At 58.4% G+C, this 70244-nt stretch overlaps 1 protein-coding gene across 1 annotated transcript; it reads left to right on the top strand.

Annotated features, from left to right (window-relative positions):
• The first annotated feature begins 11237 nt into the window (after positions 1-11237).
• Positions 11238-46659, top strand: LOC117644901 (protein tiptop-like). The gene is made up of 3 exons (XM_034384614.1): positions 11238-11384; positions 40591-40846; positions 41340-46659. Exons 1-3 carry the CDS (start codon positions 11336-11338, stop codon positions 44740-44742), a joined length of 3708 nt encoding a protein of 1235 aa, XP_034240505.1. The 5' UTR covers positions 11238-11335; the 3' UTR covers positions 44743-46659.
• The last annotated feature ends 23585 nt before the right edge of the window (positions 46660-70244 follow it).

The following is a 70244-nucleotide window of genomic DNA, read 5'->3' as shown; positions in this document are numbered from 1 at the left end:
TCATGGTGCATCCCCTCACCCCCTCCCCTACCACCCCTCCTAATGAATCTCCCCTCCCCCTTCCCCCCTCATCAAGCCCCTGCTAGCTTCTAATGACGCTGAAGCGCGATTGATCTATGTTGCAGTACTGCGTGCTTTACCGCACTGCTGCATATAGGTTGCATTATTTGCAGTTCTGAGCCTTGTCTGTAGGCCACCCGCACTGCAAGACGCGGCACGGGACTCGTGTTGTTGTTGCTGTCTCCCTTGGATCTTTTTGTTGCATTTTTCTCGCAATTTTTGGAAGGGCTTTGGTGGTCGCTCCATATCAGTGGCCAGAGATGGACGTGTCATGGCAGTATCACACCATGAAGCGCACTGCCTAGAGGGCTGGCTCAGTCGCCTGCAACATTATTTTAATTTATGGCCTAGGCATAAGTAATAAATAGAATAACAGAGACACATATATATGCGAGCGCGCGCTTACGCACAGCCATGCAATGGCGCGATGCACACACACACAGAAGCGCGCAGACGCACACAAACACGCAAGTGTCGCGTTCATGTCACACATGAGCAATAGTCGATCGGTCCATTGCGCTCAGAAACAGGGAGCGAGCGGACGCGCTCGCCAAGTCACTTGTTCGGTGACCGCGACCCATCGAAAAATGTGCCAAACTGCACTTTTTATCGTTTTCCATTTCTCGCATAAAAAAAGAAAATGACGCTCTTTGCAGTTTCATGGACGAAATTCCGTATTTTATTATAGTTTTTTTGCGGGTTAAGTCGATGTTGGGGGAGGGTTATTTATTATCAGTACGTCGTGAAATCTCTTCATCCTGGCTATTTGAAAACGTTTCCACCGCCATTCAAGTTGCCTTCAGTCCATTCCGAGCATCCACTTTTCCTCCAGCCGCTTTGGGAAAGAGTGTTTTGCTTCTGGTACCGCGGTCACGTGGCTGCTGCCCGATCACTATTGATGACCGTCAGCAATTCAAACATGCCGCCATGGCGCGCCACCCCGACAGACAGACCGCCGGGACACAGCCGCGACGGCCAACGCGCTGTCACTCGCAGCGTTGTGCATTCGGAGCACAGTTCCCGCCAGTCTCTCTTTTTACGCGGTTCGCTGAAAATTAGACGACTACCCGGTGAAAGCATTGTAACCTGTCTCAGGCTTGAGGGTCTTGGGGTGAGTTCAAGGAAGAATAAAAAGGTGCAGGAGTGAAGAAAAATCACACACGTCTTTGTGAAGCTAAATTGTGACATTTTGATACTTAGAAATACTCCCTAATGGTTTTGGGCAGCATCTTGGCACTCACCCTTCACTGTTCGTAGAAATTTCACAAGTTGTTGTCAGGGACTCCTGGAAGTCACAAGCACATGGAAGTGCCTTGAAGGTTAGGAACGACTCGACACACGCCGAGAAGTACTTCTGCGTCGAGAACAGCACCAGCGATCAATCAATTTATCGGGCACGTCTGTCTGTCCAGCGGGGAACCCTTGCGTCACTGTCACAGTCCGCGCTAAGCGTCGCGGAACAGTCGCGCCGAGTTCGCACCACGCCACTCAGTCCCCTCACCTGCGGCGGCCGCGTCACTCCTGGGATTCCACGCTTGCGAACGTGTGTGTGTGTGTGTGTGTTGGTGTGCACCGCGACGTGAGTCCGTGACTGTGTGTTTACATGACAGGTATGTACGCGAGTACACCCAGATCGATTCGATTCTGCTACTTGTTGACGTTCCCGCGCGGCAAAACACGTACAGTGCGTGACGTCATCGTATGGATTTGAGGTTGAAATTGCTCGAAGGCTGAGCGATGTGAAACTGTCAGTCGTTTGTTTTCGCGCGTCAACCTGTTTTGGCGGTGGATAACATCATTTTGGCAGTGGAAGCACGAAGCAGGTCTTGATTGACGTGGCAAGCGTCCAGCATCCATCTACAGCACGGGCAGCGCCGCGCCGTATAACCTCCAACAGCCACGGCCAGCAGCCCACTAGACAGCTGGACAGGAGTGAGCTCGATATTTCCAGAACAGTGTAGGGTTTTGATGAAGACGAAAACACAACAAAATGGAACTTCATGAACAGTTCGTCTATGATGTGATTGGATAAGGAATTTGTTGGTTACCAGCTTTGCTGTTGTGTCCAGCGTGGAGAGTGGAAAGGGTCTCTGGACTTCTGTCCTCCAAAACAAGTCTTCTTTGTGGTCTGGCCGTCCGCGAGGCCTTGCGCTGCAGACACCTACCCGCTCCACCCCCCGGCTGGACCACCCCCTCCCTCCCCCTCCCCTTCAGGGCCAATCCAATCGATCGTCACAAAAGACTGTCTCCTGTCTCCCCAAGTCATCACCATTTCAGGCGCTCCAAAAATAGAGGGAAGGAAAGGGCCAGGCCGCGACGAGACCAAAGGATCAGAGAGAGAGAGAGAGAGAGAGAGAGAGAGAGAGAGAGAGAGAGAGAGAGAGAGAGAGAGAAGGAGAGAGAGGGAGAGAGAAGGGAGGGGGTAGACTTGACGGCCTGACTGACGGCTGTCTGCGAGAAATGACGCAGGGCGTGACGGCCGCAGCAGCCTACTCAGTGAGGGGCTTAGCGAGTCACGGGGGTGGGGCGGTGGGGCCGGTGGGGCCGGGGCTCCAAAGGGGATGAGGCGCACTCGCCTGTCGGGGATCAAAAAGGGAGCGTGCCCGAGGTGCTCGCCGCTAATCAAAGCTCCTCTCGAAGGTATCAGTCCGAGTGCTGTGCGGTGATAGGAAGGAGGAGAAGACAGCCTAAACCGTGTGACCCGCTTCGCTTCCTTGCGGAAGCGGGAATCAGTGCGCTGCGTCGAGCTTAGGGCTAAGTCCGTCAAACGGCGACAGCTGATGCAGACACCGCGCGTGCTGATAATTTGGTTGCGGTAGGCGGACGGACAGAGCTGACTGACCCCTGTCTGGACGGACCTGCAGACCCCTGAGTGGGCTGCTTCTATTTAGGTGGTGGACTGGACTGAATTTCCTCCTTGCTAGGAGGAGCCTAGTCTCCTCATAGCGCAACAAGTGCAAGTCCCCTCCGCTGCACTCCAAATAGCTCGTGTTAGGGGTTAGAAGTTCGTAATACAAAGCATTTCTTCATAATACGGAGCACTTCTGCAATGCCTTCATTTTCTTTGTGGTTCTGGAGCAAATGCTTGCGTAGGCTTTTGAGAGTGTTCTCGGAGTTTTGAACCGAGTGCTCCGCTGCCAAACAAACAGACTGGCGCCAACCATTGCTTTTTTGTTGTTCCAGGTAAGCAGATGGACACCCAGGCGGACATGCCGGACACTGTCGTTGACATCGGTGAGCTCGCGGTGACAATCACACTGGTTTCGTTTTCCTTTTTTCCCGGCATCCCCGTCTCTGTCGCACGCGGGGCAGCAAACGCGGCAGGCGGACAATAATCTCGCGCAGATAGCGCCCGTCAATCATTGATTGATTGATTGGCCAGCATGGGTGATTATTGGCTGATTGCTCTCCCGGCTGACAGGTTGATTCCCGGATCATGGGACGCGAGCGAAAAGCATACATCAGCCCGGGCATCAGCCTCACACACGCCGGACTCGGAGGACTTGAATGAGTGGACAAATCGGGTTAGTTATCAATGGATGAGCACTAGGGGAACAGTGGGAGAAATACCGGGCCGGCCATTTCGGGAGGCTGTGGACTGGCGCGGTCCAGTGACGGGTGACTCTGTTCTGAGAGAGCACTGCAACGCTGCGCCGTCAGTGCCCAGCCCGCCAGGCTGCGACTCGTCTCCACACCCCTTCCCTGCCGCAACAACCATCCATCGATTCCGCGAGACAGCGGCCGTGGCCCCCACCACTGAAGAGACTGTCCGGCCTCTGTGCCTGGCCCTCGTCCACCTGAGAACTGCAGCCCCAAGGACCCAAAGGCCACGAGTTCACCGTTACACGATGTGTCACTGCGCACTGAGCATGTTTGTCCTCATAGCTAGTTTGGCTGTGATGTGCCCTGCCTGTGGTAAATCCCGGTATGGCGCGAGCCTCTTCTTTTGCCACCGGCCGCGCACTGCATTTGTTTTCTTTTTATCCCTCTTTCTTCGCGTTAGCGGTTCTCTCTTTTTTTCCGTCGAACAGAAGCAGCTTTTCTGTCGCTGCACCCCCTCCACCCCTCACGCCACCCCCTTTCGCTCGCAACGCGCCGGCCACCGCTTTTGCGCTCGTGTGTTTTTCTTTCCCTCTCTCTCCTCCTTTCGCCGCTTCTTCCCTCCTTCTCCTCGCCGCCTGTCAGTTTGTCATCATTCAATCAATCAGTCACGCGGTGGCGCGCCGTGGCGGCACACAACGACCTTCCCCCTTCCATTCGGAAAAGCGAGCAATTGAGGCGGCCTAACCTTCACCAGCTTTTACTTCACACCGACGAAGAGAGAGAGGACGTTTCCTTTTCTTTCTCTTTGACGCAGACGAAAATTTACTGCGTCAAACGCAGGGCGTCTCAAGGTTTCGGCTGGTTTCAGGTTCCCGTCCGCAGTTCTTCTTCGTGTTTTTGTCGGTTGCCTAGGTCATGATCGCAGCACGGCTTACCCTACTGCATGCTTCCTGATCTGGTCCCCCCCTCCTCCTTTGCAATACAAGCCTTTGCTGCAAGAACACACACGGGTCCAGCTAGGACAAGCCTACAAAACGATGACACAAACACGGTACGAAATGGAAAAGGAAACGATATGAAACGCGATGCCCTCATAGTCCTCGTCTCCTGCTTTTCGCGACTGTACAGTACGTTTCCGAGCCCCGAGGGATTCACATCAACACATCGATGTGGTAGCATATCGCCTTACAGGAGGAGGGAAGGAGTCAGGGTAAAGGGGAAAGGATGAAAGAAGGGGAAAAAGAAAAGAGGGAAATTTGAAATCGAGGTAGTGCTGTCGAATAGCGTGATTGAACGCAAGTACTTTAGAAATAAGAAGTCATATTCGTTAGATTATGAATTTTGTCGAATATGTGTGACAGTTTAATGCACTTTTCAAAAACCTTAGCCACGATTTTCGTTCAAAGGAATGTCTCGACACAATCCCGGAATGCTAAGGTAAGTCTGATATAATTCAATAACAGGGACCGTGCGCCGTATGAAAGAAGTAGACTTGGCAGAAAATGATGCAGGGACAGAAGAGTCGGATAAGGCCTTGCAAAAGGGGTTAGTGTGCAGACGCAACTGGTGCGGCTGCTAACTGAGGGTGGGTGGGGTTGGCTAGGGTGGCGCCTGCATTCATGAAGGGCTAGGTATACCGACGCAGCCGGTGGACCCCTTTTTTCGCCACCCCTGCGTCGCTTCTTTTGATGTGACAGGTTCGCTCGTCGCGCGGCGGAGACGCCGAGGACGACGAAGGGGCTAAAGGTATGAAGGAAGACGGTACAAGTGGGGAAGGGGCCCGAAGGGGAGGCAGGACACAGCCGGCTGCAGCCGCACCCACACGATCAAAGCGGCTAAGTGGCGCTGTCGAAGTTTGTCAGCGTGACAGACAACCGGCACACTTTGAACCGCCACGTTTGTTGCAAACGCACAGTGGGCCAGAAGGCCGGTGGAGGCGGACGAAATTCTAGACGCGTTTTGAGCTCCAGAGTCGCCAAATGGGGCTCAAACGGAACGTGTGAACGAGGTGGGGTCACACGTTCGGTTCGAGGCCCACTTAGCGACTCTGGAGCTCAAAACGCCTCCACTGGTCTGCTGGCCCGCTGGCCCACTGTGAAACGGCCAGCTGGCAAGTCCACATCCAGAGGGGGGCGAAAGGACAGTTGGTGTCCCTTCGCCTGAAAGGTAGGCACGGTACGTTGTCCACCTCCTGGATCCCTGCGTCTCTCGCTCTCCCCGCGCTCAGCGGTGTCACCGGTCGGTCCCAGCTTTCCTCTTTCCCTACTCTCCCTCCGCATCTTGATGATGTCCGTGATTCACCGGACTTTTACTGGCGTTTGTCCGTTTTATACCCAGCGCGACACACACGCGGTACGGCTCGAAAATGTCAAATACCGTCCCGTGGTGGGGGCGTGGCGGCGCGTGGAGGGACATCTCGTTCCGTCGGCACTAAATCCCGCGCGCTCCGTCACTTTTATCGCGGGGCGCACCTCCCAGGCATTCTTCCCTTTTGTCTGAAATCTATTTCCAGCCGTCTTGTAAAATATCGGGAAGGTCCCCGCCACCGCGCTCGCGTCGCCGCCAGCTCGCCGCACGGCCGCACTGTTCGGCTCCGGCGGCTTGCACAGTGCCTGCACTGCTAACGACAGACATTCATCCCCCGAAATGGCCCCTGACTAATGGCGCTGCATGCTCGCTCTGTCTCTCTCGCACCCCTGGGGCGCGCCGCGTCGGTGTGAGAGAGACAGAGCGTCGTTCGGAGCCGCCCCGCTGCTGGCTACCGCTCCTATGACTGTCGCGGCCGCCGACAAAGCTGCGTAAGTGTCGCCGCTGCCTTTGGCAAATACATTTCGTTGCGTTTCGCCACCCCGCCGCGTGCGGACGGACTGGCCGGGGCGAGGCGGCGTGCGGAAGGCCAACGGATTAAGATTTTTCACGTCGGCCTCCTCATCAGTCTCGTCCGCAGTGTCACGCCTCCCGGCCAGCTGTCCGTCCGCCGCCGCGTCAGCCAGCCTCCGAAGTAGCAGGCCGCGGGTTCGAATCCCCGCCGCGCCCGCGCCGCCGGCCTTCTTTCCCGACCGCGCTTTGCATTTCCGCGCCGTGTGCACACTGGCCAGAGGTATGGACCGTAGTTCGCGCAGGCTGGACAGGAAAAGGGGAGGGGGAGGGGCGGCGTCGCAGGCGTGAATATAGATGGACGCTCCAGATGGGCCGAGTACGGAGATGGACTGACAGAATGTCCGGGCCATGCTGACCAGCCCCCCCCCCCCTCCTCTCCACGTTGCGTAGTGGCCCTGCACGGGGACGTCCCCTCGCCGCCCGAGGGCCGAACCAAGGAGAGAGAGAGAGAGAGAGAGAGAGAGAGAGAGAGAGAGAGAAGGGGAGAGAGAGAGAGAAGGAGAGAGACCCGTCGCCGGAGGGCGCTAGCCGGTGTTAGACGACTGTTGACAGGCGTGGCGGGGCGGGGCGCGGGGGTGGGGGGCGAGTGAAGGACAAGAGGGGGAAGGGGTGGCCCGACGGACGGACGGGCCGGCCCGTCAAAACTCTTGGCGTGGACAAGACGTCCGACGTCCGGACGGCCGGACAGGACACACCCACACACACACAGCGCGCCTGCACACACACACACACACACACACACACACACACACACAGTGCCATAAAAGCACTTGCGCGTGGAAAAGTAGCAGGAGCTGCAGGGGCTCGATTGAACGGGTCGCGCACTCTTCTCGGAGACCAGCAGCAGACTCATTTCGAGAGTCGTTTTCGTCGCTCTGTCTCTCTCTCGCTCCTGCACGGGACGCCTCACGAGTGCGGGAGAGAGACAGCGACGCGAAAACGACGACTCCTAGCGTCAGTCTTGCACCGTAGGACCGGCTGAGATCACCCCGCACTACTTGACTGCGCTGACAAACACCTTCCACGACATCCTCTATCCCACGCGTTTGAACCCCTTACTCGTTTCTATCCGCTGCCCGGTCCGGTCGCTCACTTGAAGACCTATAACAGCAACAATAGAAACAACAGCAACAACAACAACATCAACATTATCATCAACAACATCAACAACATCAACATCATCATCAACGACAACAACAACAACAGCAGCAGCTTCTGTCCGCCCTCCATCTGCCCCCGCGTCACCTGGACGCGCGGTGGACGTGCGACGGCCGTCCGTCCGTCCGAAACGCTCCGCTTGGGTCGGCGCGTCGCGGCGCGTCGAGGCTCTAGCGCGCTGGCGTTGCGCGCCGCGGCGGCGTCGCGGAGTGCCCGTCGTGGGGTGGGGCGCTGAAGGGCAGGGCAGGGCAGGGCGCGGCGGGGGGAGGGGCGGCGCTGTCGGCAACGTGCGGGACGCGGGCGGGACCGGAGCGGCGCGGCCGTCAGTACGGCCAGGCGCGCTCCACGAGAAGGACCCTACGCGCCGCTCAACCCGCGCCGCCGTGCCGCGGTGCCGCGCCGCGCGTAAGTCATAAACCTCGAGCGAGGCATTGGCGTAGCTCGGAGCCCCGCGTCCACTGTGCTGCTGCTGCTGTGCATCCGCCCCGTCATGTCACCCGCCTGAGGTAAAGCGTTCGTGACGCTTGTCACGTCTCGTGTCACGCTGCCGTGTCACAGATCGCCGTCACGTCAGTCACGGGCTCGCAGTGCTGCAGCGGCCCCAGTGGCGTAGCGCGGCCTGCCTCCGCAGACTGACTGTCTGATTCGGAGCGTTCCGTCTCTCTCGCACCCACGCGGGACGCACGCGGGACGCACGAGTGCGAGAGAGACGGAGAGAGTCCGCCTGGAGGTGCCGAAGGGGGCGTGCCCGGCGTGCTCGGCGTCACAACAACGCGTCTGGCGCGCCACGCTACGCCACTGTAACTTCGGCGCGCCAAAGGACTTCCCGCGCGGCCGGCGGGCCGCGGCCGAGCGGCGCTCTGTCTCTCTCGCACTCGCGGGGCGCCCGGCTCGGGTGCGAGAGAGACGGAGCGGCGACAGCGCCGTTCGGACGCGGCCCGCCAGCGACGCCTTGCGGTGTTTATTCCGGGTTATTTGTTTCTTTTTGGGTGGTCTGTCGGCGAGGCCGTCACAGGCCGGGCCAATGAGTTGCACGGCGTGGGCGGGTCAGTCTCTCTCTCTCTCTCTCTCTCTCTCTCTCTCTCTCTCTCTCTCTCTCTCTCTCTCTCTCTCTCTCCACCCCCCCTCGTGTGTGTGTGTGAAAGGAAAGAGAGGGGGCCAGTAGTGGCCCAGCGAAGCGGTGTGGGCAGGAAAGCGAAAAATTGCATGTGAAAGGACGCACGGGGTGGTGGTAGTGTTTTCCAAACGAGGGGGTTGGCGCTGCACAGGCTTATATGCACCGGCGTGGCCCGGCGGGGCGTGGCGTGGCGTGGCGTGGCGGGCGCGGGGCGCGGTGTGGGTTATGGAAAAAGAGAATTGGATATGGCGGCCCCCGGACGGCCTGACTGCAGCAGGGCTGTTGGCTGCCGCGGACACCCCGGAGGGGTTTGATGCACTGCACCGCGCGTGCACCCCCCCCCCCCCCCCCCCCCCCCACGCCCCGCCCCCGTGTCGCGGAAATGAAAAGTATGTAATTAGGAGTAGAGTTTCATTGCGACTGTCGACAACAGTACATCATTTTGTCTGGCCGCGAGCGAGACCGGCGGGTGGAGGGGAAGGGGAGGGGGGAGGGGAGGGGAGGGGAGGGTGGCCTCGACTGTGTGGCACACCCAACAGCTGCGGTTCGCTGTTAATGTAACGTTTGATTGATTTATATGAACTCGCTTTTTTGATACGCGCCTGCAGCTCGGCAGCACGAACTGAGCCTTGCTCCCCGCTTCCACACGTCACCTTGCCCTGACCTGCCCTCACGAGGAAGCCTTTTTTCCCTGCCCCTGGGTTGTTATCATACTGGAAGTGAACTGTAGTATTTTCCGTTGCCGATGCGCTGACATAAAAAGTGTCGCGCTGTCGAAATTCGGAATTCCGAACTCGGCGCCGCTCGGAATCCGGTCGAAGCGGGCAGCCTGCTGTGCCCCGAGGCAATGCAATGCGGTCCGTCGCTTTATTCTATTCGGCTGCAGCGAGGCTGGTTCCGGGGTACGTCGCACTGTCTCTCTCGCACTCACGGCGCGCTCAGTGCGGGTGCGAGAGAGACAGAGCGACGAAAACGGCTCTGGAATCAGTCTGCAGGTGCGCGTCGCCCCACCCGCGTATATACAGTGTCGTGCGCGCGACATCACTGTCGATGTCAACTGATTTCAAACGCGTCAGTTATTTTGCTTTTGAAACGATGCCAGCAGCGCAGTGGAATGACTGCCCGGGGCACTTATCGGAGCGGCGTTTGTGCTTGCGCCGCTCTTTTCGTCGCTCTGTCTCTCTCGCACTCGTGGGGCGCCCCGTGTGGGTGCGAGAGAGACAGAGCGACGAATCAGTCGGCTGGGCGAACCTTTGTGGAGCACTGCGAGCGCCAGAGGGCCAGTCCGTAAAAACTAGAGACGGGCTGCAGGGGCACTGGACTCTGGTGACGGGCCGCGCCGTGACATGCCTCATAAGTCGGGGTCTAAATGTCAGCGCGGCGTGGCGGGGCGTCGCGGCACTGGAAGGAGGATGTCCGCGCGCCCCCACCCCCGCCGCGCCCCGCCACGCCCCGCCTCGGAATCGCCAAAGTTGACATTTCATTGGGCGCACCTGTTAGGAGGCTGCCGCGGCGGCGCGACGCGGGCAGGCGTCGCGAGATGGCGCCAGAGGCCGGCGCCGCCGAGGGCGCCGAGAGCGCCGCCGAGATGACCGGAGGAGGGAGTGCGAGCGAGAGAGCGCGACGGGGGTGGCGCGAGAGAGACGCGGCGCGGTGCGACGGCGACGGACGAGACGGGGACGGCCGCGGCGCGACGGAGACCGACGCCACAAGTGAGCGAGAAGCGAGGGGCGTCGCGGCGAGTGCGAGAGAGAGGGCGGCGGCGGCGGCAGAGGGAAGGCCCTGCCGAGAGGGACGGAAGACCCTGAGAGGGAAAGACGCCGGCGAGCGAGACGCAGCGTCGCGGCGCGTGCGAGAGAGACGCCCGATAAATCCACGTGGTTGCGAACCTTGTGCGCAGGATCGCCTTCCCCCTCCCGGCCTCGGCCGCCTCGGCGAGCGGAGCCGAGCGGGCCGCGGTGCCCCCACCACGCCCCAGCCGGCCGCCGACTGCCTCCGACTCTCCGGCGCGGCGCGGGCGCGGACGCGCTTGCCAAAATCTGGCCGAATTCCGAGGCGAGCAGACCGCCGCCCTGCCGCCGCCCCTCCGCGCTCCGCGCTCGGCCACGGCATCGCCGCGGCACCGCGCAGAGGTTGGCAGCAGCCCGCCCGGCCGCCAGCCCGCCAGGCCGAGGGGACGAAGGGAAGCACCGAGCAGCGTCTCGCCGACGACGCGACGCGTCGCTCCCACCGCCACCGCCCGGCGTTCGGGTTCGGGCCGCCCCGACGCTCCGCCGCGCCGGCTTCGGGATCCCGCCGCCACGCCGCGCCGCTCGCTGCGCCAGGCTGCGCGCAGCGCGCCGCAAGGGCCGGGCCGCCGGAGCCTCGACGGACACCCCGCCCGGAGAACGGAGCCGGACCGGAGCGAGGCCGGAGCGTAGCCGCCAGACCGCGCACCGCGCCGCACCGCGCCGCACCGCGCACCACCAGTCGCGTTGCGACGAGAGCCGCCACCGGAGCGGAGACTCGTAGACCACAGCCTGCCGCGCCGTGCTGCGCAGTGCTGCGCCGCGCTCGGCCGGCGATCTAGTTTCGGACATGCGGCGGAAAGCAATCCCCGTCGCCGCGAGGTCTCAACAAGCAAGAGGTAGCTGATTTTTACCAGTCGTTACCTCCGCAAAGTGATTCCAGTGTTTGAAAAAGTGTCGTCCTGTGAGAGTGTGTGCGAGGCGGTGATCTTCCCAAGAGATCGCGTTTTTCACGGGTTTCTCTCGATTTTGTGTTGTGATTTCTCAAGACGATCCCGGATTATTTTGTGTTCATCGTTCTTCGCTTGTGATTATTTTTCTCGCGTTTCTACGCGTTTTCATTTTACCGTGTGCTGTGATCTGACGGACCCGCAAGGGGCCTAAGTTTGTGCTGTGTTGTGAAAGTTCTTCATCGGATCGACGCACCCCGGATTTTATCTTGTGTTCCGCCATTATTTTTTGGTTTCGTCGTTCGATTTTGATCGTCGCACCAGTCTCTTGAAGATCTCCGCCCTGGAACCACTTCCGCTTAGGATAGTGTGTAGTGCGCCCTAGCCGGCGAAAAGTGTGTAGTGATGTGCCATTGTGCAAGTGTTTGGTGAAGCCATTCACCCAGTGAAATGTGTGCCCAGTGTCAAGATAGTGATGGTTACCCCATTGGAGGGACTTAGTGTTGTGCCCCTAGTCCCACTCCCCCGCATCAAGTCTCCTGCGACGAAGACATTCCCCATCGGCGTGGTTTGATTTTACTTATTTTTATTTTCTTTCCTTTCTTCGGGAAATTTTCGTGGAGCACCTGTTCAGTGTGTGGAGTGACTGTCTCGGGGAGTCCCGTGAGCCCTTCACCAGCGCAGAGCGCGTAGTGTCCGTCGAACTTCCCTTGTCAGACTTACACTGTGCGATTGTCTGTGACAGCGGTCATTTGTGTGTCTCTTGTAACAATGCAGACACGGCTCTTGAAAGCCACAAATCGCCCTTGTCGCTCTGTGGCTTGTCACCAAATTAGCCCGGAATCGCGTCAGCGGAAAGCGTTCCCACTTCCATTTGTAACCTGCGGCTTTTGCAAATCAAATTCTCCTTTGCTTTGAAACTTGGAGTGAGCTCTGCTGGACGTCGGGCGAATTTAAATGCTGCTGTCAAAATGTAACGTGACAAGTTCGCCGCAGATGTTAGCCACCGCGCTCTTCGTCGCGATGAAGGGGCCCAAGTGCTCGCAGCTCGGCGGTGCGGCTCGGAACTGCACTGCAGACAACACCGACGTGCTTGCCGAAATACCTCCTAAAATCCAAGAGAACGCCGACTGCACTTTGACTCACGAGATCGCAGCGACGTTCCGCACTTCAGTCACTATCAACACTTGTTGTTCCGGGTGCTCCACGATCCGTCTTTGTGTTTGGTTTTTCCGTTTTTATTTTTATTTTCGGCACTGGGACTATGGTTTGCGATTTTGTCGGGAAAGGGGCGAGTGTAACTTGCATGGAAACCACGGGTTGGCACTGCCAAATGAATGGCAGAGAGACCTGAGACCTGGTTTGACTTTGCTCAGGCGTAGAAATTCGGACACGGCATGAGTTTGTTGTTCCACACTCTTTTCTTTATCTTTTCACGGGGAAATCCTTCGTCGGGGTCGCGAGCTTCGCCTGCTAGTGTGACTCTGCCTCCCAAGATGTGAAGTCTAAGTCGAGCCGCGCGACCCACCGCACAGTGGGCAGGAAGACCGACGCCGGCAGCCAAAACTCTGCCCGCGTTTTGAACTCTCGAGTCGCTAATCACCACTCAAACCGAACTTGTGACCCCACCAATGGATTCCTCGTTCAGAGAGCAAGCTAGTGGTGGGGTCAAACGTTCGGTTCGAGTCCCGTTTAGCGACTCTGACGCTCAAAACGCGTCCGGGATTTTGACCGCCTGCACCGGTCTCCTGGCAAATCCACCGTGCAACGCAGTGAGTCCGTGTTTGTGCAAGTGTCACGTCTGACTCGGCTTTTCTTGGGTGACTACAGACCGGCGGCCATGCTGGCCATTGCCGCCCCTTCCAGCACGCCTTACCGCTATTGATATACCATTTAGAAGCGGGCGTCGGGGGCGCCTGGCCTGGCTGGGCCCTTCGCCCCAGCGCGGCACTGCCAGGGCACAGCCAGGGCACAGCCAGGGCACAGCCAGGGCACAGCCAGGGCACAGCGCGGCAGAGTAGCGGCGCTGGGTCCGTGGCGCCTCGCCGGCCGCGCCGCGAGGTTCGCCACCGCGCCGCTGGATGGCGCCACAGTCCGGTCGAAGCTCGGCGCGGGCGACGCGGCCGCCCCGCCGTCCGTTCGAAGCAGCGCTCTGCAGGCCCCACTGCGGACACCTTCTGAAAAGTCGGGTTTTTGAGACGCTGTCCTTCTCATTGTACCGTGCCAAGGCGCCTGAAACGGCGGACTTCGTTGGGCCCGTCGACGCGGAGGTCGGTGGCACACTGATTTCGAAAGTCTTCTGTCCCTCTCGCACTCATGGGGCGCCCCGTGTAGGTGCGAGCGAGACAGAGCGATCAGTCACCCGGCGGGTCGTCCTTGGTAGTTGCGCCGCTCTATGAAAGCACCCATCTCGCAAGTGGAGCTTGTTGTTGTGGCAGGTGGACAGATGGGCACAGGTGTATTTCGAGGATGCACCCCGACAGTGTGCTGGCTGGCGCTAGGCTGGCGTGGCCGCCGCATTGTCGTCGCGGTGTTCATGTCGACCTGTCGGCCCCCTGACTGACGGCTGAGCCCGGCCGGCGCCCAGATAGGCCTGCGCCCATTTGGCCCAGTGAATGTAACAACTTTTTTGCGTGATGCCGTAACGGAGTTGCTACTACCGGTGGGCTGGCTCCGAACGCCACCCTGCCTCTCTCGCACTTTTCCGGGGCGCCCCGTGAGTGCGAGAGAGACTGCGCGACGAGAGCTGTCCGGCGATCGTAGATACACTGCCGTGCGTGTCCACTCGCTGTCACGTCCGCGTCGCGGTGCGATGTGTGATGTACACGCCGATTGCATCATCGGCAGTGCACTGTATTTTTCGTATATCGGGCATCGCACCGCTAGTTTACGTCTCGCCAGTGTAGTAGATTGAGCCGCCGATGCCGGACGGCCGTTCGTTTGTCGCGTTCCGAAAACGTGCGCGGCTTCGCGAGTGACGAGTGCCGCGGCACTGTAAGTGCCCAGTATGCTAATGAGGGTATTTGCCGACCGGCCGGGCAAGTCACCTCAACCCTAGCGTCCTAGACGTGCAGGAGAACCGCAGGGCTGCCCCAAGTTTGGCATTTAGAGACGAATCGGCTCCTTGCCCTGACATAGGCGGTTCAAGACGGCCGACCAGAACACACATCCTGCGATTCTCTGACACGTCCAGGACCCTGACCTCACCTTAGCCTATCATGTTCACGTTTTGTTCCAACTGTCGGCGGGAAAGGCTCAGTTTGGTGGCGAAAGCCGCGGCCGGCGCACAGTGGGCCAGAAGACCGGTGGAGGCAGCCAAAACTCTAGACGCGTTTTGAGCTGCAGAGTCGCTGAATGGGACTCGAACCGAACGTGTGACTCCACCAATGGACTGCTCTCCGAACGAGGAATCCATTGGTGGGGTCACACGTTCGGTTCGAGTCCCGTTTAGCGACTCTGGAGCTCAAAACGCGACCGGGGTTTCGGCCGCCTCCGCCGGCCTTCCGGCCCACTGTGCGGCGCCCCTTGGCACGGCGCTGTCATCGCCGAGGCCGCTGAGCCGAGCCAGTGCAGGGGCCTAGGCCTCGGGCCTCGCCATGCCTCGCCTCGACGAGTCGAGGGCCGCGGGGCTTGATGAGCAGGCGTCGTACGCCGACTAAAAATACACGTTTTGTAGTTAATTCTGCGCGGGAGGCGAAGCTATAAAACTTATAGACAGACAGATGCGCGGCCTGGCAGATATATGGACGGGTAGATAGACACACGAGGCTAAGTTTAGTGTTGATACACACCGCGGGGCGGACCGGCGGGGACCGGCGGACGGTGCAGGCTCCGCGTCTGCGACTAATTTCCCGCCGGTGACGAAGTTGGACGTGAGTCTGGCTGCGTCTGTCTGCCCCTTGCGCGTCGCGGCGCGTGGCATAACTCTTGTCGCGTCACGCGGCGCGCAGTGGGCCCTGAAGACCGGCATGGCGCAGGCGGACAAAGCTCCAGACGCGTTTTGAGCTCCAGAGTCGCTAACAGGCCTCGAACCGAACGTGTGACCCCACCAATGGATTCCTCGTTCGGAGAGCTATCCATTGGTGGGGTCACACGTTCGGTTTGAGTCCAATTTGGCGACTCCGACAGTGGAGGTCAGGTTGCCACGGACGAGCTGTACGCCGCAAGAGCTCTCGCATTGTGCCTCCCCCTCCCTGCCCTCCCCCATATTTATAGCGCGTTTGCCGAAACATGCGGGCAGTGCGTTTTGGGTCTGTAAATATAGAATCCGTTCCTCATCGCGAAGACAGGCGCTCACCGGGTGAGTAGCGGTGCGCAGGTGTGGCAGTGTCGCGTCGCGGCGCGTCGCCGCCTGACAACATCCCTCGTCGTCGAGTCCCTCGGACGCCTCGCGTCGCCTCGCGTCGCCCCGCGATGGCACGGATGTATTTTGGGGGTTTCGTCTTTCGTTATTTCGACAAGCCCGGCTGCGCACAGTGAGCCAGAAGACCGTAGCAGGAGGCCAAAATCCCGCGGACGCGTTTCGAGCTCCAGAGTCGCTGAATGGGACTCGAACCGAACGTGTAACCCCACCAATAGGTCGCTCTCCGAACGAGGAATCAATTGTGGGGCCACACGTTCGGTTCGTGTCCTCTTTAGCGACTCTGGGGCTCAAAACGAGTCTGGAGTTTTGGCCGGCGGCTCCGGTCTTCTGGCCTACTCGCGGATTGCTGGCTACGCCGGCTACTGTCGCACACACGCGATTAGACTCGTAAATTTCTCATCCTCGTCACTCGAGCCGGGCGTCACCCGATGCACGGGCTCCGCTGGCTCCGCTAAGAGGATCGGCGGCGGCCTCCTCTTTTTTACGCCCGGGGATTTAACTGAAACGGAACACCCCGTCGCGTCACCGCGGCGCACCGCCGCCTCCGTCAAGGCCTGCCATTTTGTCAGTGGTCGGCGTCGCACAGTGGGCCAGAAGACCGGTGGAAGCGGACAAAACTCTAGACGCGTTTTGACTCTAGAGTCACTAAATGGGACTCTAACCGAACGTGTGACCCCACCAATAGATTGCTCTCCGAACGAGGAATCCATTGGTGGGGTCACACGTTCGGTTCTAGGCCTGTTTAGCGACCTCTGGAGCTCAAAACGCGTCTAGAGTTTTGGCCGCCTCCACCGGTCTTCTGGCCCACTGTGCGTCGATGTGACGAGCTCCGCCCTATGAATTTTTCATACGCGGCAGAGTGCATGCTGCGTTGGCTCGCTCGGTTTTACGGCGCGCCAGCCAAACAAGACGGAGATAGAGAGAGAGGGAAACAATTTAGAGCGCGGTAATGTGACAGGTTTTTGGAGCGGTGGTCGGACTTGCAGTGCAGGCTCGCCGCGTTTAATACGTGTAATAAACTCGACGAAAGCGACGGGCTGGACGCCGAGGCCAAGGCGCCGTGGGTCGCGAATCGAAGAGGTGCCCTGCTGGTGCGCTGCAGTTTCCGTCGCTCTCTCTCTCTCTCTCTCTCTCTCTCTCTCTCTCTCTCTCTCATTCATAGAGCGTCCCGTGCAGGCACGAGAGAGACAGCGACGAAAACAGCGTCTCGGAATCAAGTCTGGTGGGGGCGTTGGCCGGCGAGGCCTGGGCTGCAGTCCGAGTCGCTCTGTCTCTCTCGCACATATGTGGATCATCCTGCGAGTGCGATAGAGACAGCGCGACGAAAACGACTCTCGGTGTGCTGCTTTTTGTTTTCCTCGCCTCACCTGGGCGAGCCTGGGCGAGCGTGGTCTACACTGGAAGAGGAGAAAGCAAAGCATCGACGACCCATTGACCGTACCGTGATGAATGGTGAGGCTGCAGAGCCAGAGTCGTTTTCGTCGCTCTGTCTCTCTCGCACTCATGGGACGTTCCCCTCGGGTGCGAGAGAGACAGAGCGACGAAGACGACACTCGGAATCAGCCTGCTGTTTTTGTCGGGTCCAACAGCCGAGGAGGCCGGCCGCGCGTCTTTTGGGGGAATCGAACCCACGATGGGGCTAATTATGGTCTGCCCGGTGACTCGGTGGAAAAAGGGGATTTTCGGCAAACAGCCCCTCGTGGGGCCCGCTGGGACCAATCACAGGTCGGCTTGCTTTTCTGCACCGGCAAAACGCTGGCCTAGTCCCCCCCCCCCCTTTTTCCGCCACCCTCCACTTCCGTTCATTGAGGTAGGCTGTGGCGCCCCCGTCTCTCTCTCTCTCTCTCTCTCTCTCTCTCTCTCTCTCTCTCTCTCTCTCTCTCTCTCTCTCTCTCTCATTTGGATTTGAATGGCTCTGGAAAATGAGCGGGTCGCCGCCACCAATGATCACAAACCCCGAGCCAGCAGTCCGATTCCTCGTCGCTCTGTCTCTCTCGCACTCGTGGCGCGCTCCGCAGGGTCCGCAGGCGTGCGAGAGAGACAGACGAAACTATCCGGTGCGTAATGAGGGCGCGGACAACACACTCACGTACCCTGATCCGCCCACGGCCGCCATCGAGGAAAAATCGGAATAAGTAGGCAGGTTTGGGCGTCTCCGGGGAGTATCCGCTATTGGGCAACTTTAGTCATACTCGATGTATGGGTCGTAAAAACAACGGGCTAAATATAATAAAAAGTAACGACGGAGCGGTGCAGGCTGAGGAAGGCGGGGGGAAGACGGACGCGGTAAAGAAGATGAGAGGAGAGACAGGAGAGAGAGAGAGAGGGGGGAGGGGGCGTCCATATTGCAGATTAATGGTTGCGATGGGCCAAAAGCTCCGGCTCCAGGAGGTGCTTTGAAATAATGTCCTCTCTCTCTCTCTCTCTCTCTCTCGCGATACGTCACGCGTCACGCCAATATGCGGTTTCCATCGGCGAGACTTACGAGACGGACGAGCCGCGCTGCAGGCGTCTCTCTCGCACTCATTTGCAAACCAAAAGGCAGTTGCACGCTGCGCCTGCTGCGCTCAGATCCCCCGCCGCCGGCGCCAGGATTCGAACCTCTGACACTCGTACGTGCCCGGCGGTGCCCGGCGGTGCCCGGAGGTGGCGGCGGGTGAAGAGTCCTGCCTGTCGCGCTGGTCCTCATTCCCACGAGTCGGTCCTCCCTTTGCCGCCCCTCTAACCAATAAAATCGAAGACGGACACCGGCCGGAGGGTCCTGGCTCCGGTGCCGCCGGGGCCGCTCGAAGCCGGGCCGTTCGAGAGGGATCATATCTCGATCCAATATCTCGGAGGATGTCGCCGCTTGATGCGTACTCTCGCCGTCCCTCTCGCCCTTTGGGGCGTCGTCCGGGCGCCGCGCCGCCGCCGCGTCGGTGCCACGCCGGGTAATGACCAGTTAGCGGGCGGGGCGGGGCGGGGCGCAAGATTTGAGGGTCCGTAATGCAATTTGCCTGGCCTGCATTGCAGCCGTAAGTGGAGAGACCGAGGAGGCCGACGCGTCCTTCGCTGCACATAAAACCTTGCGGGTTTTCCAACGAACGACCGGCCGACTGCCCCCTCCCCTTTCCCCGGTTTTCGTGAAACACTGTCGTTGGGTGTCGATCCGGACCGGTGGCTTCTAGCGCCACTCGTCAGCTGCGCCGCTCGCCCCGCCCCGTCCCGCCCCCACCGTCGTATTATCGAAGGCTGCCCTACCGAAATCTTTTGGTCAGACTATGAAATTTTATGGCACCATTACCAACCGAAGGGCCTACCTGGTGCATCGTATGTGTGTGTGTGTGTCCGCGCGCGCTTGTGTGTGTGTCCGCTCGTCCGGATAAAAGGAGTTGTTTTCTCTGTTTCACTATTAGGATAAATTGGTATTAACCACAGGCCCGCGAACCCCTTCCCCCTCCCCGCCACGCCTCCGCCATCAGCTTGTATTGACTGTCCAGTCCGGTCCGCATCACCAGTCCATCAACATCAACGCCAGACGACCCCTCCCCTGCGTCCGCGTGCGAGAGGGAGAGAGAGAGAGAGAGAGAGAGAGAGAGAGAGAGAGAGAGAGAGAGAGAGAGAGAGAGAGAGAGAGCGCTTGTACTTGTGTTTAGTTGTAGTGCAGTAAATGCCTCACCGGGGTTCGCCAGCGGATTACAGCTTGCTTATGACACTCGCACCGGTTCTGTGTCGCGACAATGCACACACAGCAGTGCATGCGGTGCATTGTGAGTCCTCTGACGTTGTTTTGACGCGTGGAAAGGCGCCGAGAAGACCCATTCCGAGAGTCGTTTCCGTCGCTCCGTCTCTCTCGCACTCGTCGGGCGTCCCGTAGGGGTGCGAGAGAGACAGAGTAAGGACTCTGCAGGACGTCGTGGCGTGGCCTGGCCGGCCGGGCAACACACCCCTTTCGCGTTCCGGGCTCCGCCCCTCTAGTCCTTTCCAGAGCGTTGCAGAGTGTCAAAGGCTCCTTCAAGGTTCGAGGCGCCAGGGCACTGCCAAAGGCGTTGTGTATTAATGCGGCATTAGCTATTCCGTTGGGGGTCGCTCCCTGGGCGCGCGGGCCGACGTGTGTGTGTGAGAGAGGGAGAGAGAGAGAGAGAGAGAGAGAGAGAGAGAGAGAGAGAGAGAGAGAGAGAGAGAGGAGAGGGAGAGAGCGTACGCTCGTGCCCGTTGATGATAATAAAGATAAGGCGGCTCTGACGTGTCAGTGACACGTCTTTGACAAGCCTCGGGCTGACAGATTGACAGGGTTGACAGGCGATGCGGCAACTCGGCACAGTGTGAGACCGGCCGGCCGGGGTGAGACGGTGCGTCTAGGTGCCCCGCGCCTCCCCGCACTAATCCCCCACCACGTGTTTTGTCATGTTTGTTATTGTCTTGTTTAGTGTGAGTGACAAGTCGCGCGAACCGTAGGACAAACAGCCATCCGAAACTGCTTAGCAAGGAAAAGGGGGTGAAAGTGGTGAATTATTAATAAGTGGGGAGTGTGCGCTCCGACCGAAAGGAGTGTGGGGGAATTCACACCTTAATACTTTCCTTTTTTTGTTAACAATTTTATTATCTGTGGTTGGTTGATTTGTATATTTATTAGGCAGACTGTCTTTACTCATCACGGTTCGCCTCTCAGGTGCAAAACGCCTCCCCCCCCCCTTTCCCTAACCGCACCCTTGCGGCTTTTTTTGTCTCGACCAATACAATATCGTTTGTGAGAATATGACGAGCCAGTCAACGCGCGGGGCGCCGCAAAAACGCGTCTGACGCGTTTGCGTGCGTGCGAGCTGCAAGGGGTGTTCTTCTCGCCGCTCCGTCTCTGTCGCACTCACGGGGCAGCGCACCCCGCGTGCGGGTGCGAGAGAGACGGAGTGACGACGTTTCGGTCAGGGATTACGTACCTTTTGCGGCTCGGGGTGCGAAGAAGGGTTAAGAGAGAGAGAGAGAGAGACGCGTCTTGGACGACTTTTTGGTCGTTACAATCGCAGGATTAGCGTACCAACAGGGTGCACCGTTTATTGAATCCCTCAACGGCTGTGGTGGCGCGGGGCTCGCGGGGCTGCCACTTGCCGGCACCAGCAGACATAGGCAGAGGGCCGGCGGGGGTGGAGCACCGTCGGAACCCTCGGCACCGATGCCCGCGCGGTTTTTGCAACCTCATGATTAGGCCAGTGACTGACAGGGGTGGCCGGCGCGCAGTGTGCATGACGCCGCAGACGGACGCGTTAAAAAGCGAACATGCACCGAAACTAATAACACTACACTGCCGTAATACGAATACAATGGCCGCCTCTTCCCGGTCCTTTTTTTCGCCGGGGGTTGCCTTTTTACAGTGTGGCTATCCCGCTGTCGCTCTCCCATAGATTTCCTCTTGACACTCTCGGACGGCATCCGCCTGGTCATGGACTCGTCATCCATCAAATGCGTGCGCGGGAGGCGACGGACTGCAGTGCCTGGCCGTGCCTGGCTGACGCTCGGACGGCCCGGCCAGGTCTTGAACCCGCGACCTGGGGCCCCTGGTGCCCACTGCACCAGAAGACCGGTGGAGGCGGCCAAAACTCTAGACGCCTTTTGAGCTCCAGAGTCGCTAAATTGGACTCGAATCGAACGTGTGACCCCACCAATGGATTGCTCTCTGAACGAGGAATCCATTGGTGGCGTCACACGCTCGCTTCGAGTCCCGCTCGGCGACTCTGGAGCTCAAAACGCGTCGGCCGCGGTTTCTGAACCCACCCACGGCGGCAACTCTTTCTCTCCAGCGACCGGAAGCGGGGCCCTACACCGTTTGCCGCGTGTTGGTCAGCCGGGGCATTATTTGGCTGACGGACGGCTGCACCCCGGTGGGCCACTGTATGTGGGCCGCCCCCACCCCCCTTTGTTCGAGCCGCCCTTTGGGTGCCCTTCGCACCTCACCCGGCCGGCCCTAATGGACGCCATGTCCGTCACGAGCGGGGACAGCGTCAAAGGCTGCGCGCTGATTCCGAGCAGCGCTCTGTCTCTCTCGAACCCGCGCGGGACGCCTTATAGGTGCGAGAGAGACGGAGCGATCTGCGGACCAAAGTCATTAGCGAAACCCTTTGTTGATTGGTCATACTTTTGAACGGCGATGACCGCCGAGACGACGCTCAGTGGGCGAGAAGACCGGTGGTGGCGGTTTGGTGGAGCGCCCATTGGTGGGGTCACACGCTCGGTTCGAGCCCCGTTTAGCGCCTCTGGAGCCCAAAACGCGTCTAGAGTCCCGGCCCACCGCGCGACGGAGGCCCGATAGCGCACTACCAGTGGATGGCCCGCCGGCGCGGCCGCGCTACCGACACGGTCACCGCGCCGGGCCGCGTCGTGCCGAGCCGCGCCGGCAAAAATAAATGCGGCGATAGTGTCTGGATTTATGTTGCTGGACTGGTCGGCTGGCTCGCCGCAGCTACCTCAGGCTGCTGCCGCCTCGCTGCACCACCGGGGTATCGGCCCATCGACGGGCATCTCCCCCCCCCCTCTCTCTCTCCCCGTCTCTGCCTCCCTGCCTTTGTTGCGACGTCTCTTACACATTTCCCGGAATCGTAAGATGTTAATTTAGCGGGGACACTGCTGCGTGGCCGTGCGGGGCGGGGCGGGGCGGGGCGGGGCGGGGCGGGGAGTGAAAGCCCTGCCGGGCGGACTGGCGGACTGGCGGACTGGCCTCGCGACGTGCGTTCCGTCGTTCCTCCGTTCCGTCTGCGACACTGTGTGAGTGAGGCCGGCCGGACACGCTGCCGCCCTTGCCTTCGCGGTGCTTGACCGACTCGCGGCGTGGCCATGCCTGGCCATTTCCAGCACGAGACCATTTTATTACCCCCTACCCCTTCTTTTTCACATTCCCCCTCCCTCCAGGCCGCGGGGGCCGGACGGTCCGAGCGTCGTTTGCGCCGCTCTGTCCCTCTCGCACCCACACGGGGCGCCCCGCGAGCGCGAGAGAGACAGAGCGACGAAAACGGCCCTCGGTCTGCAGGGCAGCGCGGCCAGGGCGCAGCTGTTGATTTATCTGGAATTGTGACGTTGGCTGCGGATTGAGATATGCATCAAGGCATGGAGTGTGAGCAGGTCGCCTTCCCCTTCCCTCCTTTCCCCGTTTTCGACAACCCCGAGGGGTTTGCGCAGCGCGCACACTGTGAACCCTAACGAGGCCGGCGTCGTGAGGAACCCGGGTTGGAAGGGTTTCGGGTGGGTGCAGCGAGGGCAGTGCTCGAACGGACGGGGTTTCAGACGTATTAGCGGCCGAGGCCAATCCGTCCGGACACCAGAAAGGCCGTGGTGCTGTCTCGAGCTCGCTCTGCCCTTTTTGCCCCAAGGTGTCCCTGGCGCGCCACGCCACGCCACTGCCTGCCAGGGACATTCCTGCCCGCTGTCCACTGTCTTGCAGCTCGCCCTTCTCGCCCTGCTCGTCGTGATGGTACATTGTGCGGTATTGGATGGCCATTGTTTATGTGCCGTCGATACACTTAATCAATCCCCCCCCCCTTTCCTCCTGGTCCTGCTGGGCCCGGTGCCCCCCTCCCCCTTCGCGTGGCGTGGCCGAGCTGACCGGTCCGGTCCCGAAACTTGCGACGTTTCACATCGGAACGGAATATATGGTCACGGATTTGGAGGCGGTGGGCCGGTCCGACCGAGCAGCCAGCCAGCCGGCAAACAGGCAGAGCCGCGTAACTAAGCGCGGAGTCGGGTCAGTTACGAGGCGCTGACACTGGCGATTATGATTGGAGAAATAAATAATTTGGCGGGAGGGAGAGAGAGACAGAGAGAGAGAGAGAGACAGAGAGAGAGAGAGACAGAGAGAGAGAGAGAGACAGAGACAGAGAAAGGTGGAGGATGAGAGATGCACCGGGCAGATGACCGTGCCGCTTATGCAATAAATCCGCCCCGAGACCGAACCAGCGCAAAACCTACGCCGGGCTGCGCCGGGCTTCGCCGGGCTTCCTCAGAAACCGCTGCTGTCTGCTCGGTCTGTCCGGCCGCACTGTGTTGCGGGCGCGCCGGACGGTGCAGCAGCAATTCCAAGTATTGCAAGTAGGAATAAAATAAATATTCCTTCCGAGCAACAGCGTCCGCCTGCCTCGCAACCCCTCTCTCGTCTTGGCTCCGTGCTTGGGCTGATCACAACGCAGTGTGCCCACCTTTTTTATTGATTCCGCTTTGCATACAAGGAAAGGCCCCGGGCCGGTGCTCGCAGTGGCGTGCCCACCGTGCCCACAGTGGCGTGCTCACCGTGCCAGGCCAGCCAACACAAATGGCAGTAACTATGGCGCACCCCTGCCAGATACCACGTGCAGTATGAGAAGCCACCCGTTGAAATAATCCGCTCCCTAGCTGCATGCTGAGGGCCTGTCACTGCCCTCTAACCAATCCAATCTGGATCTAATTTTGTGCGACTGTACATCAGGCCGAGAGATCAAAGCAGATGTGTGCTGCTGGCGGCCCTGGCCTCGGGGCCTCGAAGCGTTCACACATCTCCTCAGCATTCTGCAAGAATCTGCAATCCGAACATGCTGATTGGTGGAGAGAGAGAGAGAGAGAGAGAGAGAGAGAGTGAGGGAGAGAGAGAGGGAGGCAGGCTGGCGCCTGTTCTGTTTTGTTTCCCTCGTTCATTTAATTGTGCCCTGGAACGTTTGGTGGGATTTCGGAGCGCGTCGCCACGGCGCGGCAAGGCACGGTAGAGCGCGCTCGACGTCTTGTCTTTTTTTCGCAACAACTCCCCCTTCCTGGCGAATATGCAGCCGAAGCAATCGTGGCCGCCAAAGCCCTGCGGGACGCTTCCACGCTTATCGTTCGATGAAAACGCCTTCATTTTTCGCGGCACGTCGCTCCGCGAATCGCACTCTGGAAAGGTTGTCGAGCGAACGGGGTGAGGAGGCCTGCTTCGCTATTTTCCGCGCGCGTCGATCTCCGCGCAGCTCCGCGCCCAACACCTGCCCGGAAACGAGATAAGCCACCCGGCGATACGAGTCAGTTTTGTTGTTGTTGTTGTTTCTGTTTCTCTCCTCGCCGTTTGGTTTGACGTTTGGCGCGGCACTGGAAGGACTTTTTTCAAGTCATTTTTGTTGTTGTTAGATTGGCGTTTGTCGCGCGTTCTCCTACGACCTACACAGGGACAAAGAACTTTTTTGAGTCATTTTTGTTTTTGTTTCTTGCCGTCAGATCGGCGTTTGTCGCGCGTTCTCCTACGACCTACGGGGGAAGGAGGGACTATTTCGAGTCATTTTTGTTGTTGTTGCTTCTTTCTCGCCGCTAGGCGGAGGCGTTTGGCGTGCGTTCCCCTCGCGACCTACGGGTAAAAGGAAGGGATGCACACAGGATGCCCAGTTTGGAGTCATTTTTCACGACGGCGCGCTCCAGCTGTCGATTCGCAGCCGGACTGACTGACGGACAGCCAGCATCAATCTGAGGCCGACAGTCGGCGGACAGTCACGGCTCTTTCCGAAAATCCAACAGAATTTGACTCGGAAACGTTTATCGCGATTTATCATTTGGTGACGTGAATAGGCGAGTGGGCATTGTCGCCGCCCCTGGCTGCCGCTGCAGTCGGTAATGATCAGTCGCGTACGAGCCTAAGAGTCGCGCAGAACGAGCAAACACGTTCACTCGCATCATAAGTCACCTGTGTCAAGCAAGTCTCCGGGCCGAAAAAAAAATGGTGAAAAGGGGGAAATTTGCACATCATGAACGTGCGGCTAGTTTGGCGGGACTTTGGGGACAGACCGCTTGACGAAAGCCTTTTGTTCCTGGCTATGGCAAACAATGCCCGGATGTGTTGACTCGTCAATGGCTGACTACCTGGACAGTCGTCGCTGTGTCTCTCTCGCGCCTGCACGGGGCGCCCCGCGAGTGCGAGAGAGACAGAGCGACTGGAGTCGGCACCTGTCCCTCAAAGTGCGAGGGCCGCGGAAGTCGCCGGGGATTTGGCGAGCGAGAAAACAAAACTGAGTAAAGGCGGGACGTGAGGGTGACAGCATCAATTTTTCAGGTGTCCGATGTCGGGTCCCCCTTTGCTCCAGAAGCTCCACCGCGCTGACGAGTCATTTCCAAGCCGACCGGACTGATGCCGGTCGCTCTGTCTCTCTCGCACTCATGGGGCGTCCCGTTTGCGAGAGAGAGAGAGAGAGAGAGAGAGAGAGAGAGAGAGAGAGAGAGAGAGAGAGAGAGAGAGAGAGAGAGAGACGTCTGGGACGAGGACGGGTCGGGTGGAGGTCGCGGGCGGGACCCGCCGTCAAGGGCTCCTTTGTCTATCACCTGCCGAAGCTCCCTCCGGTGTGGAGTCGAGGGAGTGAAGGGCTGCCCCGTGTTTTTAGCAGTGCAGCCACAAGTCAAGCGTTTCGAGGCGTCTCTTTGCTCTGGTCCTGGGCAAATAGCTCGGTGCGTGTATGATCAGTCGGGCAGGAAGCGGCGCGATCATCAAAGACGGTGACCGCCTCACCGTCAGGAGACTGACAGTGTACTGGACGCCCCGTGAGTGCGAGGGAGACACGGCGACTCTCGGAATCAGTCTGCCGGGGCCGTCAGAGACTCGTCAGGCCGACACCAGATCCGCCTGTCTGGCCTTTCCGCGCTTCGAGAACTCGAAAGGCGTTTTGGCCAGTTTTCGAGATTGAACGGCGGCGGCGGCGGCGCAATGCGGGGTGTGGGGTCTTGAACACACCGGACTGGTCTCATCTCGGTAATCGGCGTCTCGGAATGACGAGTCAATCAGGTGGAACAGCCGGGCGTGCCCGTGGCGTGCCGAGCAGGCCGGCCTGTTTGCGTCAACATGATGGCCGGTCGGGGCGTTTAGAGGCAGCGGGGTAAGCCCAAAGGGGTCGTCCGGCCGCGCCCGTCGCAATTTCTGGCGCCCTTTTGCGTGGAGGACCACTTTGCAGTGCGGTCAAAATCCCGGACGTGTTTTGAGCTCCAGAGTCGCTAAATGGGACTCGAACCGAACGTGTTACCCCACCAATGGATTGCTCTCCGAACGAGGAATCCATTGGTGGGGTCACACGTTCTGTTCAGCGACTCTGGAGCAAGTTGGCACTCCCTGTCCCTTTCGTCAAGTTGGCACACTGGGTGACGTCATCCTCATCCATCAGGCCGGGCGATCCGTCAATTGGCGCGCTGCTCTGCTCGCGTCGCGTTGCGCGAGGTCCGAGTGACGAGGACAGACTTGTTGCTCGCCACCTTGATTCTCTTTCCATCGAACCCTTCCTTATACCTCGGTTGCTTCGGTTCCCTTTCTCCAATCAGCCACGCCCCGGGAGGCTCGCCTCGGCGGACTCACGCCGAGAGTCGCTCTGTCTCTCTCGCACTCATGGGGCGGCCCGCACGGGTGCGGGAGAGACATAGCGACGAGAGCGGACTCTCGGAGGGCCGCGGAATAGGGCTCCGTTTTGTCTGGCCGCCGCCAGTCGCCACAATGCCGCCTTTGTGACGGACTGATTGACGGCCGATGTTGTTATTTCGATTCGTCGATAATTATGACAGCTCGGATTAAGATGGTGATAACTGGCGCGACCATCGTGTGCGGCCATTGTTGTTGTTGTTGTTGCTGCTCACAGTGTGCTCGCCGTCGTGTTGACAAACCCTGCTGACGCCGTTGCACTTCACCATGCGAACACCTGGTCTAGTTTGTTTTCGTTTGTTTGTGTTGCGCGGAGAATAAGTCGCTTTGTTTCAATCGGCGGCACCGCTTCGAAAAAAAGTTATGTCATCTTGACGCGTTTTGAGCTTTAGAGTCCCTAAATGGGACTCGAACCGAACGTGTGACCCCACCAATGGATTGCTCTCCGGACGAGGAATCCATTGGTGGGGTCACTCGTTCGGTTCGAGTCCTAGCGACTCCGGAGCTCAAAACGCGTCTAGGATTTTGACCGCCTCCACCGGTCTTCTGGCCCACTGTCCGACGTGCACCCCGTGCCCGGGCCGCCCCTGCTGCTGCTGCAGCGCCAGACTGCTCGTTGCTCGACGACAAATAGTGCATCACGCTGGAATACATTTTCAGCGATTCCCTGGCAGAGGCGCGTCCCGTCGCCCTGTCTCGTCCCATCCATCACGGCGCGCCGCTCTGCTCGGCTCTGCCCGGCTCCACCTGAGCAAACGGGACGGGTGTCGGTGATGGACCTTTGACTGATCACGGCTCCTTTCCAACAGCTGGGCGCTGGACTGACTTGCAGTGGAGTGACTCGAGTGCGGGGGCGCTCCCTAAAGCCCGTCTCTTGTTTCCAGAGACCTGTGGCTGTGTCCATGCCGTTGAGACTAACCCAAATTTTTCTGTTTTTTGCAGGTGAGTTCACCGACGCCGACCTCGACGGCAACGCGCTCGCCACGAGTAAGTGGAACCAAAGCCTCGACGCCGCTGCCTTCGTCGCTCTGTCCCTCTCGCACTCGCGGGGCGTCCCGTACGGGTGCGAGAGAGACAGAGCGTTGTCACCTGTCCGTCACGTTCCGCGTTTCGGGGACGACGAGCCCCCGGGGTCCTTGGTGTCCTGGAGGACGGGCAGGGCGACGCCGCCACGTATTCCTGGGAGACTGCCCTAATGGTGCGGATGACGCTGCAGAGATCTGGCTAGCTGCGACCGCCCGTCTGTCTCTCTCGCACCCCCGCGGGCCGCGCCGCGAGTGCGAGGGAGACAGAGCGACGACGCGCTCCTTTCGGAGTGTGGCGGCTGACCGCTGCCTTGACGGACAGGGCGAATATTCTGGATGAGATGCCACTCCGCGGAAGATGGAGCGAGCAGCCGGCAAGGGGGCGTTGTCATACGCGATGGATGACATTGACTTTTGCGGAGAGCCCGGGTTCGACTCCCGAGCCCGCCGCGCGCGTATTTTTTTATTTTTCCCCGCGCGCGGGACTCGACGGCAGGGATTCAGTGGCGCGCGCGCGGAGCCAACAGGAGTGTCTCGGACAAGGTCCTCCAGGACGAGGAGTCACCTGAGGACTGCCTGCCCTTTCCCCGCGCCCCGCTTCGCCCCGCCACATCCTGTGTCGCTCCCTATCCATCAAACGGATGACGGCCCTGCGGTGACGCAGTGACGGGCCGCGACGTGTCGCCCAGACCCCCAGCGGAGGGGCGGGGCGCGGTGGGCTAGAAGGCCGGTGAAGGGTCCCTAAGGCAACCGCGACGTCTGGCCGGCCGGGCCGGACCGCCGCGGGCAAGCCGGGCAAGCGTCCCCGGCCGGGTAGGCAACCGGAGCGAAGCGAGCCTGTCGGCGACAGAGCGTGCCTTGTTCTGCAACGCCCTACAAATCAATTACCATCGAGATGTTGCGTTGCCCGCGGCCGGGAGAGAGAAGAGGAGGGGGGGCAGGGGCAAGGACCAGACGCGACCAAGCAGCCTCGTGACGGACAGTGTGCTCTTCACTGTCGAGAACACGTCATCTTTGTCTCGGTTCATTGCTGCGTCTTTCTTTTGTTACTCGCCTTTACCTCTTCTTTGTCGTGTCCGTCCGTCCGTCCGTCGATCTGTCCGTCCGTCCGCCGGCGACGCAAGGGCCGTGCTGGCCGACACACGTGCTAACTGCACGCTGGCTGCAGCGCGTCAGTCACGCGGTGGACAGGGCTCGCGTGACGGCGGACAGGCCGCCGTGACGAGCGGGTGACGTGACAGGGACGCGTGACAGGGACACGACAGCCGACACAAGTTTTCACTCTGTTTTGCGCAAATCACGTCCAGCGTCGTGCACGAGGACGCCGTGGCCTACTTGTCCGGGAGAGAGAGAGAGAGAGAGAGAGAGAGAGAGAGAGAGAGAGAGAGAGAGAGAGAGAGAGAGAGAGAGAGAGAGAGAGAGAGAAAGAGAGGCAAATAGAGGCACTTTGCCCCCGTATGTAAGGCAACTTTGGCGACATCTTCCTCCCTCCTTGACTCTGTCTCTGGATCCGCCCTTGGCGGGTAGAGCAGGAGCAGAGGCCTCAGCCCGCGTTACCACACTGCTAGTAGAATCTGCCTCTCACCTTCATGAACGGGTCGATCGTCACCGTCTGTGTGAACACTGTGAGCAGGACGGAATCATTCTCATTGCGCCGCCGTCCAGGGAGTGTCCAGGAGGGAAGGGGGACCTCTGTTGTCTCCTGGACTGTCCGTCTGTGTCTGTGTCCGCGTGCTGCTCGTGGGGCAGTCTCTGGCTGTCAGTCAAGCCACGGAGTGCCTCTCTCTCTCTCTCTCTCTCTCTCTCTCTCTCTCTCTCTCTCTCTCTTTCTCTCTCTCTCTCTCTCTCTCTCTCTTTCTCTCTCTCTCTCTCTGCTCCCTTTCCCGCGCACTTCCCTCCGGTTTTCGAAATTGGAATTGAACCGTTCGGCGCGACGACGGCCCGCTGCGCGCTGCGCCGTCCGTCCGAACACTGTCCGAAGTGCATTGTTTTCGTCAATCAATAAGCTATAAATTGATCAATCTTTCAATCAGCCGGCCGATTACATGCGAATGTCTGGGCCCTGCTCCCCTTCCTCACATGTCGGCCGATCCATCATTTCATTCCTCGCGCGTCTCGAGGGCGCCGCCTTGCCCCCGCCCACGGCCCTTGCGTCACTGACGTGTCACTGACACGTCACCAGCCGCTTGCTCGGTCTCTGGCATGCTACCGCCGGGTCGCTGACGTGTCACTGACTGCTTGGCCAGAGGCTAGTTGGTCACTGCGGTGACGTCATTGCCATGTTACTGATTGGTCACTGAGTCGCAGACGTGTCACTCGTGTGTCACTGACACGCCGGTTGTCTTGACGTGACCCACCCCTTGCGGCACCTCACTGCAAGCGGCGTGCTGTGCGCAGCGTGCGCAGCTCAAAGCACCCCTCTCACCGCACCTTCTCCCTCGCCGCCTCCGCACAGTGGGCCAGAAGACCGGCGGAGGCGGCCAAAACTCTAGACGCGTTTTGAGCTCCAGAGTCGCTAGATGGGACTCGAACCGAACGTGTGATCCCACCAATGGATTGCTCTCCGAACGAGGAATCCATTGGTGGGGTCACGCGTTCGGTTCGAGGCCTGCTGAGCGACTCTGGAGCGCAGAACGCGCCGAAAGTTTTGTCCGCCTGCGCCGGTCTTCTGGCCCACTGTACGTCGGCCTCTACGTCGGCCACCTTCGCTCGGGGCGAGATTTCTCCCCTCTGCGCTGCCGCGTCTCATCTCGAGCTAATCGAACTGACCGGGCGGGGCGGGGCGGGGCGGGGCGGCCAGTGGGGATGTGAGTCAGCATAGGTGTGGCGCCACATACTGGGGCGCTCCTAATGAAGTTTACTCGCGCGATGAACCCCCGGCCGAAATACTAATTTTTGCCGGCATGTGCAGCGCGCAGCGTGTTTGGATTTCATTTGGCCGGACCGCGCGGTCCCACAGTGCAGTGCCGGTGGGCCTGCCAGTGCCGCGGCAGGGCCAGGCAGGGCCTGAGGAGACTTTACGGGCGATCGTCTTCCTTGATAGGCCACTGGAAGGCCAGTCTGTTGACTGTGGGGATTTGTTCTCGTTAACGGCACTGATTAGCACCACCGAGGGGTCTCGGCCGACGCACGGCCTCGGCCTCGGACACCACCACACCGGAAGGGGGAGGCTGCCCGGCCTCGGCCTCCGCAGGCCCTGACGAGCCGCCGCCGCCGTGACAGCGCTCCGTCCAAACTTCCGAGCCTCTTTTTCTTGGCCCACCTTGGCAACCCATGTCACGTTGCGCGAATGAGAGAGAGAGAGAGACTGAGATAGACGGAGACAGAGAGAGGGATAGAATTAATGTCGAATAGTTTATGTGGTGGGCCAGCGACCTGGGCGAGGACCGACGTCCCAACCCTTACTTTCCGCATGCCCCATGGCCGTGCCTCATGGGCACCCTCTCCCCGCCGACTCAGCCTCCTGGACACCTTTTTCGTGATGTGAGGGTGGCGCCCTTATTGTGCCCCACGTGTATATTCACGCAGATTTATCGATAGTAGCTTTGTCGTAATGGGCGAGGGGAGAGAGAGAGAGAGAGAGAGAGAGAGAGAGAGAGAGAGAGAGAGAGAGAGAGAGAGAGAGAGAGAGAGAGAGAGAGAAGATGGCTGTCCAGAAAGATGACACATTGCTGAAGGAGGCTGGCTGGAGGCGAGGCCCTGCACCGCGCCCGCTCCAACCCTCTGTATTGTTTCCTGCGCGCATTCGCACTTTTCGCGGCCCCACCCACCAGGCACACCGATTCCGAGAGTCGTCGCTCTGTCTCCCTCGCACTCAGGCTGCGCCTAGAGCCCTCTGCAGGTGCGAGAGAGACGGGGCGACGAGGACGGACTCTCAGTCTGCAGTAATTCATGCCGCGCGACTTTTGAAGCAAATCGCGGGGCGCGTTTCGGCCGAGAGCGGCCGGGCCGGACTGCGCGCAGATTGGGGCAGAAAGAGGGGCTGGAAAAAAAAAGGATTTAGAAAACAGTTGGACAGGCGTGCGTTTGTCACACGCGAGGCGAGCTGGACGCGTCTTTCGCGTGCGTGGAATGCGCTCTCTCTCTCTCTCTCTCTCTCTCTCTCTCTCTCTCCCCTCTCTCTCTTTCTCTCTGGCACAGGCGCGCGCGCGTGGGTGTGACAAGGAAAAGTCATTCTGGCCGCACCTCGGCGCGTCTCGTCGGTAAATACGCCAATGTTATGAAGACGGCTTCGACGGCGTGATAAATGCGACGAATATAAACAAAAGCGATCAATGTATCCTGCAGCCATTACTGGATCGCACACGCGCTCTGTGCGTGTGTGTGTGTGTGGGCCCTTGTCGCACATAAACAAGGGGTCGCCGCGACTTGTGTTTATCTGCGCGTGGGGCAAGCCTCGCGGACCGAGGTTCGAATCCCGTCGTCGCCCGATGCGTTTTTATTCTCCGTCGCGTGTGGGCTGCTTATGGCACCACCGGCTGTCGCCGTTGTTTCAATTTCGATGAAAATCGAAATTCCTCAGCGGGAGGATTCGAACCCGCGGACTGTGTGTGACGTGGCCACCAGGATCTCCTCAGCCCCTGCCCTCCTTTTTTTACGTGACCGTTTCGCGGGTCCGCGGCCTGGCGTGCGTGGCTGTGTGGCGTGTGGAAATTGCTTATTTCGCCCGGTTATGAAATCCGATGGCGGCGACCGTTTTGTGCGTCAATTTTATGGAGGCGACACACACACACACACGCAAACGTCGGGGTGCCGCCGGTGCTCGCGCGCACACCGCGAGAATCTTTCGGGGAAGGGCGCCCCGCGATCGTAAAGGATTGCTCAGATTGGCTTCGGGGGTAATAAAAATTATAAATGGGTCAGGTCCTCCCAATAGCAATGTGTGTGCATGCAATGTGTGGGATTAGCCGCAGCCTGCCCTGCTGCCTGCCAGCTCCGTCTGGCCGGCCGCGCCGCCGCGCGCCTCAGGCGGCAAGGCGGTCCTTCTCGGTGACGCATTGATAACGAATCACATTTTATGTGACGTATTCTGATTTACGGCGGATCTTTGTGTGTGTGTGTGTGTGCGTGTCTTGTTCGTATCGTATGGTTGCCGTCCCACCCCACGCGACGCTGGCTGGACGGACCGTGATAAGGGTGCCGTTATCACCCGAGCCATAGGGGTCGACAGTCATCAGGGGGTCGTTAAAGACGTTAGAGACGGACTGGCCCGGGTTCGAGTCCGGGCGTCGGCGGCGTTTTTTTTTCGACCCCTGGCCTTACCTCCGCTCCACTTGAGATAAGCCCCCCGGATCGCAAAGCACGGCAAAGCGCCGCGTCCGGACGCGTCGGATTTCACAGTGGCGTCTCCGCCACACAGTGGGCCACGACCGCGGCGCAGGCGGACAAAACTCTAGACGCGTTTTGAGCTCCAGAGTCGCTAAATGGGACTGGAACCGAACGTGTGACCCCACCAATGGATTCCACGTTCGGAGAGTAATCCATTGGTGGGGTCACACGTTCGGTTCGAGTGTCATTGAGCGACTCTGGAGCTCAAAACGCGTTCGGGATTTCGACCGCATCCACCGGTCTTCTGGCCACTGGAGAGGTCCGCAAATCAGTACAGTATCCCGTCTTCGGCGATACACTGTTGCGTCACGGCACGGTCAGCCTTCGCATCCGCGCGTCGGATCGGGCGATGTCGAATCGGCGGTGCGTGTGCCACAGAGAGAGAGAGAGAGAGAGAGAGAGAGAGAGAGAGAGAGAGAGAGAGAGAGAGAGAGAGAGAGAGAGAGAGAGAGAGAGAGAGAGAGAGAGAGCGCCAGTGTGTAAGCGCCTCAGCAGGGACCGGAAAGTCTGGATAATACTGCCCTGACGAGCCGGCGACGGCCGCTGACGTACCCGTCACCGTGTTCGGTGGTTCGAATCTCACCGGCGTCCTCTTCCTTTTTGCCGACGCTCTTCCTCCACTGCCAGCAGCACGGCGTCGCGGAAGTCGCCCGAAAGCCCTTTCAGAGCCAGTTGACTGGGGCAAGGGGAAGGGGGGAAATAATCTTGGCACTGCTTTTGTGGGGGCGCACGTTTCGGCGCGGCCTGTCGCTCGCCAAAGGTGCCGCCGCCGTGGCGCGCCGTGGCCGTGTAGAGGACCCCGTCGACAAGGGCCCGCCCTCCACCGCCGCTATCAAAAACCACGAATTAAAAAAAATAAACAAAAATGCGAAGACGGCCGGCAAACCCTTTTTGCATACCTTTGGCAGCCAGACGTCGATACCGCGCGCAGCATTAGTAGAGAGTCGCGGCCTGCGCATGCATCACCGGAGGGGAGGGGGGAGGGGAGGGGGCAGCCGATTCAGGCACCAGATACCCTCCCGTCAACCACGCGGGTAATACTCGCAGTACCCGTCCGGCGGCACCCAATACGTCCCGCGTCCTTCTGTTGTGTGTGTGTGTTGGTTGGTACGACACACACACACACACACACACACACACACACACACACAAAGAAGGAGATAAGTCGGAGCGTGATTTAAAAGCGAAGCCATGTCTCGGTTTGGTGACTACCCCCTTCCACTTTTCACCACTGCAATGTGTGTGTGTGTGTTGCTTTTGTTCTTCGTGTCCTTTTGTGATCAGGTGCTGAGCGATGCAATGGTCACTACTGGACCGCGCGCACACCAAGACGTGCGCGCGTGCGTGTGTGTATGTGTGTGTGTGTGTGTGTGTGTGTGTCTTTGAACGACGACGCGTTTCGATTTATTTTTTCCCCTCTCGACCGTTTTCTCTGGTCATTTCTTATTGGCGAAGACGGTGTGGCGAAGGATGTGCTACTGGAACTGCAACAACAACAACAAAGAGTGGAGGGCCCAGCCGCCTTTTTGGCAGTGTGCTGTGGGCGGGGCCTGCGGCGTTCTCTCCCCGTCCTTGTCACTCACTCGCGGAGAGAAAAAGGAGACGAAGCCGTACGAACGAGCCCCGCTGGCTGGGGCTCGCCGAGGCTGGGCCCAATGGGCGGTCTGACGGGCCGCCTGGGCGGATGGCCTGTCAGTCAAGAGCGGGGCCGCGCTACCCCCACCACTCACTCACTCACTCACACTCACACACACGCGCACACACACACACACACACACACACACACACACACGCGCGCGTCGGGAGGTGGAGCCTGCATGTCCTTTCCGGGGGGCAGGGCCTGCAGGGCCTGCACTGCAGGGCGTACAAGGAGACAATGGAGCGGGCCGATCGGAGAGCGTGAGCCGATTTACCCGGCAGTGCCCCGGCCAACCAACCGGCCAACCAACCGGCGGCCGTCGCGCCGGGCCGCCATGTTGCGTTGTTGCGCCGCGGTTTTTATTTTGTTGTTGTTGTTGTTTTGGTTTTGGTCCGATTCCCCGAAGCGGCGGCAGTGTAGTGGTGGTGGCATCGCGGAGGCCATCATTAGGACAGTGGTGCTGTCCGCCCCTGCAGCCCTGCAGTGTGGTGGCCACGCAGTGGCGGATCCAGACGTGGCCTTTCGGAGGGGGCAAATTTTGTCTACCTTTCAGGCGAGACAGAGCGACTCTCGGACTCCGCCTTGCTGGCTGGCTGCTCGGGCTGGGCGCCTCCAATTCATCGCAGCCGTAAACGTCCCCGACACTGCTAATGAGTATCGAAGCGCGCCTTTCTCCTCTCTCTCTCTCTCTCTCTCTCTCTCTCTCTCTCTCGAATTCACCAGGGGCAGGGTGGTGGGGGTGCGGGTCCGACGGGCGAGAATCGCAGCAGCAGCGAGTATAGCAGCAGCGAACGGGTCCAATTTAAAGTCGAAACAGTTTTGAGCGGCAGGCCTGCCGGGGACGGACAGCTGCGGGGCCTCGGAAACAAACGTCTCCCTCCAGCATTTCAACACTAATTAAGTTTCGGGGGAAGGCCGCCTTGGCCGCCTTGGCCGGCCGACGTCGGAACGATTCTCACAGGTCGCCTGGGCCGCTTATCGTGATCTGGCTGCCTCCAAGTTGGTCCGATTGACGCCCCCGTCTCTTGTCGGCCGGTCGACACTTGTCGCTCTGTCTCTCTCGCACTCATGGTGTGTGCCTAGGGGTGCGAGAGAGAGAGAGAGAGAGAGAGAGAGAGAGAGAGAGAGAAATCGCTCGGGGACGTCGCCGACGAAGTTGTCCGGCGGCCCGGTCGTAGTGCACCCGCCTGATTCCGCACTGCGTTCCGTCGTCTGTCCCTCTCGCGCCGAGCGTCACGCGCCGCGAGTGCGAGAGAGACGGAGCGACGATCGACGCGGTGCTCGACGCCCGGTGGGTGGTGGTGCCCATGGCAGCCCATGGCGGCGCGCTCCCCTTCTCGCCCTCGCTGCGGGCCGCGTCAAAACTCTCTCTCTGTCTCTCTCGCACTCGCGGGCCGCGCCGTCGGGGCGTGGGGGGTGCGAGAGAGACAGAGCGGCACTCCCTTTCGCCCTGCTATCTGCGTCCGTCACGTCACGCGCTCGTCGTAAATTCTTATGTTATCCCGCTTCACTCCCTCGCCCTGCCTGGCCCTGCAGCCCGCCTTCCTTGGAATGGCCGGTTCGTTCCTTGGCTGCTTCTGTACACATTGTGACTGGGGCGCTGCAGCGCCGCGCCGCGCGAAACGGGCCGGGTGATGTACGATTATTTATCGGGAGACAATGAAGATGATATCACGGTATGGATGGGGTTGTTTACTCACTGCATCGGCTCGGTTCGCCCCCCGGGCACCTCCGGGGGGTCAAGGTGCGCTCGCCTGTAATGACGCAGCCGACTGATTCGTCGCTCTGTCTCTCTCGCACCTCTACGGGGCGCCCCATGAGTGCGAGGGAGACAGAGCGGCGAAAGCGACTCTCGGAATCGGTCTGCGGCTCGGCTTCGGCTCGGCTTCGGCTCGGGGTCAAGGTGCTTCCCCGCGGCGCACAGTGGGCCAGTAGACTGGTGGAGGCGGCCAAAACTCAAGACGTGTTTTGAGCTCCAGAGTCGCTAAATGGGACTCGAACCGATCGTGTGACCCCACCAATGGATTGCTCTCCGAACGAGGAATCCATTGGTGGGGTCACACGTTCGGTTCGAGTCCTGTTAAGTGACTCTGGCGAGCTCAAAACGCGTCTAGAGTTTTGGCCGCCTCCACCGGTCTTCTGGCCCACTGTGCGCCTTGTAACAATGAAATAAACAAGCGCCGAATCAAACGAAACGGCAGCGGTTTCGCTTTTACGACGCTCCGGACCGGTGGCGTCCACTGTGTGGCGTCCCACGGGAACCCCGGCCTGTCCTCGCCGCGGGGACACCTAACTCCCACTTCGGCTCACAATTAGCTCTAGATTTAACCGTCGCCGCTCCTCGTCCGCTCGTCGCGCGGCGCTCCAAAGGGAAAGGCCGTCAGACGCCCTGTCAAAGACAGAGGAGTTAGAGGGGTGCGTCACGGCGCGGCTCGGCACGGCTTAGCTGCGGTACATCCATTACCGGACTTTACGATGATCGTATTTTTAATATATCGGCCTCCCGATGCGACGGGCAGTCGTGTGGAGGCCGTACCGGTGGAGGCCCTGCTGGTGGTGGTGGAGGTCGTGCTGGTGGAGGTCGTGCCGGTGGAGGCCATCCTGCTGCTGGCGGAGGCGGCCAAAACTCTAGACGCGTTTTGAGCTCCAGAGTCGCTAAATGAGACTCGAAGCGAACGTGTGACCCCACCAATGGATTGCTCTCCGAACGAGGAATCCATTGGTGGGGTTACAAGTTCGGTTCGAGGCCTGTTTAGCGACTCTGGAGCTCAAAACGCGTCTAGAGTTTTGGCCGCCTCCACCGGTCTTCTGGCCCACTGTGGAACGGCCTCCACTCCTTCGGGCCCTTCAGGCCTCCAGGTTGCGACCTCGGCGAGGCCCTAAATCAGCCGGCCTCGTCATTCCCGTCTTGAATTAACCGCCCTCATTTGTTTGGCCGTTTTATTGTTGGCGCCAAGTGGCGCTACACCGGCCGTAACGTGAAATACGCCACGCTTTGGCACGGGTTTGCGTCACCAAAAATTTCACTTTTTTTTCGCGATTTTTTTTCTACGGCGTTGCAAACAAAGTCGGTTCCTTGAGAGGGTAAGGGCAGCACGTTAGGCGACGCAACTGGCCCCTGTGAGGGCACACTGTGTGGGGCTGCGAGACTGTGAGGTTTTGGATGTGCGACCGCAGTAAACTAGAAGGGCAGAGACGGATGGCCGGTCAGACAAAGGGCGAGGGAGCAAAACAAAAGCATTAAAGGGAAGGGGCGACGCTACGTTAGGGGGGTGATCGTCACTACACCCTGGTGCTGCCGGTGCTCCTAATCACATTACGACTTTTAATTATATTTCGCTCTGTCTCTGTCGCTCCGGCCGTGGTGGTGACAGAATCTCAAAGAAGGAGAAAAAGCGGGGATTATTTGGACGTCTTGGGACGTTGACGAAGGCCCGCCTAATGACGCGGCTCGAGTGCACTTATTAGACCGGGGGTTGGTGGCTCTGGGTGCCTCGCCTGCCCCGGTCGCTTTCGGCGCCAAAGCGCGATTAGCGGGCCAGACCGGCCAGGATAAATTAGTTTTAATGAGGAGGGCGCGAGCGGCGCGAGTTGTCCAGATTCGTCTTTAATCGACGCCGGTTTTTATCTGCGCGTCACCCCGAGTCTCACTTCCCCGTGCGGCTGACGGCGACTCGATCAAGGCCGGACGGGGTCGATCGGGCGAGAGAGGGAGAGAGAGAGAGAGAGAGAGAGAGAGAGAGAGAGAGAGAGAGAGAGAGAGAGAGAGAGAGAGAGAGAGAGAGAGAGAGAGAGAGAGACGGATAAAGAAAATCCCCGACAAAAAAAGAGAGCAGCCACGAACCTATGTCAGCTGTCCGGGCTGAAGTAGGCCTCGCTAATTTCCTCTGTCTCTCTCGCTCCTTTTTGGCGCCAAATTCGAGTGCTCGCCGCGGCCCGGCTGGAAATTGGAGCAGACATGACCGAGGGTCGCCGTCGGGGGCAATCCGCCTTGCAGGCGAGGCTTGCAGGTGCGGCGACGCCTGACTCCGTCTGTCCGTCTCTCTCGCACTCGTGCGGCGTCCCGTAGGGCCCGTGGGGGTGCGAGAGAGACAGAGCGAGCGGCGGGGAAAGGTGCGAAAAGGAAGGGCCCGAGGAGCGGGCCGGAAAAAAGTGGGGTCGCTTTGCTACGCTCGGCTCGCCACGTGGTGGCACACTGATTTATTGAAGAATGTTTTGGTTCACGGACAGACGGGGCGCCGGTCTTGGCGCCGTGAGGCCGCTTACCAGGTTGTTTCCGTGTGTCGCCGCGTGACGTGCTCCGCGCCCCGCACCCCCAGGACATACATCCTTGCCCCCAGGAGGGCCGTTGCGCCGCGTGGCGCGCATCCCCCCCCCTCCCCCTCCCCTGATTTCGTTTCCAGATCCCACCCTTTCGGTGGCTCCACTTTTTCAGGGAGGTCAGTAGTGAGGAAAAATGCCGCCAGGTCTCTGCACGACTGAGGTTGCCCTCACGCACGGGGACTGCAAAAGATTTAGATCGTCTTTTGATGGTGATTTCTGCAGTGTTGGTGCCACTCTGTTTTGACAAGCGGCGGGAGAATTTAAATCCAAATCGTGCAACCCTTTTGGTTGGACCTGCACGTGACTTAATCTTGGTCCTCGCCTTCACTTTGAATAGAAGGTAGACCGCTCGAGACGCGCCTGACAGTCGAAGAGATAAGGCCAGTTTCTCTCTCTCTGTCTTTGTCTCTCTCTCTTTCCTCCCCGCCCGTTCTAATTAAAATTAACCCCTGCAAAGTTTGTACTAATTGCAGGGTTTGGTGGCCCATCAAACAATCGTGGCATCGCCAACTGTTTTTCCCCGTCTCAGAGCGGGCGCGCGGTGGATGTTGGTCTTGTGCCTTTCTCTCTGTCTCTCTCTGTCTTTGTCTCTCTCTCTTTCCTTCTCTCATCAACACTCTTGGAGGCGCCGGGGCCGCCCCTTGCGTTTGCATGAGCGCACTCTGTTGCCCCCGTTGCCGCTGGCGCAGGAAATGGGAGTCACATCGACAAGTATAAAAACGGCTCCGGACTGGCCTGGCCTCCCCGTCACCGAGGCGTTCGGCTGGAGTCTGAACAGTGCCGCGTCTCTCTGTCTCTCTCGCACCCGCGCGGGACTGTCCATGAGTGCGAGAGAGACAGCCTAAGTGGCGGCGCCTCTGTCTCAGTAATTTGCTTTCTGCAGACTGATTCCGTGGGTCGTTTTCGTCGCTCTGTCTCTCTCGCACCTGTACGGGGCACCCACGAGTGCGAGAGAGACAGAGCGACGGAGGCGCAGTCTGCCGGCCGAGGAAATTACAAGTGGCGCGGCGACAAAGCGACCCGGAGCGTCGATGTCGACCGAACACTTCGTTAAGGTCGCACTACTACACTGTTCAAGAAAAGTGAAGTGCCTGTTTGTAACGGTGCGGTCTGTTTCTGTGTTGCAGGGGAGGGCGGTGAAGGCGAGGAAGGCGCGCCGCCAGACGGCCAGGAGAGGGAGGACGGCGAGGAGGAGGACGCCGTCGACGAGTCCGCGTCGTCCGTCGGATCGCCCCGGCCGGCCCCGGACCAGGCCGACGGCCAGGCCGACGACAAAGACATGCACATCGCCAGCTCGCCGGGGTGCTCGCCGCCCCCGCACCCCATGATCGCCGCCGACAACACGAGGCCCGCTAGCCTGCCCGCCAGCAGGGACGACGACCGGTAGGTTGACGGTTCAAATCCCCGCGCGGAGGGCGTGTTTTTTTTATGGTCGTAGATCTGCGCGCACTTGAGATTCGCCCCTTGCCCCGCGTCGCCGCGTCCCGCGCATCTTTGTTCTATTTCACGAGTAGCGCCAAGGCTGCAGTGGCCATGCCCCTCCGGGCCCTCCGGCAATAACCGTCCAGGGTCCAAGGGTGGCTGGTTTTGCCCCCCACCCCCTTCCGCGGCCTTCCGCCCCTGCGGGCTCCACCGCGGCCATGTATCTTGCTGCATGTCTGCGGATGTCTGTCCGAGTCTGTCGGCCCAGTGTCTCAGGCTCCTCCGCGCTGCTTCTCTCCCCACCCTCTGTTTGCGTATGTTGATTTACGGTAATGGCGGACTCTTCGCGCTAAATAGTGTGCGCGGCGCGGGGCGGCGTGGACGCCCCACCCCCGTAGGGCCAGAAGAAGTAGTCTCCGTGTGCCACGCTGACGGGGTGCTTTGTGTGTTGCAGGGACTCGCCCAGTCGCTGCCCGTCCAGGGACTCCCGCGCCTCGGTGGGGTCGGCGCGGTGCCCGTCCAGGGAGTCGGACCTGCCGCCCGGGCTGCCGGGGCTGCCGGGGCTGCCGCCGGGCATGGAGGCCATCGCCGCGGCGCTGCCCGCCACGCTGCAGGCCCAGTCGGCGGTGGCGGCCCTGCTGGGGGTGTCCCCGCACCGCCTGATGGCGCCGCTGACGCGGGGACCCATCTCCCCACACGTGTCATCGTCGTCCTCGCCGCCCAACCACCCGCTCAGCTCGCCGCCGTCCTCGCCCACGGAGGACGGCTCGGCGCTCGACTTCAGCAAGAAGCCCTCCTCGAAGCGCGAGCGCGACGCGGACGCGCTCAACCTGAGCAAGCCCGACTCCCCCGAGCCCGACGGCGGCGCCCTGGACCTGTCCATGGGGTCGAGCCGCAAGCGCGGCCACGACGACGCGCCGATGCTGTCGCCGCAGCCCTCCCGCAAGGCCGCGCGCGTCGCCGCCGACTTCAAGAACGTCGTGTCGCCGTGGACGTCCCCCGTCGTGGCCTCCCACTTCCCGTACTTCGCCGCCGCCGTGGCCGCCGCGTCGGGCATGTCGCCCAAGAACAGCAGCCCGAACGCGGCCACCGCGGCGGCCGCCGCCATGCTGGACCCGTCGCTGTGGAACGGCAAGCTGAAGGGCGGCCCGCCGTCCGACGCCACCAAGGCCCTGGAGAAGATGAGCGAGCTGTCCAAGCTCGGCAGCGACGAGATGTTCCGGCCGCTCATGCCCGGCGGCCCCGGCGCGCCCGGCGCCACCGGGCGGCACAGCGCGTGGCAGAGCCACTGGCTCAACAAGGGCGCCGACACCGCCAAGGACGTACTCAAGTGCGTGTGGTGCAAACAGAGCTTCCCGTCGCTCGCCGCGCTCACCACGCACATGAAGGAGGCCAAGCACTGCGGCGTCAACGTCCCCGTGCCGTCCATCCAGCCGCCGCCACCGCCGCCGCCGTCGGGCCGCGAGCGCGAGCGCGAGCGAGAGCGCGAGCGGGAACGAGAGCGCGAGCGTGAGCGCGACCGCGAGCGAGACTACCCGCCCACCACGCCGTCGCCCAACCACTCGGGCAAGTCGCCGTCCGACCTCAACATGCTCATCAAGGAGACCATGCCGCTGCCCAGGAAGCTGGTGCGCGGCCAGGACGTCTGGCTGGGCAAGGGCGCCGAGCAGACGCGCCAGATCCTCAAGTGCATGTGGTGCGGCCAGTCGTTCCGCTCGCTGGCCGAGATGACCCAGCACATGCAGCAGACGCAGCACTACACCAACATCATCTCGCAGGAGCAGATCATCTCCTGGAAGTCGAGCGACGGCGAGAAGCCCCCCGGGCCCGGCGGCCAGCCCGCCCCCAGCGGCTCGGCGGCGGCCTCGGCGGGGCCGGCGTCCACCCCCAACAACGCGGGCGCCAGTAGTCACGTGAGCGCCGTGCTGACCTGCAAGGTGTGCGACCAGGCCTTCAGCTCGCTCAAGGATCTCAGCAACCACATGGTCAAGAACCAGCACTACAAGGAGCACATCATGCGCTCCATCACCGAGTCCGGCGGCCGGCGGCGGCAGACGCGGGAGAAGCGGAAAAAGTCGCTGCCGGTGCGCAAGCTGCTGGAGCTGGAGCGCGCGCAGAACGAGCTCAAGAACGGCGAGGCCTCCATGATGGGCGTCAAGCTGCCCAGGGACCTGGGCCGCGACCTGGGCCGCGACCTCGGCCGCGACCTTGGACGCGACCTCGGCCTCACCACCAAGATCTCCTGCGAGAAGTGCGGCGAGAAGATCGAGACGGCCGTGTTCGTGGACCACGTGCGGCTGTGCGTCGGCGGCGGCATCATCACCCCCGACCAGCGGAACCTCCTGAAGAACGCGCTGCTGTCCAGCAGCGTGCTGTCCCCGGAGAGCCCCACGTCGCTGCGGGACGCGAGGAAGAGCAAGGACGAGCGGACGTCGCCGGCCTCGGACACGCCGGGCAGCCCCAAGGACGCCCCCAAGGCCGAGGGCGCCAAGAGCGACTCGCCGTCAGTGCTCTGCGCCATCGAGAAGCTCATCGAGAAGAGCTTCGACTCGCGGGCGCGGCACGGCGCGGCGTTTCCCGGCCCCGGGGCGCCCGGCGCCCCCATGGGGTCCAGCATCCTGAAGCGGCTGGGCATCGACGAGACGGTGGACTACACCAAGCCGCTCGTCGACCCGCAGACCATGAACCTGCTGCGCTCCTACCACCAGCAGCAGCAGCAGATGTACCACCGCCGGGAGCGGAGCGGCAGCGAGTCGTCGTCCATGTCGGAGCGGGGCGGCGGCAGCGCGGGCCGGCCCGAGGCCATGACGCCGGACCGCAAGTCCGACCACCACACGCCCAGGACGACGCCCGACAAGCGCATGTCGCCCAAGCGCGAGTCGGAGGACGAGGACATGCCCATCAAGCGGGAGAGGAGAGACCACGACGACGACGACGACCACGACGACGTCAACGAGAGGGTGCGCGCGCCGGCCCTGGACATCAAGCGCGAGAAGGACGAGGACGAGGACCGCGAGAGCGTGGCCAGCCGGTCGCACAAGACGCCCGACCGGGACGCCGACGACCAGCACTCGGAGGGCCGGCGGAGCGTGGGGGCGGAGAGCCGGGGGCGGAGTAGCGTGGGGCCCAACCACGGCGACAGCCCGACCCACAGCCCCCGGCACACCCCCCTGCCCGCCGCCAGCCCCGCGTCCAGCGAGCGCTCCACCCCGCGGAGCTCGTCCGACCGGAAGTCCTCCCTCGGCGCGCTGTCCTCCATGTTCGACAGCCTGTCGGGCGCGGGGGGCGGCGAGGGGGGCGGCACGGGGGCCAAGGGCAGCAGCCACCCGCTCGCCGCCCTGCAGAAGCTGTGCGACAAGACTGAGACCCACCGCCACAACCGCTCCAACGCCGCCAACAACAACAACAATAACAACAATAACAGCTCGGCGTCGGCGAGCGCGGCGTCGGTCCCTCCCTCCACCACCCCCGGGGCCATCCTGGCCTTCAGCTGGGCGTGCAACGACGCCATCATGACGGAGAACTCGGTCATGAAGTGCGCCTTCTGCGACACGCCCTTCATCTCCAAGGGCGCGTACCGCCACCACCTGTCCAAGATGCACTTCGTCAAGGACGGCGCCATCCCGGACCCCGTGGCCATCAAGGCCCACCAGGCGGCGCAGGCCGCGGCGGCGGCGGCGCAACCCCCCACCCCCGGCGCGTCGTCGTCCAAGACCTCCAACGGGTCCTCCGCCAACCCCGGGGCCCCGTCGCCCGGCAAGTCTCCCCAGGCGCCGCCCGCCTTCGAGGAGAGCCCGCACTCCAAGTTCCTCAAGTACACTGAGCTCGCCAAGCAGCTGAGCAGCAAGTACGTGTAAAGTGCAATACGGCCACATGCCGACCCCAGTGAGCAGCTCGGTTACCTTATCGTATAAAAAACTAAAACCGTGTTAGGAATGACTCTTCTTTCAAGTTTCTTTAGAAGCATAGGTGTACAAAGTGACTTCCATAATCATTCCTTTCTGATCCTCTATGCTGAGATCTACCTTCCTCTTTCGCACATTTTTCTTGCCATTTGTTTTTAAATGTGCCCACGTGTGAGTTAATGTTGACTATTTCGTATGTATTTGAATGTGCAATTTAGCCTGATGGTGATGTTTGTATGTTGCCCGCAATTAGGGCTTTCTACCATATCCCAGTGTAAACCAGTGATGGTATTACCTTTTAGAAAAATGCGAGTATACGGAAATTAGAACGTGAATCGTTATTTCATGTTTGGAAGTAGATAGTGGGCTTCCTTACCAAATAAAGCTCGGTGCCCAACTCCCCATCCCCTCATCAATGTGATAAGTGAACTATGTTCACAAATGACCCTATCCTATAATTGTGTATACCAACTTTAATATTTAATTTAAGATGAGATTGAGCTGAGAGTGATCGAGGCAGACCCAACAAACAAAAGGTATACTAGCATGTGTATAAAATACAAAAATGAAAAACTCTTTTCTAATTGCTCATGTAGAAAAATTACGAGGTCTGCTGTACCTCTCTTCTGCTATTTGATATATATTATATACATATATGTTTTCACAGGATATTTTCCGATCCTCTGCTCCTCTAAAATAAGTATTATCAAGTACCTACAAACAATCGTATACGTATCTGCTACAAAATCGAGACAACTATTTCTATCTTCTTTATTTTGGACGTTTTAAATTCGAAATACCAACATATATAACAAAGTTACAATGTCCTTAGGACATTGCCTAATATAAACTATTATGTATACGCCCTAGATCAGATAATCGGAACTTCAAGACTCGTTGAGACAAAGAGAAAATGTTACAGAATGTTTTGCTGGTGTTGTGTTTGGCTGTCTTTTTATTATGTTTTAGATCATTCATATACTTTCTATTGTATTATACATGCCAAAATATTTGTACAGTGAGGTTTGCCAGCTCAAAGATTATTCAATTTATAGCCACGCAATATAAACTAGCACTATGTGCTTAGTCATGAAATCTTTTGTTTTATTTATTTAAATGGCCTGATCTCATAAGGTTAAAAGCAGAAATTTGTATTGCGTTTCCAGCGATTCAGATGCTTTTGTATTTTGTGGAAATAGTACAAATTTGGACTATGTTGGTGCGGAAACGTACACGGAGCTCACTGAACCAACTATTCGCTCGCTTCGTTGAACCATTCAAATTGTGATAATCCATTTTTTCCACAGTATACTAAAAAAAATCGCACAGCTCGACAAGGGCCGTGTGTGTGACGGGAATATCTGGTTCAGTGAAATCCGCGTAACTTTCTCGTTCAACTTTCATATTTATTGTAGTCGTGTTGCAAGCTCGTTCGAGTCTCGTACTCGCAGCAGTCTCTTGCATGTAGTTTTTGACTTCTTGTTGTTTTTAAGCGAACAACGATCAATGTGCAAAAGCGAATGTTACTGTTATGATTTTGATCAGTAAGAAGTTCTTTGTTAACCTGCTACCTTACGGAGATCTGCACGGTTGAAACCAGTCATGAGTTAAGCTTAATTTATTTTCTATATAGTTTGTTTAGCAGAGATCGTGAATGATTTATATTTTCCGGGTCTTTTGAAGAATTGTTATAACTGTTAATTGTCACTATTCTTGTTTTAAATTATTGATTAATTTAATGTCGGCCACGTATCGTCTCTTTGAAATGAATACTGTGATTTCTGTATACATTAAACGCCTCTTCAATCTGGAAAGGAACGTGTTTAGTAATAGTCAAGTAAGCAATAAATTTGTTGGATCTGTAATGAATTGTGTGTTTTCCTTTACCCACATATAATCACCGAAAAATGGAACTTCAAAGAACCAAAAACCACATAACACACAAAAAAACTAATAATCAAAAGTTTTAATATTCTCATGAAAGAAAAAAGAAAAATGAATAACACGTATTCTCTAGTCAATGGGGCTGAATAAGATACATTCAAACTGAAAAAAAAGAAGATGATACACTATAGAACCTACGGCCATCACTCAAGACTAGTAATTGAAAAGAGAAAATATGCGTCAACTTGTTCTATCAACATATTGATACCACGTGACACCGGGAGCTACAAATTACCCTTAGTCCGGCAAAGTCGCAGGTCTGGAAAATAGCCAACGAGTCTTCAGTGAGAGAACTCATCATTTTGGCTTAGTCTCGGATAACCCACGGCGCAGTGAAAAGAGATATTTATGGCTATATAAGTACCTGCATTCGCAGGGCAGCGCTCCGCAGTATGGATCGTTAGAGTCACAAGGCAGCGGCGATTTCACTGGCCGACTAACCTAACCAGGGCCGCCGCAATCGCGGAGATGAATGTAAACGTCTCGGAAAAACCCTCACGCCATGTTGCCGCATAGGTACTCAAAATACTACGCAAAAGCACCCATGCTGCAAGGATTGCGAACCTCACCCTGTCTGCTGTAGGCAACTTTTCAACAACGCGCAGATGTGTTGAGTTTTTTCCTAAAGTCACGTGGCAACGCAGCCTGTGGGGACGACGAGTGGCTCGCTTGACGGAGGCCGGCGCGTCCTCAGAGGGCGACCTAACCTCAACTAGAGGCTTCTGTCCGAGGGGCGCGGGAAGGGACGAGTTATGACCCTCGGAGCCCCGCGGAGGGCCAGCCCAGGGCCGAGCCAGAGCCAAGGGCCCCGCGGTCCTCAAGTGAGCGTTATGTTTTGCCGCCATTGTGCGGCTTGATGCATACCCCGCCGTGGTGACGACACCCCCGGCACCGCCCGGCGGCGGAGGCAGCGGAGGCGCACCCCCAAACCTCGGCGTATCTCATCCTGTGACAGCGCACTTAGTGCCTGGCAAGCCTGGCAAGGAAGGCAGACCAAAATGGCGCGCTGCCGTCAAAAATTTCAGGAACGACGTCGCACAGTGGGCCAGAAGACCGGTGGAGGCGGTCAAAATCCCGGACGCGTTTTGAGCTCCAGAGTCGCTGAATGGGGCCCGAACTGAACGTGTGACCCCACCTATGGATTGCTCTCCGCACGAGGAATCCATTGGTGGGGTCACACGCTCGATTCGAGTACCAGTTAGCGACCCTGGAGCTCAAAACGCGTCTAGATCCTTGCCCGCTTGCGGCGGCCTCCATGCAGTGGCTGGGTGGGTACAGTGTACAGACGCGTGGGAGACGCGGGCGGCGCGCTGCTGGGTCGCCGCGGTCCGTCTCGCCGGCCGGATGCGCCGTCAACATTTGAGTAATATGTGAGTGCAATAATTCAATCAGCGCCGACCAAGTCGACGAGGCAGCTGGGCAGAACACAGGCCGCGGGGTGCGACGCGACGCGCACGCGCAGGGCTGCCAGGGCAATCAGGGCGAGGCGACACGTGACTCGAGAAATGCCACGCAATGCTGCCAACACTGGCGGCGGTAATAAACGGCGCCAACGTTACAGCGTCACACCGCAGCGGTGCTGAGAGGAGCTAGCACAACGTGAGGCGACCCAATGCAACGAGACGGATTTCCGACATCTCAACTTTTCAACAATGCACGGTAAAAAAAATAACCTAACCTAACCTAACGTCAATGAAAGCAGATGATGCTTGGTAAAGGCTGAGGCTTCAACCATCCGGATGTTTCAAGATTCCAGGCTGCATTTGCAACAACGGCTGGATGTCCCTTCTTCGGCTCATTCACTCCTGAAACAAAAACGAAACAAGGGAAAAGCAAAGACGGTTCTTATTTGAAAATATACCGAACATAGAACAGTATTAGCCAACATAAACAAGAGGAAATTTTGTCAACATGCAAAATTGAAAAATTTCCTCTTGGCTTTTGTTGCTCCTGTTCTTTCACTAGCTGGTTGGCCGTGCTGCCTTCGCATTAGGCTCTAGTTTTCTCGATGCTGCTTCCCTCGTCAGTTTAGATTCCCGCTAGACGGATAAGTGGCCTGTGTCTGGCGGCCGTGCCAGTGTCAGTGCGCGTTCGTTCCATGAAGGAGATCTTTGATCGGGCATTGGGCACGTCGAAGCTGGTTTACTGTTTGGCCCAGCATCCGCCAAGTGTCGACACGTTTACAGCCGCCAGACCGAGAGTCGTTTTCGCCGCTCCGTCTCTCTCGCACCTGTGCGCAACGCCCTTCGAGCGCGAGAGAGACAGGGCGACGAAAACGGCTCTCAGTCTGCGCGGGGAGCCGCAGAGCGCTGCGGTGTGACTGAGGCCAGCCGCCGGGCCTCGCCTTGCCGCGCCTTTGAGGCGATCTGTCGTCGCGGTCAATGCGGAGCGATGCGAAGCAGTGCGGCGGCCTGCTGTGTTTCATCAGTGTGCAAACAGACATACGCGGCAAACTTACGACTGACGGGATGCATGAGTGGCGGCAGCAAAAATGAGAACGCAGACTTGAACGCAGTCTGGCACTGGGCCGCGCACACCGCACCAGAAGACTCATTCCGAGCTGGAGGTCTCTCTCTCTCTCTCTCTCTCTCTCTCTCTCTCTCTCTCTCTCTCAGCCTGTAGCAGACCGCCTTTGATCGTGCCGAACACTCGCAGTGTTGCATTGAAAAGACAGGCGAGTGGTCAAGAAGGTGGCGCGGTTCGAGAAATCTCAGCGCCCCGCCGCCGAAAAACGAGCAAATTATGACGAGTGCGCGCTCCACTCTTCCGCTGGCGCGCGTCGCTCAGCATCTCACGGGCCTGCCGAGCACCGGAAGGAGAGGGTGGCGGTGAGAGATTGGGTAGCTTCCGGGGAGCGACGGTTGAACTCGGGTGACAAGCCACGGGAAGTTGTGTCAGGCCTTGCCATAAAAGCTTGCCAGCAGCAAAAGACACAGGTTGAAGAGGACGGGAGAGAGAGAGAGGGGGGGGGGGGAGGGGGATGCATTTTTCTACGCGGGAGAGTTATTAAAACGTTCAACATTTGCCGAGAACTCATATAGACAAGCTCGAGAGCCCACCGCCGTGTTTTCCTTGGTTTTCCTTCGCGCCGCTGCTGCGCTTCTCATATCTCAATCCCGAATGCGAAGGGAGTCACGTTCGCCTGTTTGCGGGCGCTCTGTCTTTTCGTTGTTTACCCGGCCGTCGGGACAGGTGTCTGTGACTGAGTCCGGCCACCCATCACGTCACGGCCGTGTTCACGGTCGCAGCGGACAGCGGGGCACACAGAAATAGCCATCAGACATTGTATATCGAGAAACCAGTGTCGCGCCAGAAAAGTAGGCAAAGAGTAGCCAAAAGGCACCAGCGATGGAGTCCCATCTAGCGACTCAGGAGCTCAAAACGCGTCTATTCTTCTTTCAATGTAAAACGTCCGGATACCTCACCAAGGCACCCTCCTCGGCAGGTAACGCTGCTTTTTTCCCCTGGCAAGAACACTCAAACACTCTCGAAGCTGCAGCTGAGCCACACCTGAGCCGCCAAAATAATAAACTTTACAACTCATTGTTGCGTTTTATTTGTGTGAATTACCTGCTAAAAAGGGCCAAACCCGAGTGGCGCCCGGCGCCGCCGACAAGGGTGGCTCCACCGTGTGGCTCCTCGCCGCCCACGTCGTAAAGTGCGAGACGCGCTGCGGTGCGACAGGGGCGACAAAGCGGCCATCTGTTTGGGCCGCCCTACGGTGTAGGCGCTGCCACTGGACCCGGCGCCTCGATAGGCTCCAAACGGCGGGCTGCAATTAGCCGGGCGTGGGAAAAGGTGCACCGAGGGATAGCCCACCGGTTTTCGACGCTGCTTACCCGCGGTCTAGACCTCCCACTTAGGGTTGCGAAAAAATAGTTGGGGGTCGCGGCTTCGTACTTTAGGATCGCGAGGGGTCCAAGAGCTCCTCTGGGCAAGAGCATTTCGTGCGAGAGAGACAGAACAAGTACCACGCACAGTGGGCCAGAAGACCGGTGGAGGCGGCCAAAACTCTAGACGCGTTTTGAGCTCCAGAGTCGCTAAATGGGACTCGAACCAAAAGTGACCCCACCAATGGATTGCTCTCCGAACGAGGAATCCATTGGTGGGGTCACACGTCCGGTTCGAGTCCCATTTAGCGACTCTGGAGCTCAAAACGCGTCTCTAGAGTTTTGGCCGCCTCCGCCGGTCTTCTGGCCCACTGCGCCACGCCTCGCCGGCGACAGGTGGCGCCTCAAGACAAACAGTTTAGAAGCCGACATGTCGTGACCGCACCAGCTTCTCAGCGACCCCACGGCGGACCTGCACTGCGAGGAGGATAGCACCCCGGATGGAAGGGAGGGGATGCCGTTACGCGCGACAGGGCAGCCTTGAGTGAAGCCCCGGCACGAGCCGATAAGAAGAAGAGAAGAAGAAGAAGAAGAAGAAGAAGAAGAAGAAGAAGAAGAAGAAGAAGAAGAAGAAGAAGAAGAAGAAGAAGAAGAAGAAGCGAGTACTATAGCCACTAAGCAGTAGAGTGGCAGGCCAAGTCGAAATTTTTGACGTTTCCACTTCGACTCAGAACATCCATGGATGTGCACGCGATATGTATCACACTGGTAGTAGTACAACCACATTCCAATTTTAGCAGTGCAGCAGTTCGCTCATGATCTGTCCTTATGTGATCCCCACCCCCTGGATGACCGGTTCACGCCTCCCTCCGCCCGTGCGGCGATCCTATGGCCATTCCGCCCCCGCCTCCATGCGCGATCCTCTACGACTACTACTGCCGCCGAAAAGGCAATCGCATGTTATCAGGTGATTCCTTATCACTCAGCCAATGGGAAGCAGATGGAGAAAAATGTGCGTCCGCCGAGAAAATAGTGGCGACGCAGACCGCGGCCGTGCGGGGCACTCTTAGGCGCCCTCTCCGCGCCCACACACTCACACACACACACACACACATACACACACACTCGCGCGGGGAGAAATACTGTCTGCTCAATGGTCCTTCACACGCCACCCCACCCCATTCCCGAGGCATTTAATACATTGCGAGAATATCCAATGGCAAAGGCACGGACAAACTGCTACGGGAGAAGTACTACTACTAGCGCGCGTTGAGGTTGGTAGTAGTGCTACCGTGCGTCGCGCTGTGGTGACGCGCGAGGGACGGCAGGCAGGGCAGGGCAGACAACCCCGTCGTCCGAGCGACGCACAGTGGGCCAGAAGACCGGTGGAGGCGGCAAAAATTCGAGACGCGTTTTGAGCTCCAAGTCGCTAAGCAGGACTCGAACCGAACGTGTGACCCCACCAATGGATTCCTCATTCGGACAAACGATGTAGACCCGCAGCAATCCATTGGTGCGGCCACACGTTCGGTTGGAGGCCCATTTAGCGACTTTGCAGCTCAAAACGCGTCTGGGATTTTGACCGCCTCCACCGGTCTGCTGGCCCACTGCGCCGACTCGAGAGTCGCGGCTCGCGAGCTATCGCGGCCCAAATGGACGCCGAGGGAGCGGCCGAACATGCACGTAGCGTGTCCCAGTGTGCTTCGACTGGACGACAGCCGCCCTTGCAGCGGCTCCCTCTCTGGTTTTCGTCGCTCTGTCTCACTCGCACCCCTACGACCCGCCCCGTGAGTGCGAGAGAGAAAGAGAGAGCGAAGCGAAACCGCCCGCCGGAACAGCAACCCTCTCACAGTGCGCCGCTGCTAAAATATAATTGAAGGCCACCACCCGAGGTCGGAGTGCCTTGCTGACTCGAACCGCTAAAGGTCTGCATAGGCCTAACAGCGCTGATGATGATGATGATGAATCCACGCGCGGATACTACACTGGACAGCCCTCGGCCGTCCGCGTGTTTATCAGACGGGGCTCTTCCGAGGCGAAGAAACGAAGCGCCCCGGTGAGCGAGAAGTATCCCGATGACGATGGATCGTTCCGTCGCTCCGTCTCTCTCGCACCCCAACGGGGGGCCCCACGAGAGAGAGAGAGAGAGAGAGAGAGAGAGAGAGAGAGAGAGAGAGAGAGAGAGAGAGAGAGACCAGAGGCTACCGCACCTCGCGAGCCGACGAGGCGCAGAGCAGCGCAGAGCGGTGCCACGCCAAAAGCACGCGGTTCGCGGACGGACGCCGGCAATAAAAGTCACATTCACGGGAGGCATGTGAGGGGAGGGGGAGGGGTGCGGTCGACCGTGGCGTGGACCGGGTGCTAAAACCGAAAAACCACGTTCCCAAGTTCATGACAGCAAGGCACAAAGATGATCATACGCCACGCAAAAAAAAAACTCGTTCAAAAAACGTCACAAAAACGAGCTGCGTGGAAACTTGTCATTTTGAGAATCGCAAAAGGATTGTTGGTACAGTATACTCGAAACAGAGTACAGTATTTCGACGCCTGTTCGCTCTGAGACTGTCCGACGCGCGTTGTCCGCGGCTGGGTCCACGGCCCCGTGTCACCCGGAGCCGCCCAGACGCGGCAGCAGCCATCCAGCACGCCGAAGGGTAATTATTTGGGCCCAAGAGGCAATTTCCCTCGTAAAAATGTCGGATGCATTGGACGGGCCGATATGAATGTGGTGAGGCTCCGAGCCAGGGTGGAGGGAAAACTTTTTTTTTCCCGGCGTGGAAACGGTCGTCGCGAACACAAGTCCGGACTGACTGAGTCACTGGCGGCGTGGCGGGGCGAGCGGCCGCCTTCTTATAGGCAATTCTGGGGCGGATTGATGTACCGAGGGCCCGAGCCGAGCCGAGCAGTATCAATATATTTTGAATGCGCCCGCGCCGAGGCGGCCGAGGCGGGACCAGTGTGTCCACGCAGCGAATATTTCCTCATGGCCTAAAGTTGTGCGATTCCGCCCTTCCGGGCAGGCAACGCACTGTCAGAGTGGACCGCTGAAATTGCCATGGAAAGTCCAAAAAAGGCGCAAAAAAAAAAACACAGCGCGGGCAGAGGCAGTCAAATTCTAGTGGATCGCCAGAAACATTCAAATTTGAACGTTTTTTTAGCAGATGATACCGTTGCTAAAGCTGAAGCTGCAATTGTTTTTTTTTTGTTTCTGGTTGTTTAAGGGTTGGGTTGCCTATTTGTCAGGCGCCGCACTACTAAACGCAAAGCACAATTTGGATTTATGCAAGGCGAGGGCACTCGCGGAGAAAGCGTTGCAGTTGGCATGCGTTTCGAAATTCGCGCGGTGCCTCCGCAACCGACGAGACGAACCACGACTCCTTGGTGACGGCCTCCAAGGCGGAGGAGCGAGGGGGCCCATCTGCAGGAGACACGGCACCGCGGCATCGCGCGGAGAGAGAGAGAGAGAGAGAGAGAGAGAGAGAGAGAGAGAGAGAGAGAGAGAGAGAGAGAGAGAGAGAGAGAGAGAGAGAGAGAGAGAGAGAGAGAGAGAGGCGAGGGGGCAAGGACGGGTCTGGCCAAGACACTCCGTGGCCGGTGACGGGTGCCGGCGGGGTCACTGAGGTGTGGCGGAGCACGGCAAGCTCAGGAAAAGCTGTGCGCTGTGCATGAGTCCGCCACAACTCAGTGCCACGCGAAAATCCTACTACCGCCTTCGCCCTTTTTTTTCAGCCCCCCGCCCCCTTCCCGCAATTCCATCTCCATTTCATGTGCCCCTCAACAACTCACCCGAGCGACCTCGTGGTCGTGCCACCTCGCCCTTCTCCCCTCCCCCTTCCCCTCCCCCCTCTTTTCTCGGTGCTCTTTAGCGGTCCGCAGACACGTCTCGGCAGCCCCGTCCCCTGCCTGCTGCTACGGCGGCCGGAAAATATTTTAACATGGTTTTCCTTGTGGCTACACAACGCCTGGCCTGGTCTAGTGGTCCAAAGGCGCGGGCGGGGCGAGGCGGGGTGGGGCGGGGCGGGGCGGGGTGGGGCGGGGCGGGGCGGGGTGGGGCGGGGCGGGGCGGGGTGGGGCGGGGCGGGGTGGGGCGGGGCGGGGCGGGGCGGGGCGGGGCGGGGCGGGGCGCGGTGGGACACGGGGCCACGTCACCGCCCGGCCTTCCGCAGCGATTAACCCCGACCAAGTCCGCCCCGCTCCGCCCCCTTCCTCCACGGCCTCCTTCCCTTCGCTTTGCCTTGTCAGACGGGCCCGTCTCCGCCACTCGCCTAATCCGCGCGCCCAAAAAGACGGGGCCCCCGCCGGGGCTCGAACCCGGCACCCGCCGCTCCGGACGCCGGGTCGCAGACACCTCGGCCACGCGTTTTTCCCGCCCCGCGGCGCGTGCGGTTTGTGACGGCGCGCGGAAGTGTCGCCCGGAGGTGCAAAGCAAATGAACCTGCCCGATGATGCTCCCCGGGGCGGCTGGCTGGCTGCCTGGCGGCCAGCACGCTGACTCCGACAGTCGTGTTCGCTCTCTCTCTCGCACCGACACGGGACGTCCCGCGAGTGCGAGAGAGACAGAGCGATGAAAACGACTCTGGCCGCGCGGCGCTACGCGGCGCCAAGTTCAAAGCGGTGCCTCGCCTCGCGCAGCCTCGCGGCTCGCGGCCGTCGTCAGCACGAACCGAGGCGCTTTGCTTGCCGTGCTCGCTGTGCTCTTTGTGTTCTGACTTTCGCTCTGTTTCGATATTCAATTCCGATGTCTACGGAGCTTATTTGCTCCGAGCCCCTCCCCGCCAGGCCCACGCCAGGCCCGCCAGGCCCGCCAGGGCGGTATGAGATTGGAAACAAATGCGATTTGCACGAAAATGATGTCTTCAATTATCGAATCCGGCATTGGCGGATCCGCCGCACTGCTTGCTGAGCCGCGCGCGCTCGGCTCGCTTGGCGCCCCCACTGCAAGAGCTGGAGCAGCCTGATCGATACCTACTTTTCCAGCAGCCTGCTCCGCGAAACAATATTTGCTTTTGAATAAGTCTCGGAGGAGTGCGCAGCCAGACAGACGGCGCGGCAGACTGATTCCGAGAGTCGTTTTCGTCGCTCTGTCTCTCTCGCACCTGTACGGGACGCTCCATGAGTGCGAGAGAGACAGAGCGACGAAGACGACTCTCGGAATCAGTCTGCTGATGGCCGGACCACTGCATAGTGGGCCACCACTGCAAATCCAGTGGCAGGTTTCCTCTCCACTGAGTGCGGCTCTCTCTATATCTTACAAAGATTTAGCGTACCCATTCCTGGTTTCCAGATTCCATGCCACATTTTGGCATTCCATAGAGAACGCCAAAATTTGGCGTTCTATTCCCCACAGCACCACAGACCAGAACGCCAAAAATTAACGCTCCAAAACAAATGCAATAATTTGGCGTGAAAGACATTACTCGTTTACAGAAAAATGAATTTCCGTATCATAGCTTTCAGTTCTGATGATCCCTAGTTCAAACCACAGCAGTTATACTATGACAAGCAGGGCTGGACCAGTGAAAAACAAGACCTGAATCTGTATTATCAGATTACGTGTCAATGTCGCTGACCCACAATGGAATCTCTTTGGTTTTGACCAGCGATTACTGAGACACTGGAAGAATGGTACTCACAAAAAGGTGGATATCACTGAGTCACTCTCTCTTGGTGATGGGTTGACACAACAAACTGTCGCAGTCCATTCTCAAATCAGAAGACTTGAGCCACCGTCATAGGCCTAGCCTAGCCCCAACGAGCAAGGCCGCTCCCTCTTCAAAACCTTGCTCAGTTCACAACACTTGAATAATTTTTGACTGGCTCGCGAGCACTCGCGGCTTTTGAAAGTAGTGCAACACGATAAAACATGACAGAAATACGCCAGCGTTGACCGCGGCGAGACGAAATGCACACAAAAGTAACAATTTCAGCGTTTCGTTCGAGCAACAGTGGCCATTTTTACTGTTGTTGTTGTTGTTGTTGAGAACGCGCAATATGAGAAATACCACGGAACGACTGTATGGCAAATCAAGCGGGGTTAGGTCAGCTAGCAGAAGACATTGAAGCAGCACAGTAAACATGGCTTCTCTTGAACAATAGAATCGTTCAAATTGTTTACGTTTGTGTGCATTTCGTCTCGCCGCGGCCTACGACTGCCTATTTCTGTCATGAATGTTAATCTGAATCTAGGCGTTTGTGTGTAACTGTTCTTATCCCACTCAACAGGTTAGCCTAAGACATAAGCAGTCAACGAAAACAAAACAACAATTACAGCAGTAAACATGGCATTCAAATCTTCCTGACTTGAGAATGTACTGAGACTGTTTGTTGTGTCAACCCATCTTCATGAGAGAGTTACTCAGTGATATCCAGCTTTTTGTGTTCATGTGAGTACCATTCTTCCAGTGTCCCAGGAGTCGCTGGTCAAAACCGAAGAAATTCCGTAGGAGGTCACCGGCACTGACTCGTAACCTGAAAATACAGATGCAGGTCTTGTATTTTACTGGTCCAGTCCTACTTTTCTAAGTATAATTGCTGTGATTTGAACTAATCCTTAGAATTGAAACATCAATAAAATCAATAAATCAATAAACATCAATTTTTCTGTGAACGACTAATTGCCTTTCAAGCCAAATTATTGCGTTTCTTTTGATGCGCCAATGTTTGGCGTTGTGGCCTGTAATACTGTGGGGAATGGAACGCCAAATTTTGGCCCTATCTATGGAATGCCAAAATTTGACACGGAATCTGGAAACCAGGGATGGGAACGCCAAATTTTTGTAAGATGGAGAGAGCGCCATTCCAGTGGAGAGGAAACTTGTCTCTACCACTGCAAACTCTAGACACATTTTGAGCTCCAGAGTTGCTAAATGGGACTCGAATCGAACGTGCGACCCCACCGATGGATTCCTCGTTCTGAGAGCAGTTCATTGGTGGGGGTCACACGTTCGGTTCGAGTCCCATTTAGCGACTCTGGAGCCCAAAACGCGTCTAAAATTTGGTCCGCCTCCCCCGGTCTTCTGGCCCGCTGTACACTGCAGTCCAGCGAGAGTCGGTTTCGTCGCTCTGTCTCTCTCGCACTCATGGGGCGATCCCTACAGGTGCGAGGCAGACAGAGCGACGAAAACGACTCTCGGAATCAGTCCTGCTGGCACACTGGGACCGCAAAGAAGCGATCATCTTCTCGTGCGGCGGCGAGGACAAAGTAGTAGAACAAGTTCCTGTCGGCGAAACGCGCGGCGAGAGGGCGCGCTTGAAAATTTAAGGAGGGAGCGAGAAAGAAAATTAAATGAAAAGCGCTTCCGGCTTTGGCCACCCCGATCCAGGGCTGCGTGTCCCTCGCCAGACTTCGCGCCAAGACTCCGCTACACTCGCAAGGGCCGCCGGGTGACCGTTCATAAATTTAAACTAAGGCGGGGCTCCCCCGGCGATGTGCACTTGCTGTGAAGGTGAGACAACACAAGCAGCTGCTATTCATTTGTGATACCGTGTTTCTTTTCTCCCTCCTTTTTTTTTGTCTCTCTCCTCGTCGCGCGCAGATCTCGGCCGCCGGGGTCGCGTGGGAGGTCCAATGAGGGAGAGAGGGGGGGGGGGCGAAGGCGCCAAAGGAGAACAAGCGCCGCCAGAGGCGCCGAAAAGAAAACAGAATTCGCGATTTGTTAATAAGAGTTTATAGTCATTGGCAGAGTTATTATCATATTTTATAGCGGTCGGGTGCTTCGCTGCCTGATGCGGCGCGGGGGTGGTCGCAGCGAGGGGAAGGGGGAGGGGCGGGGGGAAGGAGAGGGGAGCGGCAATAGAATAGACTTCTGCACTTGACTTACTTGCGAAAGTTGCTGTTGGGGAAGTTGCGCTGTCGCCATGGTCTTATTCGTCACAAACAATGTCATCACCCCGACGGCGGGGTGAGTTTCGTTTCGCCGCACCACGCAAACACGCACGGCCTGCAAAATTAAAGTAAAACGACCATCAGAGAAAATTTTTCTTGTGTCAAGACTATTTTTTTTACAAAAACCAAGAAAATCAAAAATCAAGAAACCATTTTTCTGGGGTAGTTTGTAAGGTTTTCTCACTGCAGTGGGGTGACTGCTGTTCCTTTCGCTACTTTCTAATTTTTTTGTGTTGAAATGAAACACATTTTTAACACCGAAATACATAGAGAAGTCCGCGTAGCATCAGTGCTACGCACGCGCGCTCTGCCAATCTCATCAACCTGATTTATTTTCGCACGCTCATTTTTGCGCCGGATTGGCTCTGCGCGCTGCAACAGTGCATTACCAGGAATAACACAGCACTGCATTTGTTCACGTAAACAAATCGGCCGCCAATCCGACCGCCCCCTCCCCCTCCCCCCTCCCCCGCCACCGGCCGCCGCGGCCCCGCAACGCGTTGTCAGGCCGTGGAACACATTCCCATTAACGGTCAAACTAATTCAGGTGAAATAACGCCTCTGACGTGCAACTAACTGACCAGCCCCCCAGGCTGTGGCCAGTGCAGTGGGCACCAGAGCCGCCACCGCGCCCCGCCGCGCCTCACCGCACCCCGCCCCGCCCCGCCCCGCCGCGGCCCAGACAGCAGTACCATCACCGCGGCAAAAGAATTGATGACCCTACTCCGCGCTGCAGAGACTTTTACTGCCGCCCAAATGAGCCGCTTCCGTGCGCTGGGCTGCGCAGGGCTGCGGCGAGGCGAGGGGTATTGACGAACACGTAATGTGTGAATGTGCCGATATTGAATATCGACACACGGCGAAACCGCTTCGCCCGTAAAGAGCGGGAAATACTGCCGGCCGGGGCGGCACACTCGTTAGAGGAGCCGAAGGGGCTCTGCCTTCAAACGCCCTCGAGTCACTCCCGAGTCGGCTGCCCGGTGATCCAACTCTTTGTGAGAATAACCCCGAGCGTCGCATGATGGGAACTGGAGGAGAGAAAAAGATGATTTCTAGAACATCACTGCAAACAAAATTTGGCAAGTTTATCATGATTTCCGACCAAAGCTTGCCAAATTTTGGCATTCAAAACGGCTTGCCAAATTTGTGGCAAGCAAACTGGCTTTGCAGACGATTTCTGTTGAGATCGTCTCTACTTTTTCCTCCATGGATGCATGACGAATGACAAGGGCATGCTGCCTGACGGGGGAGCAGAGCGCCCGGCAGGTAGGCCACCCTGCTGCCGTGGCCGCTCGGCGGGGCGGCCCGCGTACCATTACCATTACGGGCTACATGATCGTAGGCGAGCGACGTTTCCTCACCGGAAAGTAGAGTAGCGTCGCGACTTGAACCAGGACTGGTCTGGTATTTGTAACTAGAATTTTTTCTGGTGCTTCTTTTCTCTTCTTTATCTTTAGTCTCATGAGAGAACATACATACACCTACCTCCCCCTCCCTCCCTCCCTCTATCCTTCCCTCCCCCTTCCTGCTCCCCTCTCTCTCTCCCTCCAAATCCCTTCTCTCTCCCTATGAACGCGTGCTGCGAGCTTTTATCAGAAAGCGCACAGGAGTCCACCGCGGCACCTGCTCAAACGGGACTCGGTCAATGTTTGTGGTTTGTTTTTGATGCGCGCCGCTGGGCCGCCGCGCCGCTACCGTGCGGTCCGTGCGGCACGCACCTGAGCAGGTATTTAATAAGCAAGCAGAGTGATTAGAGCAGTGAGTACGGCCGGAGGGTGAAACGGGAGGCCTATAAGACCCAGTGCATACACCGAAAATTCAAACACAAAAAGGGTTCTGTTTTATCTTTGACACTGGGCGTATTGGTTGAGTGCTGAGGGTGCTGAGTGGAAAAATGAATTGTATATTCTTACAGAGCGTTCGTTCTTAAATTTGCATGGATTTAGTTTCTGCCTCGCTTCGTCGCTACGACACTGAAAACACGCAGACAACACCAAAACGTGAGGGAAGCTTGCCATTTTGTTTTTGTTGTTAGGCATGGCATGTCGCCGCGTAGAAAGACATCCCGCGTGGCGTGGGTTGCGCGGTGTCCCAGCTGCATGTAGGTGCGTGGCGCCCCGCCCCGCCCCGCCTCGTCTTGTAATGTCCCTGTTTAACGCTCGTAACGATATGAGCTCCCTGAAACCCAAAGTAATCACGCTATTAGGACGGTCGGTGCGCTCAGGTGCGCGGCTGCAGGGTAACCCCAGAGGGGGCCCCGCCGCGCCCCGCCGCGCTCAGAGCCCCAAAGGGGGGCCGCGAGAGGCTTGGACGAGCTGTGTGAGCACAGTCCTTATCAAGCGGCCCGGATCACAAGGATCTACGCAAACAGGGTGCGCCCCCCAATGCAGCAGCGGGCCACGGGCCGGCCATATGCACCTGCTGACGACACACACACACACACACACACACACACACACACTCACACACACACACACACAGTGTGTGTGCCCTTCATGCCGTCCGTCCGTCTGGGGGTCGTAATAATGCCAAGTGCCAGCAAGGGCAGCAGCAGCAGCAGTCAAAGGAGCAAAACATATAGGCGGTCAAACACAACAAAACCGCAGCACGGCCGCACGGCAGCGAGTCAGACGAAACACGCCTGTTGCGTGACTGTGCAGTGCAGGTAGCCGTGTCAATAAGCCGTCCCAATAAACGCATTTCCAAACGGCTTTGCTGTCCATTTTTTTTTTCGCGTCGCTTTCGCTCAATCTTCTTCGGACGGCACCACAACCGCGCGTTTCTGGCGTACAGTGGGCCAGAAGAGCGGTGGAGCCGGCCAAAGCACTACAGTGGGCACTTTTTGAGCTCAAAAGTCGCCAGACAGGATTCGAACCGAACGTGTGACCCCACCAATGGATTCCGCGGAGAGCAATTTCCATTGGTTCGAGTCCCATTAGCGACACTTGGTTTCACGCTGTGGCGACGTTGTCCCTCTTTCCACACGGCCCTGGCCGCCCTGGCCACCCTGGCCGCACGGGTTCAAAGTTCACGCCTCACGCGAGGCAAGGTGTAGATGGGTATTCCTCAATGCCCATAACGATAAATTTCACGCTGTCAGCTTTCTAATTTCGTCCCGCGAAAATTGAATTAATAACCTCTTGTTTTATGGCGCTAAACGCCCGCGTCGCGCGCTGCGCTGGTGGCTTGCCGTCGGCTTGCCGGTGGCACATGCATGCACTCCTTGACTTCTTGCCACGGCGCTGCAGACTGAGAGGGTCGTCGCTCTGTCTCTCTCGCACCTGTGCGGGACGCCCCATGAGTGCGAGGGAGACAGAGCGTCGAAAACGACTCTCGGAATCAGTCTGCTGGTGATTGACTTGGCGTGCATGCGGAGGACGCCCTCGTTTCGCCAGCCGAGCGGACCGTCGGTCTGTCTCTCTCGCACTCACCGGACGTCTCTTAGAGGTGCGAGAGAGACAGAGATAGCAGCAGAGAACGACCTTCTCTCCTTTTCCTTCTTGCTTTTTTTGCGAGTGTAGTAGTACTCAGTCCTGTACCGAGTTGTGACGCGACGACCGCGACCTACCAGAGAGTTTCATGCGCTATTTTCAATCTCGATCTCACTGCACTGAGCATTTATTTAAATAATAATTCAATGAGTGGCTTGTGAACTCTCAGTCAACATAACTGATGGAGGCGACCGGGGTGGACTTGCGTTCTGCCTCGACAATGCAAAAGCCCCACGTTTCTCATTCCGAGTCACACGTACGAGTGTGTGTGTGTGTGTGTGTGTGTGTGTGTGTCGCGAAGTGCGCGGGCCATCTCAGCGGCCCCAAATGAAATATGCCCCGTATCGTTGAAGCGGCCTGCTGCGGCCTGACTCTGTCTTCGCGCGGATAGATCAGAACACATTATTTATATTTCGGGAGCCACCGGAAGAGAGAGCAACCGCCTCACAGTCGCGAAACCGAACGGAGAGAGAGAGAGAGAGAGAGAGAGAGAGTAAAGAGGGAGGGAAAGAGTCCCACACCGCCAAAAGGTCCTTTTCACGTATGGTCTTATCGGAGAAGAGGGCTTGCGCTGTGATGTGTGTGTGTGTATGCGCGTGTGTGTGTCGACGAGGGTTGAGTTAAATGGAATGTTTAAAATGCATGCAGAAAAAATAAAACACCTAGGCGAGGAGAGCTTATTTCCTCCTATGTCAATCACTAGTAGCGTTCTGACCGTTCTGACCACAGTGTTTGGCGGATTCGACGGACGGAGCCATATGGACGGACACACGGAAGGCGAAACTCGAGACGCTCCAGAGTCAAATCGGCCAAAACATCGGAACGGTTGTCAATATGTACGCCGAGAGAGCGGAACCCCAAAGGAAAGAGAACTTGTCGGCTCTCGGAGCTGGATGTGGCATGCTCTTTGGCAATGAGCGGGCTGGGAGGGCCCTGCACTTGATGAGGGCGGAAGGTGCCCCTTCGCCCTGCAGCCCCTCGCGGGGCCCCTCTCCCCCGCATCCTCTTCGTCCATTTCCGCCGCTCCCTTCTCCCGCGCTTTTATCACTCGCAACGAATTTCTCATACTCGGAAGTAGAGCTCTTCGAGTCGTCGAAGACAACATGCTTTTCCAGCGCGGTTTTCCAGCGGGGTGACGTGGGCTGGCCCGGCACTTCCGAAGCTCTGGAAGACGAGTCTGATAAAGTGGTGGTGGTGGTGGGGGTGGTGGGGGGGGGGTTGATAAGGGGTGCGCTGGCACTTGTTCTCATCATCGAGGATCGGAATGGCGTGCGACGCGACGCGCAATTGCTGCTGACATCACACACACACACCTCCACACTCACTTACACACACACAGGGAAGGGAGCGGTGTGACCCGGATGCGAGAATGAGAGGTGCGTGTCGACAGGAGTGAAAAGCGGGAACTAAACAGATGAGGAGGCGGACAGTGCCGCGGATGAGCAGAGCAAGCGGGGAGGAGAAAAAATCCCTTGTCGCGAGCCACCACCACGTACAGTGGGCCAGAAGACCGGTGGAGTCGGTCGAAAATCCCGGACGCGTTTTGAGCTCCAGTGTCGCTAAATGGGACTCGAACCGAACGTGTGACCAATGGATTGCTCTCCGAACGAGGAATCCATTGGTGGGGTCACACTTTCGGTTCGGGTCCCGCGTTTAGCGACTCTGGAGCTCAAAACACGTCTGGAGTCTTCTAGCTAGGGTCCCTACTTCTAGTGCGATGGTGTCGGTGACAGTGTATCTGTGTCGCGTATCTCTTGGAAACACGTTCCGCGTTTTTTTCTGCGCGCGCTGGACTGATCCTCAAGATGGGGTGGGACGTGGGTGTCAACAAGGCTCTTGTTTGCGGAATCACGTCGCGACAACCCCCTCCCCCTCCCCTTCCCCCGCTCCTCTAATTTCATCCCCTCAATCTGAGGGCGCCGTGTCTCATGTCAACACGACGGGGCCTCCGACACCGCCGACGACGTCAGCGCCTCGTCCTTGCGTCCGCCAAGGTCGCCGTGAAGGGCCTCACCTTCCTCCACGAACTGCGCAGAAGAATCCCTCATCCCCCTTCGCCCGGTTTCCGATTTATGCCCACGCGATTAGTCCGGCTAATCGCGACTTCTAATTGGACACGCCCCGCCACGGCGTGCCACGGCCGCGCCGGAGACTGATCGGACGGTTTGTCCGAAGTTGGGGGCGGCGCGGGGGTGGCGCGGGGGCGGCGCGGGGGCGGCGCGGGGGCGGGTAACTGCGCCCCGAGCGCCGCGCGGTTACGCGGGTCTTCGTCACACTCAAAAAAAATTCAATACAAAATTCTGTAACATGGTTACGCAGTAATTTCCACTACAAATGTTACAGAATTTTGTATCAGCACTGATACAAAATTTTATATCACGCGTCACGGTAAACTGTTTCCCGGTTACAGAATTCTGCAATGCAAAAATCAGAAAAATTTGTCGTTTTATAAACAAAATTTGAATCTCAACGATCGTTCATTCCTACACGTTCGCTCCGTCGCTCCTGTGCTCCCGAAAACCGGAGAAACCGAGCTGCGTTCTCCGGAACCGAACCCCGGTCCCCCGGATTGCCAGCTCCGCATGCTACCGCTTGCGCCACAGCGCCGTATGGGGAGGCACGCCTCAGACTGTCGATGACACCGAGCGGGCACGCTGCATGCCCAGGTAGTGGTGGGAAACGAGCCCTGCGGCGCGACAGTTAGAGTTCCTGGCCCGAAGCTTCTAAAGTACTATGCCCCACGTTAGGACTTTTCGCCTGATCAACTGTGATGTTAGAATTAAGCTCGTAATTTGACTTTAAATTTGCGTTATTAATTTTTGCATCAGACGATATGTAAACTTGTAACGATATGTTACGGTTTTCTGTATCAGTTACAGTTATTTGCATAAAGATCGCATTTTTACATGGAACTATATCACTGATTGTGAATATTGAAACGAAAAGTACAGAATTTTGTATCAGTTTTAGAATTTTGAAGCACTGATTCGTAAATTCGTAACATTCTTGACGTGATACAGAATTTAGGATCAAGGATACAAATTTTTGTATCCGACTGACGTGTTACAGAATTTTGTATCAAGATCGTTACAAAATCCTATATTATTTTTTAGAGTGCACCCGGACCGACGCGTCGACGGGGAGCAGGCGCACAGTGGGCCAGAAGACCGGTGGAGGCGGACAAAACTCTAGACGCGTTTTGTGCTCCAGAGTCCGTAAACAGGACTCAATGGAACGTGTGACCCCACCAATGGATTCCTCGTTCGGAGAGCAATCCGTTGGTGGGGTCACACGTTCGGTTCGAGTCCTGTTTAGCGACTCTGGAGCTCGAAACGCGTCTAGACTTTTGGCCGCCTCCACCGGTCTTCTGGCCCACTGTGAGGCGCCCTGCACCGCCCTGCCTCGCCGATAGGGACTGATGTTGTTCGTAATTAGACGCCCAGCAGACTGATTCCGGGGGCCGTCTTCGTCGCTCTGTCTCTCTCGCACCTGTGCGGACCGCCCCATGAGTGCGAGAGAGGCAGAGCAAAACTTTAGAGCTCCAGAGTCGCTAAATGAGACTCGAACGACCGAACATGTGACCCCACCAATGGATTGCTCTCCAAACGAGGAATCCACTGGTGGGGTCACATGTTCGGTATTTGTATTTTTCCTCGCAGCGAGCACTTTCTTGTGTCACTCCCCAGCTCCAGAGAGACATCATTCGCGAGTGACAGCGACAAGGTGTCCAGCGTGCGCGGCGGCGCGCGGAGAGTGCACCGCCCCGTCACTTCACGCGTCACACGAGTGTCACACGCGGACGTGACGCACTTGTCACGCGCCAGTCACGCCACACCGTCACGGACACGTGTTCAGCCGGAATGCCGCGCTTGTGATATGAATAATAGGTCGCGTTTGTATACACCGCGTGCGCGACCGAAGAGAAATAGCAGTCGTGCAGACATCTTGATGCTCGGCTACTATCGTGTGAGATCACCCACCGGCGGTCGGGATTGATTGGATACATATTTTTTTTTCGCTCTTCAAGATTGCTCGGCCGTGTCGCGCTCGGTCGGAAGTTTCCTACTGTCTATGTGTGATATATATTTCGCAAACGTGTTTTCTACGCCTTTGTTGTTGTTGCTGTTCAAGCTGTCGCTGGGCTGCGGCTTGTGTGAAAAAAAAACTAGCTAGGTGAATGGCCAGGACTTTGAAATATTTGAAACAGATTCAAAAGTAATTCCAGATTTAAATTTCCTTAATTTTCGGACGAAAACAGTACCTTCTGACCCTTCGACTGAAACTTCATTTTTACAGAGTTACCTGGCACGTCCAAAAGCAAACTGCAAACAGCCCCCACAGCCAGCAGAAAGAAAGGTGGTGTGGTGAAGTAAGACGCGCTGATGAAAAATGTGAACCGACGCGATGCCCTGATGAAGGTCCATTCAAAACGCGACGTGGCCTCATGAATGCGAGAACAGGCACAAAGAGAAAAGGCTGAAGGGGGGGGGGGGCGGTGCGCGGTGGCGACTTCGGATCAGGCATCAGGTGTGAAATATACCGGGCATTATTACATCTTCATTCCCGCATGGTGAACCGACGGCTGTGACGCGACGGTGGGCGGTTTGTATTGGTGGCGCATGCAGCTACGTCGCGCCCGCGTCCGGCTCAACAGACTGCCCGCTGAGCGACAGAGAGGGAAGTCCTGGAGCGACAGAGAGGGAAGTCCTGGCCGCGGAGCGACAGAGAGGGAAGTCCTGGAGCGACAGAGAGGGAAGTCCTGGCCGCGGAGCGACAGAGAGGGAAGTCCTGGAGCGACAGAGAGGGAAGTCCTGGCCGCGGAGCGACAGAGAGGGAAGTCCTGGCCGCGGAGCGACAGAGAGGGAAGTCCTGGCCGCGGAGCGACAGAGAGGGAAGTCCTGGCCGCGGAGCGACAGAGAGGGAAGTCCTGGCCGCCGAGCCCGGCCGTGTAGGAGTGTCATATGTTCCGAGGTGTGATGTGTGTGTTTTCCCGCTATGGGCTCCGAGCTGCTGGTCTTGAGCATCGCACAGTGCACCACCGGTAGCCATCAGTCACTGTTGTGGCGGTGTCTGCCGTGCGCGCATTGCACGCACACACACTCACACGAACACACACAGACACACGCTGACGGGTGCACACACGCACACCAGACTATTTTTCATTTATGCTTCGCGACCTGCCCGCAGAGTCCCTTTTGCAAACCCTTTTTGCAGCTCCTTGCTGTTTTCATGAGTACTCAACTCACCCGGGGGAAATCGTGGCCCTCAGTTCCGTGTTCCACTTGGTCCAAATCTGACTTAGAGTTGACCTTATTATTTTTTTTCTGCCGGGGAGGGGGTCAATTACCCTCATGATTCCCCCTAAATCCATCTGCACCTGCTCTATGACGTCATTTGGCGTCGCCTCCCTTCTCTTTTTCCAGTTCCCTTTCGCTACATCATCATCGCCGTTATTGCGCACTTGAAGCGGCCAAGCCTTGCGAAGCTGCGCCAGCGGGTGTCCCGCTAGGGTGTCCCGACGTCCCACCCCCGCGCCGCCACGCCAGTCTACGCCACGCTGTGAGGCAGCAACTTTACCTGAGAGCTGGCAAAAGTGGCGGCTAGGGCGTCGCCTGTCGTTCCACGGCCTTCCACGCAGAAGCGCCGTAACTCTTTGCCAGTGGTGTGCCCCTCATGGCAGCCCTAACCAGATCCAACGCGGTTCACACAGTGGGCTGGAAGACCGGTGGAGGCGGTCAAAACACCGGACGCGTTTTGAGCTCCGGAGTCGCTAAATGGGACTCGAACCGAACGTGTGACCCCACCAATGGATTGCTCTCCGAATGAGGAATCCACTGGCGGGGTCACACGCTCGGTTCGAGTGCTGATTACCGACTCACGACCTCAAAACGCGCCTCTCTCGCACCTACACCCGTGAGTGCGAGAGAGACAGCGACTCAAAATCCGCTTCTTATTCCTCGCTGGGCCCCGCCCGACGCAGATAGGCTAAGCCACGCTCGTCTCGGAAAAAATTAACGCCCCTGGCGGGTAGGCAGAGCGGAGACGTTGAAAGCCAGAGCGGACAGGAGGGGGCGGGCGAGAGCCGCGCTGCTCCGCGCCGCTGGCAGCCATCCTCTGTACATGCTCTAAATTATAGCTTTAATAAAGTGTAAATCAGCCGAGCGGCAGACTGGCAGCACCCCCTCCAGCCGGGCCGCCCCTGCCATAGCGCCAGCACCCCCACCAAGGCCACCAGGGCCACCAGCCAAGGACCCAAGCCCACCACCGCTACATGCAGTCCGGCTTGCCGCGGCGATGCGACCCCGCGGCCGAAAGGAGACCCCGCGACGCCCAGGGAAAATCAATGAAGTGCATCAGGCGGCTGGACGCACGCACACCAGTCGCTCTTTCCATCCCTCTCCCTCTCTCTCTCTCTCTCCCTCTCTCTCTCCCTCTCTTTCCTCGCTCTTACACACACACACACACACACACACACACACACACACACACACACACGAACATGGAGGATGATGTCGACGCTGCGTGCGTGTGTGTGTGTGTGTGTGTGTCGCCTGAGAGCTGCGAGAGAAGAAAGTGGAGAGTGACGCATCCACTACCCCCTGCACACGTCTCCGCGTCCGCCCCGCGTCGCGTCACTGTGTCACCGAGGGGGTGGCGCGAGACGCAAGACGACGGCGTCGCGGCGCGGGGGCTGTGTGGCGTCGCGGCGCCGGAGAGACGGAGAGTCCTAAATGCGGGCTGACGCGACGTGTGAGCCCCCCCCCCCCTCCCCGTTTCCGCCCCACCACCCCGTCCGGCGTCGTTGGGATAACTCGCCTCGATTGGCGATAATTGCCGGCGAACGTCTTCGTCAGGTCGTCAACACTGTCGTCAACACCGCCGTAAAGCGCTGCGCGCGGCGGCTGCGGTGTTGGTGTCGAGGTGTGGCGGTCGTGGAGGTGGTGGCGGCCTCGGAGGTGGTGGCGGTACGGCAGAAGTAGAGGTAGGTGATGGCGGTAGTGGTGGTATAGTTGAGGTAGCTGTCGGTAGTTGAGGTAGTTGAAGGTAGTTGAGGTAGTGGAGGAGGTGGTGGAGGTTGTGCTGAGGCATAGACAGGGTTGAGGAGGGCAAAGAGTCGACGGGAAGTTGAAATAAATAAGTATGAGTGAACTTCGTATTGAATTTGCGAGCCCCCTACGGAGCGAGAGCGGATCACATTTTTGAAAACATCCGTTTTCTACACCACGGGCAGGCACACACAGCTGGTGATAGCTACGTGTACTGGCCCTGCCTGAGCGAGGCTGAGCAGCGAGGCTAGAGCGTTGGAGTATTGTTGCCTCCGAAAGTGTTTTGCCGTGCACGCTTCTGATCGGAGAGCCGGGGCGGGGCGGGGTGAGGCGCGCAGCGGCGTACTGATCTCCGCATTAATTTCGTTCGCAGTCCTCCACGAATTCCTAGGAACGCGCGGCGCGGGCCGGCAGGCGGGCCGGCGGGGCCCTTCCGTGCAGCTGCAACAGCTTCCCATCGAGAGATTCGCGCTCCTGAACACGGATTGCACTCGCAAAGAGAGCGCGCAGCGCGTGAGCTGTTCATGCTCACAGCGTGTGTGTGTGTGTGTGTGTGTGTGTGTGTGTGTGGTGTGTGTGTGTGTGTGGTGAGCCGCCATGCACGTATTACCATACCAAGCAGGGGCCTCTCTTTCCATCGAAGTGCGATTGCTGATGATCGCTGTTCCTTGAAACGGAGAAGCCGGGGAGAGAGCTGCGGAGTACGGGACCAAAAGGGAGCCAGCCAGCAGCGGCCAGCCGCCGTGCCGGTAGTTTATCAAACGCGTCCCCTGCAAACAACAAAACCCTAGCGCCGCGTCGGGGCTGACTTTTCGCGGGCCCGCTCCCAAATCTCGCGTCCGCGACGCACAGTGAGCCAAAAGACCGGCGGAGGCGGTCGAAATCCCGGACGCGTTTTGAGCTCCAGAGTCCGCAAAATAGGGCCCAAACCGAACGTGTGACTCTACCAATGGATTGCTCTCCGAACGAGGAACCCCTCGGTGGGGTCATCCGTTCGGTTGGGGTCCCATTTAGCGACCCTGGAGCTCAAAACGCGTTTAGAGTTTTGGCGGCCGGTCCCCGCGTCGGGTTTCGATCCCGGGCGTCCGCAGTGGCGTCGATTAGGGCACCAGGCGACTTTTCTCCCCGAGTACGCCAATACCAAAAAGGAGAGGGAAAACAATCGCGGTATTATTCTTCGCGGAACAAGCTCGCCCGGCTCGGCTCCGTGTGCATGCCATCGCGTGGCCCGGCTCGGTCCGGCTCGGCTCGCCCCGGC

The sequence above is a fragment of the Thrips palmi genome, unplaced genomic scaffold (assembly GCF_012932325.1).
Source record: "Thrips palmi isolate BJ-2018 unplaced genomic scaffold, TpBJ-2018v1 HiC_scaffold_18, whole genome shotgun sequence".
In the NCBI taxonomy this organism is placed as follows: domain Eukaryota; kingdom Metazoa; phylum Arthropoda; class Insecta; order Thysanoptera; family Thripidae; genus Thrips; species Thrips palmi.
Note: the sequence above shows the minus strand (reverse complement) of the source record. Positions and strands in the feature narration are given on the sequence as shown.

Excerpts from the sequence above, each read along its gene's own strand:
- LOC117644901 (XM_034384614.1), top strand. The coding sequence starts at position 11,336 with ATGCGGCGGAAAGCAATCCCCGTCGCCGCGAGGTCTCAACAAGCAAGA. Across the intron at positions 11,385-40,590 it reads GAGGTCTCAACAAGCAAGAG|GGGAGGGCGGTGAAGGCGAG; the intron begins GTAGCTGATTTT and ends TCTGTGTTGCAG. Across the intron at positions 40,847-41,339 it reads GCCAGCAGGGACGACGACCG|GGACTCGCCCAGTCGCTGCC; the intron begins GTAGGTTGACGG and ends TGTGTGTTGCAG.